The sequence below is a fragment of the Neofelis nebulosa genome, chromosome 17 (genome assembly GCF_028018385.1).
Source record: "Neofelis nebulosa isolate mNeoNeb1 chromosome 17, mNeoNeb1.pri, whole genome shotgun sequence".
NCBI classification, from domain to species: Eukaryota; Metazoa; Chordata; class Mammalia; order Carnivora; family Felidae; genus Neofelis; species Neofelis nebulosa.
Genome location: NC_080798.1, coordinates 14,479,702 through 14,547,969, shown reverse-complemented (window position 1 = coordinate 14,547,969; position 68,268 = coordinate 14,479,702). Strand labels below are relative to the sequence as shown.

At 51.4% G+C, this 68,268-nt stretch overlaps 5 protein-coding genes across 18 annotated transcripts in view; 1 reads left to right on the top strand and 4 right to left on the bottom strand.

Moving 5' to 3' along the window:
• PRX (periaxin) overlaps positions 1-11,363 on the bottom strand; it is a 14,876-nt gene extending 3,513 nt beyond the window's left edge. Inside the window, exons 1-7 of one of the 4 annotated variants that reach the window (XM_058709743.1) lie at positions 11,284-11,363; positions 7,032-7,075; positions 6,850-6,948; positions 6,601-6,726; positions 4,205-4,361; positions 1,115-1,311; positions 1-475 (exon numbers count right to left, since the gene is read on the bottom strand). The exon at positions 1-475 is cut by the window's left edge and continues 3,513 nt beyond it. In XM_058709743.1, coding sequence (XP_058565726.1) covers positions 1-475; positions 1,115-1,311; positions 4,205-4,361; positions 6,601-6,726; positions 6,850-6,948; positions 7,032-7,075; positions 11,284-11,326 — 1,141 coding nt within the window. In that variant the 5' untranslated portion in view covers positions 11,327-11,363. Of the gene's footprint in view, positions 476-1,114; positions 1,312-4,204; positions 4,362-6,600; positions 6,727-6,849; positions 6,949-7,031; positions 7,076-7,476; positions 7,743-10,303; positions 10,375-11,283 lie in introns of those variants that run through there. The other 3 variants (XM_058709741.1, XM_058709744.1, XM_058709742.1) reach the window with 3 other exon arrangements.
• A 5,715-nt stretch (positions 11,364-17,078) lies between these two features.
• Positions 17,079-20,406, bottom strand: SERTAD1 (SERTA domain containing 1). The gene is made up of 2 exons (XM_058707257.1): positions 20,267-20,406; positions 17,079-18,163 (listed from the first exon to the last, which is right to left on the bottom strand). The coding sequence occupies exon 2, from the start codon at positions 18,161-18,163 to the stop codon at positions 17,426-17,428; it is 738 nt and encodes a 245-aa protein (XP_058563240.1). The 5' UTR covers positions 20,267-20,406; the 3' UTR covers positions 17,079-17,425.
• Positions 20,407-28,260: 7,854 nt separating this feature from the next.
• Positions 28,261-31,690, bottom strand: SERTAD3 (SERTA domain containing 3). Of its 9 annotated transcripts, none has more exons than XR_009255617.1 (4): positions 31,513-31,688; positions 29,879-30,138; positions 28,710-29,523; positions 28,261-28,604 (listed from the first exon to the last, which is right to left on the bottom strand). XR_009255617.1 is itself a non-coding variant. In XM_058706284.1 (4 exons), the coding sequence occupies exon 4, from the start codon at positions 29,515-29,517 to the stop codon at positions 28,921-28,923; it is 597 nt and encodes a 198-aa protein (XP_058562267.1). In that variant the 5' UTR covers positions 29,518-29,523; positions 29,879-30,034; positions 30,117-30,138; positions 31,513-31,688; the 3' UTR covers positions 28,261-28,920. The 9 variants fall into 9 exon arrangements, 8 of the variants coding, with proteins under 8 accessions (XP_058562267.1, XP_058562266.1, XP_058562271.1 ...); XM_058706284.1 differs by having other exon boundaries at positions 28,261-29,523; positions 29,879-30,034; positions 30,117-30,138; XM_058706283.1 differs by having other exon boundaries at positions 28,261-29,523; positions 29,925-30,138; positions 31,513-31,690.
• Positions 31,691-33,935: 2,245 nt separating this feature from the next.
• BLVRB (biliverdin reductase B) lies at positions 33,936-49,227 on the bottom strand. The gene is made up of 5 exons (XM_058706280.1): positions 49,048-49,227; positions 39,604-39,768; positions 39,378-39,467; positions 37,898-38,026; positions 33,936-34,190 (listed from the first exon to the last, which is right to left on the bottom strand). Exons 1-5 carry the CDS (start codon positions 49,124-49,126, stop codon positions 34,033-34,035), a joined length of 621 nt encoding a protein of 206 aa, XP_058562263.1. The 5' UTR covers positions 49,127-49,227; the 3' UTR covers positions 33,936-34,032.
• A 1,270-nt stretch (positions 49,228-50,497) lies between these two features.
• Positions 50,498-68,268, top strand: part of SPTBN4 (spectrin beta, non-erythrocytic 4) — an 81,991-nt gene continuing 64,220 nt past the window's right edge. Inside the window, exons 1-5 of one of the 3 annotated variants that reach the window (XM_058706250.1) lie at positions 50,501-50,739; positions 51,509-51,562; positions 53,384-53,570; positions 66,520-66,671; positions 67,965-68,138. In XM_058706250.1, coding sequence (XP_058562233.1) covers positions 53,399-53,570; positions 66,520-66,671; positions 67,965-68,138 — 498 coding nt within the window. In that variant the 5' untranslated portion in view covers positions 50,501-50,739; positions 51,509-51,562; positions 53,384-53,398. Of the gene's footprint in view, positions 50,740-51,508; positions 51,563-53,383; positions 53,571-66,519; positions 66,672-67,964; positions 68,139-68,268 lie in introns of all 3 variants that reach the window. The other 2 variants (XR_009255609.1, XM_058706249.1) reach the window with 2 other exon arrangements.

The following is a 68,268-nucleotide window of genomic DNA, read 5'->3' as shown; positions in this document are numbered from 1 at the left end:
GGATCCCTAGGGCCGCGGGCTCCACAGCAGGTGGGGCTGGGGCGCCTAGTCCAAGGCTTGGCAGGTGGAGGGCCACCTCTCCCAGCCCCTTGGGGGCTGAGACCTGGGGGACGCCCACCTCGGCGCCTGGCAGCCGGGGCCCAACCAGCTCCACCTGGGGGGCTGTGAAACGGGCTCCTGCTGCCATCTCAGCCTCCACTTTGGCTTTCCTCGGGGGAGGAGCGGCGGCGGCCAGCCGGGCTGCCTGGGCCTCTTCCGCCACTTCCCGCACGCGCAGCCGAGGCAGCTGGAGGCGCCGGCGGGTGGGGGCGGCTGGGACAGGACCCTTGACAGCCTCAGCTTTGAGGCCCCGACGTAGACGGGAGAACTTGGGAAAGGAGAATTCGACGTCAACGGGGGCCAGGTCTGCAGGGGCCCCCAGGGCCCCGGGTACCATCATCTTCTTCTTCTTCACAGGGGACAGACTCTGGATGTTCTGGGGAGAGAGGAGAGATGCGGGAGGCGGTGGGACAGTGGGAGGCTCGGGGTAGACGGGGGGATCCCCATCTGGTATTACACCAGGCTGGGGACGTGTCGGACGAAGCGTCTCGTCCCCAAATCACCATCCCCACTTCCTTCCTGTCATTTCACCATTACTAGCCCCCTAAGGCAAAGACTTTCATTTAGCATCTGACAATGAGTCCACGGGAGTGTGGGAACTGGGACCCAAGACTTCTAGGTCCTCATCCAGGATTCTCCCCAATACCTTCATTCTAGAAATGGGGAAACTGAGGCCCAGAAAGGGAAAGAAACTTGTCCAGGGTCACTCAGCAGTAAGAGAGCAGCACTCAGGTTTGAACCTGGCCTCCCTGGTTTGGAGTCCCTTCGGTTCAGGACCCCCGGCATGCCTAGAGCTGCCTCCTCTCCAAAGTGGGTGAAGGTCTGAGATGGGCGGGTCTCCCTCCCCAGGGAGGAGTTTAGGAGTGGGGAACAGGAGGCAGAAGGTGGGATTAGAGTTGGGTTAGTGACAAGACAGAGGGCAAGGCTGGTCCAGGGTGTGGAAGAGTGGGGCTCACGGCGCAGAGACTGGATCGCTGGGGCAGTCCAGAGCCGGGACCGGGCTAAGCACGCGTACCAGCTTGGCCACCTTGGCCCGTGGGCCCTTGATCTCGTAGCCAGCCACGGTCCCAGGCCGCAGCGCCAGGTCCCCGGTGGGCACAGTGCGCTTCAGGCAGAAGGAGACCTTGTAAGGCTCGGCACATTGCAGCAGGCGTAGTGCGTCCTCGTACTTGAAGTTCTCGAAGAACACTCTGGCGCTGAGCAGCTGGTCCCCTGCAGGAGAGGCGGGAGATGGGCAGGGCGTGGGCTGGGCATCCGCTTGGCTCCATCCAGGCCTGGTCCCACCCACTTCCCTGGAGCTAGCGAGGCCCAGCCCCAAACCTTGGCCCCGCCTATCCTGCCCACCCCCAGCCCAGAATTGGGAAGCAAAGTTCTTCCCAGTTTAAGGTGCAGACACTCAAGCTGAAGCCCCGCCCCATGGCCTTAGCTCCGCCTCCCCCAGCAAATCCACACCCATTCAAACCACGCCCGTTGCTTTCCACTTCCCTCTCCCATTCTCACCTTTTAGACACTCGACTTTGTTCCCTTTACTGAGAGAACAGAATCAGAAAAGAACTTCTAGAAACTCCCACCCCCTTACTCACACCCCCCCCCCCCACCTGCCCCTGTGGTAATTTACTCCACCTGTCCTCATTTCTCCCCCAGGTCAATCTTTCCACCACATTTTCAGGGACATCCTCGAGCAATTCTCTCCCCTCTCTCCCCACATCATCATTTTGTCCCTCTCTTGTATGTTATTCTCATCAGCATACCATTACTTTTCCCATAAGAAAAGTTGTCTTGACCTCACTCCTGGAGCTCCTGCTCCACATATCTGTTCGCCTTAATGGCAAATGCATTGAGTTATCCAGCTGCATTGTTTCCACATCTCCAGTCACACTTCTGACACCCCCTTCCAGAACCTTGAGCTGCTCCTCTCAAGGTCCCATATCTCTGTGTAGCTAAGTCCAATGGGCAAGTCCCAGACTTCATCTGAGTGGACCTCACAACCTTCGACCTAACTTGACTCTCTCCCTTTCATCCACTTGTTTGGCTTGGCCTCCAGGGTGCCACATACCCTCCACGAGACAGGCCCCCCTGTGCCATACACCCTCTAGAACCTCCCCGGAAGTTCCTTCTCAGACTCCTGGGATGGCACCTTCCCATCTCCCGAATCTCCTAAAGACACACTGTCCCAGAGCTCAGGCTTGGGACCTCTTCTCATCTCTATCTACATGCCACACGTCCCTCTTTAGGAAGCTCATCCAGATTCAGGAGTTTAAAGAACAGAAATGGGCTGACAATTCCCAAGTGTATGTCTCCAGCCCAGCACTCTCCCCTCCATCCAGGACTCCTATACCCATTTACCCCTCCGCATCTTCACCCTGGTATCCAATAGATACCCCTCACTTTGCGGATCCAAACTGCAAATGTGCTCTTACCCCAAGCAAGCTCCAGCCCCAGTGTTCCCCATCTGTGGAACTGCCAATTCCATCCTCAGGTCAAGAATCCCTGGACACATCTTTGACCCCTCTCTTTTCATCATACCCCATATCCAGCCCTGAAGGCTCCTCTCCTTCAAAACACATCCATAATCCAAACCTTTCTCTTCAACTCCATTATCACTGTTTTGGTCCTCAGCATCACCATCTTTTACCTGGATAATCAGAGTAGCCTTTTTATTTTATTTTATTTTATTTTATTTTATTTTATTTTAGTAAACCTCTGCACCCAATGTGGGGCTCAAACTCATGACCCTGAGATCAAGAGTTGCATGTTCTACCAACTGAGCCAGGAGGTGCCCCGGAATAGCTTCTTTGTTGGGCTCCCTGCTCCCCACCCTGCTGCCTTCAGCCTACTGCTACCACAGCATGCTATTCAACACAGCCAACTCATGTTCCTCCTCCACTCACAACCCTTCCAGATTAAAAGCCAAAATCCCCACCATGGTCTATGTAGCCCTCTAAAAACTGCCCTTTCCTTACTTCTCTGGCCTCCTTTCTTACTCTCCTCTTCTCTAACTCTATTCCATCCACACTGGCTTCCTTGCTTTTCCTCCATCAAGTTAGGCACACCCCAACCTTGGGATGTTTGCACTGGCCATTCTCTCTGCATGGAATGCTCCTCCAGATGGCCACAGAGCTCACTCCCCGTCCTCCACCAGGCCTTTTCTCCCTTCCTGGCTCACCCTATTTAAAAAGACAACTGTCCTGCAGCACCTGGGTGGCACCTTGGTCAGTTGAGCATCCAACTCTTAATGTGGGTTCAGGTCATGATCCCAGGGTCTTGGGATCAAGCCCCGTGTCAGGGTCCACGCTGAGTGCAGAGCCTGCTTAAGATTCTTTCTCTCTCTTTCTCTCTTTCTCTCTATCTCTCTCTCGCTCTCTCTCCCTCCCTCTGCCCCTCTCCCCTGCTGGCTCTCTCACGTGCTCTCTCTCTCTCTCTAAAAGAGAAAAGAAAAAAAATAATAACTGTCCTCCTGGCACCCATAGCACATATTGCCTTCTAACTTACTATGTATTTTACAAACTTTGCTCACATATGTCTCTCCCTACTAGAAGGTAATCTCCTTAAGTGCAGAGAGTTTTGTTCACTGCAGTAGCCCAAGCCCCTAGAATAATATCTGGAAATAGCAAGCACTTAGTAAATAGTTGTTGCATGAATATACCACATCAGCTTCATCCATGTCACCTAAAACATCCCTTACTTATTAAGCTCCCCTCCACACCCCTCCAAGTTGTTAACTCCACCTCTTTTCTCCAGTCCCAACAACAAAAATAATAACTAATGCTTACATGGTGCTATGTGCCACTTAGCGCTGTTTTCAAATACTGACTCATTTAATCCGAGTCATAGCCCTGTGAGGTGAGTACTAAAATCATTCCCACTTTCGAGATGAAAAAAACCAAGGCACAGAAATTCACAAGCTACTAAACTGCAGATCTGGGAGTCAAACCGACACTTGAACCTCCAGAGCCCGCTCCGAGCCACTGCAAGGCCTACACACAAAGCCCCGCCCCAAGCCCTTCTCCCCGCCTCCTGGCCGCCAGCCACGCCCCGGACCAAGGGCCCACTCCTAACCCCGCCCCCTCAGAGACGTCCCGCCCCATGCATCCGCCCCGCCCACCTTCCTGCAGGCTGAGGCTCCTGGCCGCGGGCGAATCCTCCCGAAGCTCGCGGACAAAGATTCCCTCCTTGCCGCCACCTGCTACGTTGATGCCGCTGACCCCGGTCTGCGCCTCCGTCTCCACGATGATCTCCACCAACTCCGCCCGCCTCAGCTCCTGCGGAGGACGGCGAGGCATCGCATGGGGCGCTATGACCGGACCTCACCCAGAGCCCGGCATCGCGCTTAAAAACGGCTCTTAAACGCGTCCTCGAGTTACAAGCCCCTAGGCGCGACTCAGGCCGGCCATGCGGTCCCACCCACTCCGGCATCTTCCCTTTAAGGAAGCGCGAGGGCCGCCTGATCTCTCGGAACCGCTGCAAGGCTCAACGGTTCCGTCCACTTTTTGGCCGGGAGGAGCCCTGTGGCCGCCGTCTAAAGGGGCGGGGTTAGGGGCGGGGTTATGGAGGAGGGGCGGTGTAGGTAGGCCCGAGGGAACCTGAGTTGAAAAGAGGCGAGCCTGATAGGGCGGGGCTGTGCCCTCGGGGGGCGGGGCCAATTCGGGGCGGGACTAGGGGTTTGGCGCCTAGTCAGACTGCAGGCGCGGACAGTCACAGAGGAGGGGCCAAAAATCTGAGAGGGGTGTGGCTAGAGAGTCATACTTGGAAGTAAGGCGGCGACCCATAGTCTAAGGATGGGATTGAGGTATGGGAAGGGGTTTAAAAAGAGCAGAACAAAGGGTGGTGTCCGAAGGGGATTCTGGGGAAAGGGCTGGACGTCTTAAGTGGTGCAGGACGGAGGGGTGAGGGTGGGACTGGGCTCTTGGAGGCTTGAATGTATGTGAGAGTGTTCCCCTTTTGTGGACTCTGTGACCCCAAGACCTGCATAACGCCTTTGGGAGAGGGAATCTAGTGATGGGGGGGGGGGTGCGTGGGTAATGAGTGGTGGACTAGCAGACGTGGCATTCCTGGTATTCACTGTAAATGGTGCTGCCCTGGCCCCGGCCCAGCGACGCACTCCGGGATTCACTTCCCGGCTTAGAAAAGGCAGTGACTCTCACCTCAGTTCCACAACCACCTTAGAACTCAATCTGCTGTGTGTCTCTAGGCGAGAACTTTGCCCTCTCTGGGCCCATTTCCCTACTCCCTTCCGGGTGTACGGGAAGGAGTCTGTGAGCTGAGGCCTGAAGCCACAGGGATCTGAGAGGATCCTCTAATGGGCAGGGCATCAAGGCTGGTATAGTCTGGGGTTGAGCATAGGGCTTGGAGAGGGGAAAGCAAGTCTGGGCCCAGCAGTGGTCCCGGGACTAGAGAGCTGGGAGGAACATGTTGTAACGGCAGCAGGGAATGGCATGCCCATCACCACCACCCTGAGGGCCTGGGCTAAGCATTCTATGCCCAGCATCTCATTTCAGCCTCCCACAGCTTGGACAGACTCAAAGGAGGACACCAAGTAAAGAGAAGCAAAGTGATTCGCCTAATGCCGCACGGCAAGTTAAGCTGCTGGGCCTGAACCCCAGGTCTGTGACCTCAGAGCCCATAGGCTGGCCTGGAAGCAGTGGCCCTGCTCTTAACTCCCTGCCGGCCACCCCTCAGCTTCAGCTTGGCTCCTGTAAAAGCGGACCCGTTCTGTGCCTAGCATCCCCTGGAAGCAGTTGGTACCAGTCCTCTATCTCCTTAACAGTGACCACAGCTGGGGCGCCTGGGTGGCGCAGTCGGTTGAGCGTCCGACTTCAGCCAGGTCACGATCTCGCGGTCCGTGAGTTCGAGCCCCGCGTCGGGCTCTGGGCTGATGGCTCGGAGCCTGGAGCCTGTTTCTGATTCTGTGTCTCCCTCTCTCTGTGCCCCTCCCCCGTTCATGCTCTGTCTCTCTCTGTCCCAAAAATAAAAAAAAAAAACAAAAAAAAAACAAAAAAACAGTGACCACAGCTAACATTCAGGTAGGCTTCCTGGATGCCAGGCCCTGTGCACACGGCTCAAGAGTGAGTCCTCAACACCCTTAGAGGTAGGGACCATTGTCCCATTTCACCAACGGGGAAGCAGGGCTTGAATGGTCAGGTCACCTGTTTAGAGCTAAACTGGTAAGGTTGGGACTTAAGCCCATGGGCTCAAAGCTCATGCATTTAACGACCCCTCTACTATCCTGCCTACTTGTCTTTAGCCCGTTATTACTGTAACTCCATGATCTCCAGATGAATGAGCTCCTCTGACTCTTAGTCTCTCCCAGGCACAGTGCTAAGTGCTTTACATATGTTAATTTTTTCCCCTCACAGCGACCTATAAAATAGGCACTGTTGCTATTTCTATTTCACAGATGGGGAGACTGAGGCACAGAGAAACCAGGAAGTGTCCGTCTTCCAGCTGCCTTAGCCTGCGCAGCCCCGCCACCAGGCCCCATAAGTCCCCCTTGGAACTCACCTCAGCACTCCGGCTCCTGGCCTCCATGGCGCTGCTGGGAGTCACCTGGGCCCCAGGCTCCTGCTTCCTCTCTCCCTTCTGCTGCAGGACCAGCTTCAGTTCTGCATGGAGCAGCTGCCTCTGAGCCTGTGGGGGGCAGGGGTGGAGGCTTGAGGCCGGGAAGGGATGAGAGAAGGAGGCTGGGCATGGAGGGAGAGGTCAAGATTGGTATCAGAAGGGAAGCAGGGCCCCCCACCCCTGCCCTCTCACCGCTGCCTGAGCACAGGCACCCCCTCCTAACAGGAGCCCAGCCTGGGGTACCGCGCAGTCGTCTGCGGGGCTCGCGCCCTTCCTCTGGGGTCTTGCTGCCTGCCAGGAAGAGACCAGGGCCTGAGGCTCCAAGCAGGCCAGGGAGGGACAGGGAGGGGCATGTGGCACCGGCCAATGCTCACCTCAGGGTCACCTCCAGCTCCTTGGGCCTCCTGGGTCCGGGGCTCTAAGAAGAAGAAGGTGAGCATTATCATCAGCTGACCCCACCAATTGCTTCCTACGTGTCTGCCCCTTCCCGCGCGCTGTCAATATTCTATCCCCATAGCGCAGGCAGGGAGACTGAGGCTTAGAAGGCCTTTTTACAGCAAACAGTAAAGCCAGAGCTGACTCCTAGGACTGTCCGACAGCAGAGCCACTCCACCAAACACCGGGGCTGAGCGAGGGAGCCACATTCAGTATAAACCCATCCTAACCACTCCCACGTACTCCCTGCGGGCAAATCACTTCATCTCTCTGTGCCTCAGCTTCCTCGTCTAGAAAATGGGGGAGAAGGAGAGCACCTACTTTGTCAAATACGCTAGCAAATATAAAATTCCAGGTACATGGAGGGGCTTCAGAAGCACTTACTATCATTGTTACTAAGAACTTCCCGTGGTCCCGATCTTGTGTCAGATGTCCCACAGGGGTCATTGCACATAAACCTCAGTACACTCTTGTGAGGTCAAGACAGTCGTTGAGCCCATTAACGGAAAAGACACCTGAGGCTGGGAGAAGGGAAGCCATGCACGGATGGTCACAAATGGCTAAGCCAGGACTTGAACTTATCTGAGAGTTCCAGACTCTTATACGGATGATAATAACTAATGGGTGTTGGAGTGGTTACTCTTCATCAGCCCTGTGCTCCTTACTGCAGAAAACCCTAGCCTCTCAGAGAGGCCAAGGACCTTGCATAAGATCACACAGCACAGTGAGAAGGAGGCAGAACTGGGATTCCCATGCAGACTCCCCAACAGACCTTTCTGGGGAGTAGATACTGTCTCTCTACCCCTCCTCATGCCAACGCTGGCCTTGTCCTCCCAGCCCCCACCTGGCATGCCAACCCGCCAACCCCCACTCTACAGGGAAAGGTCAGGCCTCACGCGGCACATTCCCTCAAACAATGGCCCATCTGCTGGGCCCAGTCACATTCCGCCCCTGCCCACCCACCCCCAGCCGCACAATGGCTCTTCATAGCCCACCACTGGCCAAGATAGAGGACACAGGGACCCCTCAATGCTCCAGCTGTACCCACTCCACTGGCAGGCACCCCACAGTAGCAGAGGGCTCCTCTCTGGTGCTCCTAGGAGTCCTGGTCTCCATGGCCTTCTCCAGGCTCCCCTCTGAGCCCTCAGCTCCCACATCTGTGGCATTTCCCCTGAACTGGACCCAGGGCTGGCACCCATAAGTCTCAAAATCACCCTGAATGCGGTGGCTGTTTTAGAGTTGGAAACTGAGGCTCGGCGTGGGGAAGTGACCTGTCTGGGGTCACACAGCCAAGACCCTGCCCTTGACCCCCAACTCTGTAACTGAACTCGTATTGATGGCTCTGAGCACTGGAGGAGCCCAAGCAGCAAAACAACTGGGGAGGGCATGGGGATTGAGGGTGCCCCGAAACGGGCATTTTTAGAAGGACCTCTTTGGTGCCAACTCTGGGCTGGGCAGGCACTTTACAGATGTGGCCTCAGTACCCCCATTTTACTTACGAGAAAATTAGGGTTAAGATATCACAGTGGCGGGATATGACGGTAACAGACAACTTGGGTCTGCAAAACTGAGTCCCTGACACAACATAGCATCCTGAGCTGGAGGTGGGAGAGCCTGGTACGTGTAGGAGGTGGTAGAGATGGAGGGGAGGCTCTCCTGGACCGCAAGCTCCCGGTTTCAGGCCAGGGCAGCGAGGGTCACACCCAGAGGCTGGCACAGGAAGCTTAGCTGGGGCGGGAGCAAGAGAGAGTGCCCTCCTTCCTCATCCCTGCCTGGGACAGCCGCCCAACCCAGGTTATATTTAGCCTAACTGTGCCCTTCCTGAGCCACATACCCAGGTCCTGGCATGGGGTGGGGGTGGCTTCGGAAGGAAACCCCGTCCACCCTGGGCACTCTCTGTTCCCAGCCCTACCCATCCCATTAGGCAGGGGAGGGGAGGGGGAGGTTCCTGGGGGTCCCTGACTGTGTTAGGGGAAGATCTAATGGGGTTCCCCTGGTGAATCAAGTCCAGGCAGGGCCTCCCAGGTGCCAAGAGCCATTCTTGAGTGGTTCCTTTGGCACTCCCCTGGCACATTCCTGAGCTTCCAGAATTCTCGGAGTCCCCATTTCTTGAGCACTTACTATGTGCAAAGATCCTTCCCTACCGTGGCTCATTAAATCCTCACAATACCTCCCGGAGGAAGGTGCCACTTAGATTCCCATTTACGATGCTGCCAATGCCCTTCAGAGCGGCTGGGGTGAGTGCCTGTCATTTGGGCCCTGGGCCCTTCAGCTGAGCTGGGCCTGCTGAGGAAACCCCTAGATTTGCCCCTCTGTACCCTCTTCTCCCCATGGCTGGTGCCAACCCCATTTAGGAGCTCTGCCTACCCAGAGCCTCAGCTTCCCTAACTGCCAGTGATCTGGTGCCCTCAGCAGTGGGAGTGAGGAATTGACCGGACTCATCCTGGCCCCTAGACCATCTGTGAGGCAGAGGGGGAGGCGTGCTGACAGGGGCCTCCCAGCTCCCTCAGTCCCCGCTCTAACATTTCTCAGGTTTGAGTACTTGGGCAAAGTATTTCACCTCCCAGGGCCTCAGTTTCCTCATCTGTGAGATGGAGTCACTAAGAGTGGCTTTGAGGATTCACAAAATAACAGCAGGTGCTTAGGATATTCCTGGTATAGAGTAAGTGCTCAGGTAATATACACTAGTCTCTGACAGCAGTTGGAGGGTACGCTGCCCATCTCAAGTGTCTCGTATCCAGGTTTTGCTAACCAGTGGCCCCACTTTCTCTCTTAGCCAAGGGGAACTCTGGGTGAGGGACAAAACCCAGCTCAGGCACCTGCCTCCTACCAACAGGATCAGTGCTGCCTCCCCAGCGCCCTATTCCAAGCACCAAAAAGCCTGCTCCACCCCAGGCATCCTGCCCAGCTCTTTGTAAGCAGCAATTCATCTACTCTCCCATCAGCCCATTTCACAGATGGAAAAGCAGAGGTACAAAGGGTACAGCATCTTGCCCAAGACTGCATAGCCAGAAAGAGGGGAACACTGAGATTCGAACCCAGGGTCTGGCTCCAAAGTCTCTGCCTTTAACTCCTACACCACACTGCCTCCTGAGCCCAGGTACCCTCCCAGTATCTGCCAGCACCTGCCAGCACCTCCCAGGACCCTGGGTCTCATTCCCTTGGCTTCTCAGCCTGGCCAAGGATCGGGTTAGACAGGCTGATCTCTTACCCCTAAGCCTCCAGACACCTTGAGAGCTCCCAGTCCGTCTGCTCAGCCTCAGCCCCAGGCTGGGGGGGAAAAGGAATGGGGAGGGGGAGGAGGGAGAGACCCCAGCCATTGGCTCCTGAGGCATGACATCACCAGGGAGTGGGTGGTGGGGAAACAAACATCCCTGCCCACCCCCCCAGCTACATCCACAGGCAAGGGGGTGGGGAGCCATAAGACGGCTCAGACAGGCTGCGCGCCCTGGACTGGGCTGAGACCTTCACCAGGAGCCTTGTTCCAGGGACTTGGACGTTGCTCCCGCCACTCGGAGGCTGATCACCCGACAGGCATTATTTCCTGGTTCCAGACCCGGGCATGGCCCCACTGGTTCCAGGGGCCCCTAAAATAAACTCCTTCTACTCCTTCTCCTGGTCAGTTTGGGTTCAGATCCCCGTCTAGTCACCTCCTGGCTGTGCCACGACATCTTTCTGGGCCCCCTTTTCCTTGTCTCTAAAAACAGGGGTGATAAAAAGCGCCCACCTCATGGGGTTGTTGTGAAGATGAGATGCGTTAAAAGAGGCTAAAAACTTGAAAAAGTGCCTGGCACAGAGTGAGTGATCCTTATAAGAATTTTGCATTATTAGTCACACAAATTAGGGGGCCGGCTAGACTTGTTGGGGGAGCCCCACTTCTCTGTTTAATGGAGTTTCTCTGCTGGGGGGACTCCCATCATGTGCTAAAGAATGTGCTGGGCACCCAGAGCTCTGCTCCCAGAATCCAGGGTACACGGGGAACACATTAGGCCCAGAGACCCTGCAACTCTCTTCTGTCCCCTTCATAAAACAGACAAGGAGGCTCAGAGAGGGTAAGTGAAACCCAAAGTCACCCATAGCAAGTAATTGGTAGCCCCAGGATTTGAACCCCAACCTGCCCAACTCCCAAACCAAGGCCCCCAGGCCTCACCCTGATCCCTCAGCCCCCGGCCCCAGCCTGCCCTGACTCACCAGACCCCGGGGGGCGGCACAGAGAGCACAAGTACCCCCACATGCCCCTTGCACCCACCCGGCCGCTGGCTCCGATGCTCCGGGCTCTCTGAGCCCAGGCCTGGGGCCAGGGCTGGGATGAAACTGGGGATTACCCCCAAAATGCATGTCAGCAGCTTCTGTCCCATTGTCTGGCCAGGCACAGCCACCAGGCCTTCCCCTCAGTTGTCAACCTTGCCCCCCACACCAGCCCCCTGGCCCCTCTGTGGACCTGTACCCCTCCCCGCCACACCGAGAGCTTGGGGCCTACTTCCCTGAGGGCATGGGGACCCGGCACAAGTTGGCCGGATCCCAGAATTCTAGGGGCCTCCCCCCTTCTCTCCAAAATGCCCCCTGCCCACTCTCAGCCGCCAGGGAAGGCAGGAATGTGCTGAGCTCTGGGAAATGCCATCCAGGCCTGGCAGCCACCAAGGATTGGGGTGTGGCCAGAACCCTGCCAGAACCCTTCTCCTGGGAAGGGAGGAAGGAATGGGGCTGCTGATGGTCCTGAGGAGCCCCTCACCCCAGTGCATTCTCTCTCTCTCTCTCTCTCTCTCTCTCATTGATTCATCCAACCATTCACCTGTTCATTTATTCATTCAACAAACATTCACAAGCCCTTGCCAGCAGCCTCTTTGCTGGGCATTGGAGATACCGACAGACTTACATTTACCATGTACCATGGGGTGGGGGTGGGGGGCAGGCTCAGGAAAGGATTCCTGGAAGGCGTGACCTCTGAAGTCAAACTGGATGGTGGAGAAGCGGGGAGTCAGGTAAAAGTGTAGGAAGGGGCTTCCAGGGAGAGGGGACAAATGCAGGCAAAGTGTACCAGAGGGGAGAAAGGGAGCAGTCTTTATCCAATGTCAGCAGTTAGTGAGTCCAGCCCTATGCTGGATGGTGCCGGGGACACAGTGTGACTGAGATAGCCCGGGCTTGCTTTCACAAAGTTCACAGTCCAACAGGGACACAGACCCAGCATGGCCCAGGATTGGGGTGAGAGAGTCACAGGGAAAAAGGTCAGGGCCTTGACGGGGGAGCCCAGGAAAGGTCCCTTGCTCCAGCTTAGCAAGGGAGGTCAGGTAAGGCTTCCTGGAAGAGGGGACATGTGAACTGAGACTTGGATGACCTACAGGAGCTAGGCAAGAGAAGAGGGAGGGGAAGTTTTATGGGCAGAGGGAACAGCCTGTGAGGAGGATCTGAATCCAGAGAGAAGTCAGCACATGTGAAATTTCTAGGAGCTGACAACTATGTCCTTCCTTGTTCATGGCTGTGTCCCCGGGCTAAACATGCCCCTTATATCTCCTCCTCATGTATACATTCATTCAGCAGCTGTTTACAGATACCTCTTCTGTATCCAACCCTGGGCTCGGTGGTGCTTAGGACACAGCAGTGACCCTGATTTTGCCCTCACAAGACTCCCAGTGTGTGTGTGTGTGTGTGTGTGTGTGTGGCGGGGGGGGGGGGGGGGTATGAGGGCAGACATTAAAGAAGTGATCAGTGAAATGAGTGTATACTTACATACTGAGCTAAGCACTATGAGGGACAGATCTAGGTCTATAAGAGGGGCCTGGCACTCTGGTACTACCAGAAAGGGCAGGGAGAGCTTCCTGGAGGAAGTGACATTTGAACTGGCACCTGAAGGATATGTAGGAGTGATTTCCTGGAGGGGCACCTGGGGGGCTCAGTTGGTTGAGTGTCCGACTTCAGCTCAGGTCATGACCTTGCAGTTTGTGAGTTTGAGCCCCGTGTCAGGCTCTGTGCTGACAGCCCAGAGCCTGGACGGAGCCTGCTAAGGATTCTGTGTCTCCCTCTCTCTCTGCCCCTCCCTCTCTCTCTCTCTCTCTCTCTCTCAAAACTAAATAAAATTAAAAAAAAAAAAAGTTCACGGAAGGCTGCTGGGTAGGTGGTGGGTCAGTGAGAGTGGGTTCCAAGTAGAGGGACAGCCTGTGCAAGGGGCCCCTTGGAGAAATCGGGGAATGAAAAAGAGGCAGGGGAAGCTGAGGAAGCTTCCTTTTCTAGTTTGCCGTGTTTTGTCATGAACAGTGTGTCTGTGTGTCTTTGTACCTCTCTGTTCCTCTCTTTGTCTCTATCCTCATTCCTCGTCTCTGTCCCTCTCTCTGTCTCTCTCTGTGTCTCTCAATTTCCCTCACCCCAGGGGGTGTGGCCATGGGAAGTTGAGTTTAGGGGGTGGCACCAGTGTCCCGGTTCCGGCCAAGGCCACCTCAGTAAACACAGGATATCCTGTGCGGCTGGGGAAAGAGGTGGAAGCTTGTCCTCAGGGACCACCCTCTCCGATCCACTCTGAGCCAAGTGGTAGCTGGGTGCCCAGCAACACAGCCAATATCTCTCCCTCACTCACATCACCTCTGCCTGCTCCTGCCTCCCACCCTCCCTATTAAGCCCAGTCCCACGGGCCTCGAGACCCAGATGCCTTCTCCTGGGCGTCCCCACACCAGCCCCTCTCACCCACTGTGTCCCTCTCTGGCCTCAGCGTCAACCCCAGACCTACTTGTCCCCCCAGTCACCATCCCAAGGCAGCCCCACTGTCCCCATGGGTCTCCTGGTTAGAGCCCTGGGCCTTGTGTGAGGCCCCTGCCCCATCGAGACTCATCAATCCCGGAGCCTGTCCTCTTGGTTTTCAAACCCCTCTCCCCTTCCTCCCAACCATCCTGCCATGGATGTGATGTCCCTTCCCAGCTTCCCCTCGGGGTTCCCGGCCTTTAGTCTCATCTCTGTACCACTGCGTCCACATGGCAGCCAGAGGGATTCCTTCACTTCGTGATTCCCTAGTACCTTAGCAGTAAAGTCCCTCACCCAGTGTCCCTTGCGCCCTGGCCCCCTGCAGACCCCTCCAGCCCCATCACTTACCTCACTGCTTCTCCCTCTTTCCAGCCAAACCCAGAGCTTCCAGATGGTAGAAAAAGTTTTAGGGTCCCTCAGGGGCTAGCCGTTGCTTATACTGTTCCCTCTGCCTACAACACCCCCCCCCCCACATCCACCTCGGGACAACAGCCCTTGGAGGTAGGCTGTTACTGTTCCAGTTTACAGATGAGCACAGAAACGTGAAGTCCCTTGCTTAGGGTCACAGAGCCACAGGATGGCAAAGCAGAGAGGTTCAAATGCAGGTGATCTGGCTTTTCAGCACAACCTCTGCTCAATGGCTTATTGCATCAATAATCATCGACTTAAGCATAATTAGATTTCTGGGGGCGCCTGGGTGGCTCAGTCGGTTGAGCATCAGACTTCGGCTTGGGTCATGATCTCGTGGTTCGTGAGTTCAAGCCCCGCGTCGGGCTCTGTGCTGACAGCTCAGAGCCTGGAGCCTGCTTCGGATTCTGTGTCTCCCTCTCTCTCTGCCCCTCCCCCGCTCATGCTCTGTCTCTCTCACTCTCAAAAATGAATAAATGTTAAAAAAAAAAAAAGCGTAATTAGATTTCTGCACTGGGACCGCAGGTGCTCAGTAAACGTTCCTTAAGTGCGTGAATGGGACGGGGAGGTGGGGGAGATGAGCCTTGGTAGGGGCAGAGTTCAGATCTCAGAGGAGCAGAGGACAGACACAGTCAGATTTAGCGAGGCATGCAGTAGGCCATCATACATCTTTTCTGAATAAGAGAAGGAACGAAGGGAGGGGAGCGAAGGACAGCAAGGGCAACTGTCCCAGGTGTTGAGGAGAGAGGTGTGTGTGTGATGGGGGATCCTGAGAATGCCCCTGGAGGGGAGCTAGCCTGGCTGGGGAGTGTCCTGGCAGGAACACAGAGGCTCTGTGAAAAGGAGTAACAGCGCCAGGGCTGGTGGCTCAGCTCGGAATGGTGTGGGCCCTGGAATCTGCTGGCTGAGGTAGGGCGGCCTCTTGGGGTTGAGCCTGAGGGCGGCGGGGCACACTAGAGCCTGGGAGCCTGCGCAATCATCTGGGGGTCAGACATGGGGAGAGTAGGGGGCGGGGGGGGGAATAGGTCCTCAGGCACGAGCTGCTCACAGACCCGAGGGCACCAGTGGGATGGGACTAGAGCTGATCCAGCCCATATGGTGCTTTTGTGCAAAAGGCATACTCCTTCCCCAAGGCGTTTGACCTCCATCTGCTGGGAAACTGTTGCAGTCAATATGTAAATGAATGGTGCCTGAAACACGCATAGTAGCCCCTTAAACATGGAGTCTATGCGCAGCCCACAACCTGTGCAACTGTATACAGAGGCTCTGGGGAGAGGGGGCATCGCTGGCCAAGTAGGCACAGGGGCAGATGCGAGCATCGTTGACAGATGGGTAGGCTGTCTGCATCAGTATGCATCACAGATTGTCCCCCAGTTTGGCACCCAGAGACAACGGAAACAGGCCCCCAGAGTGTTGTAAACAGAGGGCATTGCTGGCCCTACACTGGGAGATTACTTGACCACTGGACAGATCTCCAGGGAACTAAGGCAGTGGCATCTCAGACCCCCAGAATGAGCACCAGGGGGCATTGCAGAGCTCAACCCACACTCTCAAGGTCTGAATCCCATTGGAGTCACCCGGTGTAGGAGTCAGGCACCCGAAGACCCTCAGCCAGGGCACCAGCTCCCTTCGGGCCATTTCCACTCCCCCTCCCCGGGCCGCCCCATCCACTTCCAGAAATGGGCACGACTTCCTCTCCTCCTCCAGGAAGCTCCGCTCTGCCCGCCCCTTCCCGGCCCGAGGGGCCGCCGAAGCTGCCCGCCTCCCCCAGTTCCACCCCAGCTTCAGCCTCCCTAGAGCTTCCGGCCAGGGTGGAGGCTCTGGGGCCCGGCGATTTCGGTGTCCTCTTGCCGGCGTTACCCCACTGGAGGCCCAGCGGGCCTCGCAGGTCACCGTCCGGCCCCCGGCCCCCCGGCCGCCCGTGGGTTTCACCGTGCCCCTCCCCCCGCCCGCACCCGGGGCGCTGCCCTGCCCCCACAGCCGCCAGGAAGGACGCCTCCTGGGTCCCGTGCCAGGCCTCTGAGTGTGCGGCCCCTCCCAGCCGGGCCAGGAATGCGGCTGGACCGCGGGGGCGGCGCAGACACCCGGCGCGGCGCTCGGGCGGGCCCTATCACACGAGCAGTGGGGCAGGTGGCCCCAGCTCGCCAGGGCCTGGGTTTCTTCTAGAAGGAAAGCAGGACCGCCTCTGCTTTGCGGTCAAGCCGCTAAACCCGGTGGCTTTATTTCAGAGGCACCCTCCAAATTGCCCTATCCCTGCCCAAAGGCAGATTTGAGACCCCGAGTGGATTTTTTTTTTTTTTTCTTCTTAACTTGCTGGAGTGTCCCGTGCCTTTCCCCATTTTCCTGGAGAGCTGGCTCTCAAAGCTCTTTGGAGAAGCTCCATCAAGCCTTCAGCTTTGTGCTTTTATTTCTGGCTCATTCTGAAACCTCCCTTTTGCCCCACCCCCAGCCTCAAGACACACAGGTAGACTTCAGGCAAGGCCATGATTTCTGGTGGCCTGGGGCTCCTCCACTGCTACCACGACCACCATTATCATGCACAATCAGGGAAACCTGGCTGAGTATGTTGGGGGGAGTGTTCTAGAGGGCCAGTTACCAGAGCTAACTCATCCGCTTACCAGAACAAGAAAGCAGTAAAGTTCATGGCTTGAAACCCACCCCCTCATGCGATGTCCTGTTGGAGCCTCAGTTTTCTCAAAATGTAAAATGGGGATAGTAATAATGGCCATCTAATTTCAAAGATGAAGAGTGAACACACGTCAGGTGCTTAGCACACACAGTCCACGCTCAGTAAAATTTGGAGGTTATTACCTGACCCTTGCCTTAGCCCAGAGACAAAGCACACAGACTTGAAATAACCCAGGACTGGTTTTAATTTCCAGAAAATGGTGCAGTCTCGTTCCACATCACGGAAAAAGCATCCCCGGGAACGACCTCCGCCGATTCAGTCCAGCACAGGGCCTGGTCCAAATCACATTCCAGCCACCGGGCCCTGTCATCCCCTCCCAAGGGCCAGTCCCAGACTCCCCTCATTAGCCCTAGACAAGAGGACAGAGGTGAAGTTGCTCAGGAATGGATTCTGTCTCTCCAAAGCCCCTCTCTCCGTTCTAGGGAAGTTAGCTGTGTCTTTCCAAGGACAGTTAGTCCAGCAACCAGGCTCAGTTTGGACACCAAACCACCATCTCCGCTGTGGGGGTCAGCGCCCCGGCCCCGGTGGCCGCTCCAGCGCCTGTGTGCCCACCAACACGTCCAGCAGGTAGTCTAGCTGGGCCTCATCCAGCTCCAGACCTTCCTCCTTGCCAGGCCCATCCTCAGGGCCGGGTTTGAGGCCCTCAGACGCAGGTGCCCAAAGTTCGCTGTCATACATAGAGGTGTCAATGTCCTCAAACAGGCCCTCGAGCTCATCGTCCAGCAGACAGCCAGTGGCTGGGCCCAGCAGGTCCAAGGCACCCAGGCCGGGTGGGGCCCCGCCACTGGGGCGGCCCGGCGGCCCTTCGTCCACCAAGGGCTGGGGGGCCTGGCTCAGGCCCTCGATATGGCTGAGGTCCTCCAGAAGGCTGGCCATGGAGGCTGAGAGGGCAGCGTCTGAGCTGGCCAGCAGGCTGTCAGCCACCACGCCAGGGGCCTCAGGCGGGCTGGGCACGGAGGGCAGGGTAGCTTCGGGCTCCACGGATGCTTGGACGCGCCGTAGGGTGTTCACTAGCAGAACCAGGTGCCGCAGGTCCGGCTCACTCTGCCGCAGGCTGTGGTGGAGCTTGAGCACCGAGAGGTCTAAGAGGGAATTGGAGGGCACAGCCGGGGGCGCCTGTGCCACTGCTGGGAGCCTGGGATCCAGCCACCAGGTGTCGACTGCCAAGGCTTCCTTCTCCGGCTCCTCCTCCTCCTCCTCCTCCTCCTCCTCCCGCTTGCGCTTCAGACCTTTGCTCAGCATCATCTGCAGGGGGCGGGGGGTGGGGCGAGTCATTCACTTATAGAAAGTCCGTGGCAAGTTCAAACCCTGGCTCTGGTAACTGGTGTCTGGTGTGATCTCGGGCCAGTCATTTAACTTCTTGAGCCTGTGCTTCCTTAGGGAAACTTTAAGATAATGGATGATAATAGTATCTACTTCATAGAGTTGTTCTCTGGAGTAAATGAGATAATATACAAAAAGCACTTACAACAGTGCCTAGTACACTCTATTTTTTCTAAGTTTATTTATTTTGAGAGACAGGGAGAGAGAGGTGGGGGGGGGGGAGGGAATCCCAAGCAGTCCCTTTGATATCAGCGCAGAGCCTGACTCAGGGCTCGATCTCATGACCTGAGCAGAAGTCAAGAGTCGGATGCTTAACTGACTGAGCCACCCAGGCGCCCCTACATTGTAACTATTCTTATTAACAAGTACTTTTAATAGCTATTATTATGTACTTCTTCAGTGAACCATGTGAAATGCCCAATATTCAACCTTTTTTTAACCCATGAAAGCAGCTGTTTCACATAGTTTAACCTAACATTTATTGAATGTCTATAAATCAGACAAATACATACATAAACACAGGAAATGTAGGGGCGCCTGGGTGGCTCGGTCGGTTGGGCGACCGGCTTCGGCTCAGGTCATGATCTCACAGTCCGTGAGTTCCAGCCCCGCGTCGGGCTCTGTGCTGATAGCTCAGAGCCTGGAGCCTGCTTCAGATTCTGTGTCTCCCTCTCTCTCTGACCCTCCCTCATTCATGCTCTGTCTCTCTCTGTCTCAAAAAAAAAATAAACATTAAAAAAAAAGAAAATTTAAATACAGGAAATGTACAGATGGTGCTAGGAAGACACTGAAAGATTCTGGGGGGTGGTCAGGGCAGGCTCCTCTGAGTAAGAGACATTTGAGTGGAGCCCTCAAGCAGGAGAAGGAGTCAGCTATAGAAGAACCAGGGGGAGAGCATTCAGAGAAGAGAGAACAACAACAAAAGCAAAGAAAGACCTGGAGGCTGGATGAGCTTGAACTGAAAAAACACCCGTGTGGTCAGTGCACAGAGTGACATGGGAGGGAACAGGGTTTGGAGAGCAAGCAGAGGCAAGAAGTTTGGATTTTACTGTGAGTGTCACTGAAGGGTTCTGAGCAGGGAATAGAGTGGTGCTGTGGATTAGGTTTCCAGAAGATCCCCCTCAGCTGCTTGGAGTAAGATGAGTGGGGAGGAGTGGAGACGGGGAAGAGCGTGATCGGAAGCTCCATTTGGAGGCTAGTGCACTCTTGGGGTGATGATGGTAGCTTGGAGTAGAAGGTGATTGGTAGTGGATGTGGAAGGAAGTTGATCGATTCAGGATTTATTTGGGAGGCCTAGTAGACAGAGCTTGCCGGGAAATCTTGACGGGCACAGGGGGCCACTGAGAGAACTTTGAGGACCCACACTTTCCCCGAGGTAGGGGCCCCTGGAGTTCTGGACCCCAGCCCCAACTTGCTTTTTTCAGACTGGAAGCTTGCAAGGTCCAGTCCCCGGGGAGTTGCCCGACAGGACCTTAGAAGTAACCCCCCACCCTACTAAAAACGGTCCGTCCTCGCCTCCTTCCCCGCAGACCCGGGAGTTCAGAACCGCAGGAATTCTGCCCCCACCCGACTCCGCCCCCTGGTCCCGGTGCCCCCTAGCGGCGCCAGGCCGGCTTTCCCCGGGGATTCCGGCTCCTCAGACCCCCGGGATCCTCGACACTGCCCCCACGTCCTGGCTGTCGCTCCAGCTTGCCGCCCAGGACCGTGCGGGCTGGGATCCCCGGAGGACTATTCCGCCTTCTCTGCCCGCGCTCGCTTCCGGCAGGCAGTGGAGGTGGCTCCTTCCGAAGCGGCGGCGGCGGGGGCGGGTGAGTCACGCAGCCGGAGCCAGAAGCCGGCGCCTCCGCCCCCTTCCTGGGCTGCGACGTGATTCACCCAACCCGGCCGGGCGACACTTAGAGGCCCGCGCATCTCGATCCCGGGCAGCCCCGGCGCGTACCGGCAGGACCCGGGGATCGAACCGGCCAAACGACCCCGCCGAGGGTTTCCCTTCTCTCCTCAGGCCCCTTCACTTCATTTACATACCTAGCTCACCCGCTGCCAATCAGAACGAAGAGGGATCAACGCACAGCCAATCAGGAAGCGGCGACGGCAGCATCGCTCGCTCGCTTTCCTTCAGCAACCGGCGCCTGGGTCGTGAGACGCAGTTCTGACTCCGGCGCACGACTCCAGGCTCCTGACTCTCCTTAACTACCGCCCACTCCCGTGGCGGCCCCGCCCTCCACCCAGGGATTGGGCCTGGACGGTGATGGGCGGAGCCTATAGAGGGAAGGTTCGAAAGGAGGGTAGGTTGGCTCCAGGGCGCATGCCCGGCTACTGCGTGAAGGGACCGGGCCAGGTGGGGTGTCCTTTTTCCCCGCGGGACAGTAGCGTGGAGGGGTTTTTAACCTCTCAAAGTGCAGGCCCCTCACACCTGCCCATGCACTTGCCAAACCCAAACTGAGCTTCTTAACACACCCAACTCTGACGGGTCTGTACTGTAAGCCAGATAGGCATGGGTTCAAATTCTAACCACTCATTAGATGTGTGTGTGACCTTGGAAAAGTGCTTAACCTCTCTGAGCCACACAGTGTGTTAAATGGGCATCTTCTTGCCTACCCCTTGGAAGTTAGGAAAATTAAAATAAGTTTGTATCTGTAAGAGCACTATAGCACATTCAGCAAATGCTGGGCAGTTATATGGTGGTTATAGGCGTGGAGGGAGGGGGCAGGAGTGGATGCCACTGGAGTCACATATCCTGGGCTTCATACCCTAAGTAACTTTGTGACTTTGGGCGAGTGTTTGAATCCCCTCGGGTCTCAGTTTCCTCACCTTAAAAAAAGTTTTTTTTTAATGTTTATTTTATTTTTGAGAGAGAGAGAGAGACAGAGCTCAAGTGGGGGAGGGGCGGAGAGAGAGAGGGAGACACAGAATCCGAAGCAGGCTCCAGGCTTTGAGCTGTCAGCACGGAGCCCAAAGGGGGGCTCAAAACCACAAACTGTGAGATCATGACCTGAGCTAAAGTCAGATCCTTAACCAACTGAGCCACCCAGGTGCCCCTGTTTCCTCACCTTTAAAATGAGATTATTTTGAGGATTAAAAAGAATAATCATATAAGGGCACCCGGTTGACTCAGTTGGAAGACCATGCAACTCTTGATCTTGAGAGTGTGGGTTCAAGCCCCACATTGGGTGTAGAGATTATTTAAAAACAAAATCTTTTAAAAAAGGCCGGGGTTGGGGGGGGACGGGGTGCCTATGTGGCTCAGTCTGTAGAGCATGTGACTCTCGATGTCAGGGTCATGAGTTCGAGCCCTTAGTAGGGCTTGGAGCCTACTTAAAAATCAATACATACATTAATTCATTAATTAATATCAAAAAAAGAGTAATCGCATGAAATGCTCAGAATGGTGCTCGACATGTCCATTTGTTGGTAGCGTTAGCGGTTGGTATAGCACAGGTACTTAATTCAAGGAGAGGGGGACTTGTGGGGTGGGGCATAGGTAGACAGCAGTTTAACACTTGTCTGATAAACTGACAATGGGACTTAGCTTCTCCAAGTAGCTCATTTGCTAACTCTTCTGGAGTTCTGGGAAGAATTGTTAGTTGTAAATAAAGCTTCTGGCCAAAGTAAGCTCTAGAAAATGCTAACTAAACGATTCGATTCAGGCATCAATTATCAATGGATGCTCAAACCTTAGGGTGAAAGGTTAACAGGATCTTGGCAGGCTCCAACACATCCCCCCACAGGTTACTTGCTAACTGCAAGGGGAAAATATCCTTTTATGATGTGGAGATGTGGTTCTCACCACCTTAACCATGTAATGAAACTCTCTACCCACAAGAGAGGGACACCCCAACACTGGGCACCACCCGATATGATGCGTTAGGAAGTACGCACACTCCCTGTGGAGGCTCCCTGTTAAATCTCATAAACTGAATCTCACAAAGCCTCTAGACCTAACCTTCAGCTTATAGGAAACAGGAACAAATTAAACATGAACACAATCAGACAAATACAGAATGTGGAACATCTGCAGCACAACTGTGCTGTTCCACCAACAATTCAATTTCAAGAAAACAGAAAAAGGGTTTGGTGGGGTTGATGGTGGAGGATTTTCCAGAATGAAAATTACTGTATAATGTCTTTATTACAACCAAATAAGCGTATGAACCTTCACGAAATCCTGACTAGGGGAGGGGGGGGTGTTGGAGAAACAGCTACAAAAGATATTCATGGGGAAATCTGAATATAGACTGGATATCAGATGACTTGTGGAATTCTTAATTCTTTTTATTTTATGTTTATTTATTACATTTTTTTTAAGACAGAACGCAGGGGAGGGGAAGAGAGAGAATCCCAATCAGGGTCCTTGCTGTCAGCGAAGAGCCAGTTGTCATGCAACTCGTTCTCACATACCATCATGAGATCATGACCAGAGCCGAAATCAAGAGTCAGACCCTTAACTGATTGAACCATCCAGGCGCCCCTGGAATTATTTTTTTTTAATTTTTTTTTAATGTTTATTTATTTTTGAGACAGAGTGTGAGTAAGGGAGGGGCAGAGAGAGAGAGAAACAGAACTTGAAGCAGGCTCCAGGATCTGAGATGTCAGCACAGAGCTTGATGTGGGGCTTGAACTCACCAGATCTCCTGAGGTGAAGTCGGACGCTTAACCAACAGAGCCACCGAGGTGCTCTTTTTTTTTTTTTTTTAAGGTTTTTCATTTATTGACAGAGAGAGAGAGAGAACAAGTGGGGTAGGGACAGAGAGTGGGAGAGAGAGAATCCAAAGCAGGCTCCAAACTGTCAGCACAGAGCCCGATGTGGGGCTCGAACTCACGCACCATGAGATCATGCCAAAATCAGAGTCAGACACTCAACCGACAGAGCCACCCAGGCGCCCCTGGAAATCTTAATTCTATTAGATGTGAAATGTTGTGTTTGTAGGTGAGTGTCCTTAATCTTAAGAAATACCGAGGTGCCTGGGTGGCTCAGTCAATTAAGCATCAGAATCTTGATCTCAGCTCAGGTCATGATCTCATGGCCCCCACTGGGGCTCTATGCGGGTGGCCCCCTCGAGCCTGCTTGGGATTCTCTCTCTCCCTTTCTCTGTCCCTTCCCTACTTGCAAGTGCTTGCTCTCTCTCTCTCTCTCAAAATAAATAAACTTAAACAACAACAACAACAACAAACAAAACCTCCTTTCCTATTAAAAAAGAAAAAAGAAAGAAAAGAAAAAGAAATTCCTGCTGAGATATTAGAGGTAGAATGTTAAGATGTCTACAATTTACTTTCCAATGGTTCAGCAAAAGAAAAAATATACATATGCATATATGCATATGTAGATAAAGGAAACAAAATATTAACAATTAAATCTAGATGGGAGGCTAGACAGGCACTGAGAATACATCCCACCCCCCATCTTTTCTATATGCTTACCATTTTTCATAATAAAAGGAGGGTAAAATGCTAATTAGAAGCAGGCCCCTGCTAGGCAAGTTCACATAATTTCTCCCATAACCTATCTTTATGGCCTAAGGAAACAGGAGGCTCCAAGTCTCCAAGTGGCTTGCTCCAGATCGCATGCTGGAGAGCTCACAGAAATCGCAAGAGCTTGATTAACCCGTATTTATTGAACACCTACTATATTCTGGGCACTGTTACAGTCAATAAGGATCCAGCAAGGATACGTGAGGGTAAGCCTCACAGGGTCTCTCTTTTCATGGCTCAGGGGAGGAGGTAAACAAAGAAAAGAAATATGAAAACAAAGACATTCATTGATTCACAAACATTCATGGATTGAACACCTTCCGTGTACCAGGTACCGTGGATGATACCGCACTGATACGGCAGTAAAACTATAAAGACAAAAACCCCTGACATGAGGAGGTGGACAATACACTTAATACAATAAAGAAATTACTTAGTATCTTAGAAGGTGAAGTGAAAAGGAAAAGAATAAAACAGAGCAGGGGGAGAATAGTGAAAGGGTGCGTGGTGCGTGGTGTAGATAGGATGCTGGTTGGTGCTGGTAGGAAGTTCCTTGAAGAGGTGACGTTGAATAGACCCAATGAAACGAGAGAGGTACTAAAGCTCTGGAACAAGAGTGTTCTGGCCAGAGGGAAGGGCCAGTGCAAAGGCCCCGAGGAGGGAGTTTGCCAGGCAGCAAGGCCAGTGTAGCTGGACTGTGTTGCCTGGGAGGTCAGAGAAGCTTTCAGGCGGTTTAGAGCCCTCTATGGAACACTGTGTTTTATTCTGAGACCCTAGAAGATGAATACATGACGAAGATAATTTCGGCCCCTGTTCAGTGCCTTGAGGAAAACAAAACAGGGCGGTATAATAGGGAGGCCTGTGGAGGGATGGTCCAGGAGAGCCTCCCTGAGGAGGTGACCCTGGAGCTGAGACCAGAGAGTGCAGAAAGAGCCAGGAATTCAAAGGGCTGGGGGAAGGGAGAGGGAGAGAGGTCAGGCCTCGGCAAAAAACCAGAAGCAGGAGGCCCGCCCGGCAGGCCTGGGGAGGAGGCTCCGCCCGCGGCGGGAGGAGGGGGAAGCGGGTTGGGGAGCGCCCCGCCCCCCCGCCGGCCGCCCCACCCCGCCCCACCCGGCCTCTGGGGAGGGAGCAGGCGCCGGGCCGGCTCCCGCCGCAGCCGCAGCCGCTACCTCCGAAGTATTCCACCGCCCGGCCAGCTGGGGATGGGGAGTGGGCAGGTGGGAGGGGCCTGTCCCATCGGCCACGCCCCGAGGCGGCCGCGCCCCCTCCCCCCACCGCCGGCCGGAAGAGCGCAGTTTGGGGAAGGTGGACTCTGTCTTCAGATACCCGGTCCCTCTGCGGGCCAGCCTTTCTACTTCTCTCATCAGCCTCTTTAACGGGGTGCGGGGGATACCGGGCCTCTCTGAGCCTCAGTTTGTCCATCTGGAAAGTGGGGATGCTCCTTATAGTGACCTCATTGTGGTACTAGAAAGCTACTTGATTCCTTTTCACTCGATTATCTTTAGGGCAAGGAGGACCTGTTAAAAGGTGAGTCAGGTCTCATCCCTCTTCTGCTCAACAGCCTCCCATGGCTTCCATCTCACTCGGTAAAATTCAGTCCCTCAAGACCATACGTCTTTTTCAGCTCATCTCCTAGGATGCTCTTTTCTTGCACTATTCCAGCCACATTGACCTCTTCAGGTCCCTCAAACGCACCACTCAGGCTCCCACCTCAGGGCCTTCGCACCGGCTGTTACCTCTGTCTGCTACCTCTGTCTGCATCGACATCCGACATCCGTTCCCCCTCAGATTGGCATGACTCACTTCTCACCTCCCTCAGGTCTTGACTCAAATGTCACCTTGTCGGTGAGGCCTTCTCTGGCCATCCCATTGAAATAGTTAACACCCCCATCGCTCTCCTTTTTCTCTACAGCATTTGTCACCACCCGACAGACTCTCCGTTTTAGTTATTTGTGTATTGCAGCCTTCCCCAACTGCCATGCTGTATGAGGGCAGGAGTTGTCTGTTTTATTCATATGCCTGGAAGAGCACCAGGCCCACCGTAGACAATAAATTTGAGCAATTATTGGAATCCTTGGCATGCATCAGGCCCTCCTTTCCAGTTTGCACAATCGCTCAGGGAGGCAGGTATGAATCCAGTCTTAAGGTTGGGACATGCTGGTTTGTTTGAAGAACTGTAGAGAATAGTGTAGCTGGAGCATAGTAGTGGGGAGACTGTGAGGAAGGTGAATTCAGAGAGGTAAGAGGGAGGGTTGACCGTTGCAAGGTCGGTTCATTTTTTCAACAATAGCCCAAAAAGGGGCGCCTGGGTGGATCGGTCAGTTAAGCGTCCGACTTAGGCTCAGGCCATGATTTTTCAGTTTGTGGGTTCGAGCTCCACGGCAGGCTCTGTGCTGACAGCTCAGAGCCTGAAGCCTGCTTCTGATACTGTGTTCCCCGTCTCTCTCTGCCCCTTCCCCACTCATGCTCAGTCTCTCTCTCTCTCAAAAGTAAATAAAGATTAAAAAAAATTTTTTTAATAGCCAAAAAAAATTGTTTTTGAGTGCACACCTGTACTGAGCATAGTTTTGTACACTAGGGCACACAGCTGGGCTAAGACCACCAAAACCCCTCCCTCTCAGAGTTTTTATAGACCAGGAGGCTAACCATAAACAGGTGATAAATAACTTGAGATAGGATAGATGCTACCAAGAAAATCAAACAGTGGGGTGAATGTTCGGTGCAGCGAGACACGTTGAGCTAGGAAGGGCAGAGAAGACCTCTCTGAGAAAGGGACATTTATGTTGGTGAAGCTAGAGGGGACATATCCTCTGGGCCATTAATAAGTGCAAAGGCCCTGGGGTGGTTATGAGCATGGAGTCAAATGAGACCAGGGTGACTGGTGGTGCGGAAGAGTGGGAGATTCAAATGGGGAAGTTAGGAGCAAGATTGACAGGTTTTTTTTTTTGTTTTTTTTTTAATGTTTATTCATTTATTTTGAGAGAGAGAGAAAGGGAGAGAGAATGAATACCAAGTAGGGATTCATTGCTGTCAGCACAGAGCCCAATGTGGGGCTCGATCTCACAAACCCTGAGATCATGACCTGAGCCAAAATCAAGAGTTGGCTGCTTAACCAAATGAGTCACCCAGGTGCCCCAAGATTGCTGTATTGCAGGCCTTGAAGTTGGGGTTTTATTCTGAGTGTGAGAAGTCACTGAGAGTTTTAAGTAGGAGTAAGACATGGGCATCCACAATGAGATCTGAAACACATGTGCCTTGAGGCTCTCATGACCATTTCTTCTCTCTCTCTCCATTGGCACCTGTCAGTTACCCCAATACTTTCAGACTTAGATGCAAAGCCCCTCTTAAAGCTGAGAACCTTGGCTTTGGGCCAGAAAGCACAAGCAAAATCCCCCTCCTTTCCCTGCCTGTGGACTCCACCGGTGTAGTTCCTCTTTGCAAACCTTCTAGAAGAGTCCCTAGTGCTGTATAAACTCACCTGCTGCATTGTCTTCAAAGGTCTTTGCAAGAGGCTTAGCCAGTGCTAAGCATTGCATCTTCCTGGCCCCCCTCTTTTCTCCTCTCACAGGCCTGGGCTTGTACCTCCCAAATAAATCCTTAGCACTTTAAATGTTTATTTTTGAGAGAGAGAGAAGCAGAGAGGGGAGACACACAAGCCAAAGCAGGTTCCAGGCTGAGCTGTCAGCACAGAGCCCGAAGCAGGGCTCAAACCCATGAAACATGGGATCATGACCTGAGCGAAAGGTGGACACCTAACCCACTGAGCCACCCAAAAGCCCCAAACCCTTAGCACTTTAACTTCAACCTGGTCTCTACTTCCTAGCCAAGTTTTCTAGAGAGAGCTTCCCCCCCCCCCCCCACACCATTTGAGAGAGAACACCAGTGGGGTAGGGGCAGAGAGGGAGAGAGAACTCCAAGCAGGCTCCCCTCTGTCAGTGCAGGGACCAACTGACCCACAGCTCAAACTCACAACTGTGTGAGATCATGACCTGAGCTGAGATCAAGAGTCAGACACTTAACCCACTGAGCCACCCAGGCACCCCTAGAAAGATCTACTCTTAATGCAGGCTATCTTTAGGCATTTTCTTTCCCCTCTGGGTCCCAGCAACACATTGCATGCAATGAAAAAAATGACTTTTAGTTGCTAGAGTCACCTATCCTTTGACAGTTTAGTTGAAAACCAATCCCTGGAGGCAAACTGAGTTTGAGTCCTAGCTCCCTGGTCCTTGCTTTCCTTGCTGTGTGACCTAGGGCAAGTGATTTGGCCTCTCTGAACTTGAGGTTCCTCCTGTGTAAAACCTGTTAACAGAATTCTGTATTATCATGAAGATTAAATGACCTAATCCAAACAAAGTGGATACAACAGTACTCTTAACAAATACTCTATAAACATTATGTTTAATAATATGCCTGCCCCAACTTTGGCGGGGATGTGGGGAGGTGGTGCAGGTGTCCAGGGAACTTACCAGGTCCCTCTCATCGACCCGCTGAAGTTTAGAAACTTCAGGCAACATCACCCTTTCCAAAATACTTTTATTAAAAAAAAAAAAAAAAAAAAAAAAAAAAAAGTCAGTACAAACAATCAAAAACAAAACAAAACAAAACCCACCACAAAACCCGCCTTTCTTTTAAATAATGTGGCATGGAGCGGTTTGATTTCCACCCTATTGCACGTGGTCCGGCCTGGTTATGCATCAGGAGACTGCTGGGACTGGGGTCTTGCCAATGAGGTGGGGATCAGCCTTGAGGGAGGAGGTGCGTCCCTCCTGCTCCCTCCAGGTGCAAGTGACAAAGTCTGAGTTCCCATAGCAACCAGGCAGCACATCCCAGCCATCAACATACAGGCCCAGCTTTATCTTCCCTGAGGCCCCAGTGGTCACCAGGGGAGTAGGAACTGGAGGAAAAGGCAGAAGAAATGTGGGAAGTGGGAAATCAGACTCCCAGAAACAGAGTCACGTTAAGGCATTTGGAACAGATAAATTAATTCAGGAAGACCCACCTTCACAGAAGGCTGTGGCAACCAGACACACACACACATGCAAGACGGTTTGTGGAACCCTGAAATGGGAGGAAAGGAGGCCACAGTCACTGCTTAGAGCCCCTGCAACACACACACACACACACACACACACACACACACACACACACACACAGTTGCATCCAGGGATCCCGCCCACTGAGGCAGAGATGAGAAACAGCCCCTGGAAGTTTTAGGATCCTAGAATGATTTCCATAATGTGATCAAGTTCATTACACTCCCAGGACCCTGGGGCACAGAAGAGGTTGTGAGGAGGCTCCGGTGGGGCCAGTGCAGGCTCCTTCTCCACTGCAGATGTGTCAATGTCCAGAAAGAAGTCATCCAGACCAGAGTCCCCCAGGTACCGGGAGCTCAGAGCTTCCAAGAAGACTGGATCAGGCTGGGGCAACACTTCGTTCTGGGGGCCCGGGGGAGCTATTGGATTCTGAGGGGACTCCGTGTCGTCCATGGAGGTCTCCAGTTCCCTGAGAATAGAGCCGATGGTGGTGGACAGGGAGAAGTCCTCCTCGCCCGGGAAGAGGGGCTCAGGGGGTAGGGCAGGTGCTGGAGCCAGGCAAAGGGCGGCCTGGAGCTGCTGGAGGGTATTGTGGATGAGGACATGCCTGCGTAGGCTGGGTGCTCGGGGGCCCAGACTCCGCTGGACTTTGTCTAAGGAGATTTGAAGCAGGGCTTGCTGGTAGCTCCGCAGGCCTGCTGGACCCCAGTCCCACTTCTCATCCTCCTCTTCCTCCTCCAAATCTGAGTGTTTTCTCTTCAAGCCTCCTACCATGATGCCCTGTAGAGAGAAGAGGGGCAAGTCAGACACCGCAGGGATAATTCAGATCCCGAATTTCCTGTATGGTTGTTTGGTTTTTAAGTAGGCTCCATGCCCAGTGTGGAGCCCAATGCGGGACTTGAACTCAGGACCCTGAGATCAAGACCTGAGTGGAGATCTAGAATCAGACACTTAACCGACTGAGCCATCCAGGCACCTCCCGGTTGTTGTTCATTTTTATGATCTAAACCTGTTTCCTCATCTATAAAATGGACATGATATGAATTCCACAGGGCTGAGGAGGAGACTAAATGTAAATGACTAAGAAAACAAGATCTGGATTGAAACATAGGTGGGTTTGCATCCCCCTACTTGCCTGTGTGGCCTTGAATGGTGAATTTGCCTCCTTGAGACTCAATTACCTCAGCTGTAAGATGAGGATCAAGTTCCTGAGTCTTAACACTGTTCTTTCTACAATACTCGTTTCTTCAACAGTGTCACGTATGACAGCTGTGGAGTACGGAGACCTGGACTGGAGGCAGGGAAACCTGGATTTGAATTCTGCCTTTGACACTGCTTAGCTGTTTGATCTTTGTTAAGTTATGTGACATTACCTCTCTGGGTCTGTTTCCCCATCTGTAAAAAGAGGAATGTAAAAATTCTCACCGTATTCTCAAGGAGATCCGATGTGTAATACACACGGTACCCATCTACAGTTAACGCTTAACGAAGAAGAATTTAATTGCCATTTATTCATTCAATATTTATCTATTGTTGCCTGTTGCCACCGAAGCCCTGTTAGGACACCAATTTGTCGAAACTCTTCTTTTGCAGGGAGTATATTTCTGACCATGCCCTCTTCCTAACCGACTGGGAGCTCTCCCAAGAGCAGGGAAGGAGCCTCCCTCATTCTCTTAGCCCGCGCCTTCGACTTCCCCCAAAGCGCGCCCCACAAGAAACTTGCTAAAACTTGACTCAACGCCCGACTCCGCCTCCTCCCTGGATCTCTATTCAACGTCCAGGCAGGCAACAATTTGGCCCAGGGGCTTCTGGGAAATGTGGGCCAATAGCCGCCTGGCACGTGCGTTAACGTTGAGCTTGCACTACAATACCCAGAGGGTGCCGCACGCCTTTGGGACGAACCTCCCCCGCCCTCCCTTAAGGCATGCGCACAAGTGCCCGGGGCGGGTGGGGGAAGGGAACCCGGACGTCCAGCTGCCCGGCGCCTGCCGAGCCCCGCCCTCTGCTGCCTCTAGGGCTGCGGGTCTGAGCTCCAAGCCCGGAACGCCCCTCCCCCACCCCAGACTCCGGCCCTAAAACTGCTTTCTCTCGGGTTTCGCACCCCAAGGAGGTCCTAGATTCTTTCCCCAAACTGCTCTCGGGTCCAGAAACCCAGACTCCAACACATCGCTCAAAAACTACAAATGCTCTCTGATTTATTCCATTTGGGAGACTAACTCTGATACCTTCACCCGTCAACTTTCCCCTTTTCTCCCGTCTTTCAAATGCCTTTCGACTTCACCTCCAAACTCTCCCTCTGACTCCAAGACCTGAATATGGGACTCTCACCAGCACCTCCTCACCGCCACTGCATCTCCCTTACCAAGATTCCTTGCCCGTAGTTATCTCCGTTTTTCCAAATGTTCAGGATCCCAGCCCCAACCCCTCACCCCTTTTCCAGAACACTAGAGCCCCGAATTCAGCCCGTCCGGGAGACTCGAATTGTCCTAATCTCCAGATTACCTGCCCCAAAAGTTCCTTCCTCGGTTCTCTCGCTTCTCCAAACACCCCATGACCCAGCTTCAAACTCCCTCCACTTGAAGATCTTACCCCAACAACTTCGCCTTCGGTCCGGGATCTCGATTTCAGTCTCGAAGCCCCACCAACCCTATCAGTCACCCTTATCTGCGCCCCCGACTCACGCCCAGACCCCGCCTCCACGACTCTCGGGGGGCACGCCTCCACCTTCCCTAAACTAAGGCAAGTCTCAAGCCAGGTGGACTCTCTCACCTCAGCTGCCAGGTTCGCAATGACCAAGTCGTGGAACGTCCGTAGCTTTTACAACCCAACAGTGCTGGGTACGAGCCTCGCTCACCTCCCCAGGGCCTCTCGGTTTGGCCTCCGGCCCACCCCGCTCCGCCCAGGAGCCGAACTGCGAGCCGCGATTGGCTGGAGCCCTGCCCGCTGCGGGGCGCGGATTGGCTGGGTGGAGCCACCGGTCCGTCGCCAGGAGACACCCGGCCGGCCCTCCCTTTCCTTACACCCCGGACCTTTTAAAGGATTCCGACTCGCCCGGGGGAGGGGCCACGTCTCTTGGGTGGAGGGTGGCGGGGACGTCAGAACTGCTTCCTTCAATTCAGCCACTGTCCTCGCTCCAAAGTCGTCAACATTGATCTCTGCGATGCCTTTATACCAGGTGAGGACGCTGTCGGGGAGCGAGGTGGTCGGCACGCCCCTCCCCAACCTGTTTTCCAGGCGGGCGGGGCTGAGCCACTCGCGGAGGCCGCGCCCTCGGGGTTCCGAGGGCGGACGCTGCGGGGCGGAGGATGACGTAGCTGAAGACCAGCCAATAGTTTGGCGCGGCCTACGTTGCCTGGGCGATCGCAGCCCAGTTCCTGTGCTCCCGCCCCCCAGTACTTTACCCCGAGGCCCCTTTCTTAATCTTCAGGACTTCTCAGCACATCCTGTGGTGGCCTCTCCTGCAACCCCCGACGCCCCATCCTTCCCCTCTCAGGATGGCACTGCTGGGAACTCGTTACTTGCTCGCTACTCCCCTGGGGACAAAATCCAAACTCCTCCCTTTTGCCACAAAGCCCTTCACGGTCTGGTCCCTGAAACACACTCTTTGCTCCCTGTGATCCGACCACAGATTGACTCTCAGTTTTTCTAAAATGACTTCGAGTGCCCGCCACCACCATAAACACAGATTTTGTCTGTTTTCTTCCCTGCCTTAACCCCAATGCTTTAGGTACATCGCAAGTACTCAAAAATGACAATAAAGGGCCTCTGGATCTTTAAACTTGTTTCCCCATCCTGAAAGTACACCTTCCGTTCCCAGACTGTTTCTCACCAGGTCTCATCTCAAAGATTTCCTTCTCTCAGAAGCCCTCCCTTGATGCTTGAGTGGGTTAGGACCCATTCTGGGCTCCTATGGTGTCCTGAGCTTCCCCCCATCCTGACCCTGACCCCTCTGCCCATGTCTCCCATTCTTGGCCCTGAGGGCAGGTACTGAGGTTATCTCTGTCACCCAGGGCTTGGTCCGTAGCATCACCCAGCACATGGACACAAAGCAGGCATCCAGTGAAAGTTCTTTAAATATGCCCAATGTGACAGAAGGAGAAAGAGGGCAGAAAAAAAACAAAAACAAAAACAAAAAACCCGAGCTAGTGCCCTGAAAGCCTGAACCAGTATTGCCCCACCCCTAAAAGTTTCACCAAGAGGAGGGAGAGGGAGTTTTTTCCAGGCTACCCCTGGGAAGGGAGGTTTAAGCCTCCTCAGACCAGTTCTCACGGGTTGGAATTTATCAACCAGTCATCCTGCTGCTTGCAGAAGCAATATATGATTGGAATGGATTTTTTTTTTTTGGAGGGGAAGGTGTTGGGTGGGTAGGTGGGGGAGACTGTGAAGTGGGGACAGAGGAGTGGCTCACTCAAACCTGCAAAAGGTGTCTCTGGGCAACATGGGCAGGGGACAGTAGATTCCAAAGAGGGACATGATTAAGAAGGGGTCATTCTCCCCCCCACCCCCCAATCCTGCCCCTCTTCCAGAGGCCCCATCTCAGAGTGGCCTCACTGTAACTCCATCTCTAGGTTCCAGTCCCATGAAGCCTGGATGCCTCTCTCCCCTCCATCATGGACTGTCCAACTCCACTCACCTCCACTCTCTTGCCCCCGTCAAGGCCTCTGTCTTGGTGCCCTGGGGCTCTAGCCTCCACTCTTGCACGCCTCCGATCCACATTTACACAGCAGTCAAGGGCAGCTTTATACAACATAAACTTGACTGTGCCCCTCTCCACCTCTCTCCTGCTCCCCTCCTAGCACAGAACCTCAGAATGAAGCTCAAGCTTTTTACAATGATTCTGCACAATTTAGCTTCCATGTAACAGCCTCTTGGGGCTGACCACTCCTCCCCTCCGAGCCAAGTATTATTAACTTGTTTGCTCCTGGAGCTGGCTTAGGTAGTTTCCTAAGCCCTCTGGACTTCCTCCTTCAGAGCCCTGGCCACTCTGGGTGGTCACTGTCACGGGCAAGGGTGTCTTCCTCACTGGACTGTGAGATCTGTGAAGGGAGGGTCACCCCCTGGGTCCTCATAGTCCTCACCTGGTCTCCAGCACAGGGCCAGATGAAGAAATGAAGGAAAATCTTACACAGAGGCAGATAGAGACACCGAATCAGCCAGACAAAGCCAGACAGAGGAAGAGTCAGAGTCGGGTCTTCTAGAATAACGTGAAGCTCTGGGCTCAAGATTTATTGCTCCTTTCCTCTGTTTTCCATTTCTCAGAACGCCGTCCTCCTGGATGCGGTCAGATCCCTAGTCGTACTGGTGGGAGGGGTAGGTACTGTGCCCGTCGTATTTATCAGTAGTGAGACAGCTCAGCATGAAGTGGCCCAGGTCGTGTTTGGAGATGACCCTTGAGGGGCCTCGTCCATCCAGGGTCACTGAGTAGGCCCCAGTCAGTGGCTGGTCTCCTGCAAGGTAAAGACACAGGAATGGGTGAAGCAGATGCCCCTTCCCCTTCCTACAACACGTGATCATTCCAGAGGCCTTACAGTGTGCCCAGCCCAGAGGGTATAGGAGTCAACCATGTATGAAACCCTTCCCACGAGCAGGACGCTAATCTTTACCCCTAACTTCATTCATTCAATAAATCCTTATCGATGGCCTACTATGTGTCAGGTGCTGGGCACCTAGCAAGGCAAAAACCAGACAAGAACCCTTGCCCTTTGCATGCAATCATTCCCTAGGAAAAGGCAACAGATAAGAAAGTAAAATAGACAATGTGTTACATGGAGAAAAAGCAGAGAATAGGCTAGGGGCTATTATTAACTCTTATTTTACAGATGGGCAAACTGAATCTGGGAGATTACTTTGAAGTTACTTCCCAGGGTTGCAAAGGGTGACTTCGAGTAGCAAAAGCTAGATTTGCTCTGGGTCCTTCCGTTTGGAGGCATAACTTGGTTGTTAGGAGGGCATCTGTTGGCTGCATTATGACAGTGACCAACTTCACTTAGGGGTTGAATGCAGCTACCAGTGCAGGGACAGCCTAGAATCATGTGCAGTAAGAAACACACACCCTCACCCAAGGGGCATTCCTGCCAACAATGTTTCATCTGAGTCTGGGAGAAAACAAGCAGGGAAATCCAGAAGATGGGATATTTAGAAAGAGACCTGGCTGAGTCAATTTTATGAGACATATTTTTAATTTTTTTAATGCGTATTTATTTTTGAGAGAGAGAGAGAGAGAGAGAGAGAGAGAGAGAGCAAGTGGGGGAGGAGCAGAGACAGAGGGAGACAGGATCCAAAGCGGGCTCTGCGCTGATAGCACACAGCTTGATGTGGGGCTCGAACTCATGAACCATATATATATATAGAGAGAGAGAGAGAGACAGAGGGAGAGGGAGAGGGGAATCCCAACCAGGCTCTTTGCTGTCAGCCCAGAGCCTGACATGGGGCTCAATCCCATGAATCGTGAGACCATGGGGAACCAACCAAGCATCAGATGCTTAACCAACTGAGTCACTCAGGCACCCCTAAAAATTTTATTTTCAAGTAACCTCTACACCCAACATGGGGCTCAAACCCACGACCCCAAGATCAAGGGTCACAGCTCTTCTGACTGAGCCAGCCAGGCTCCCCAGTACTTTTTAACAATTGGAAAATTTTAAATATGGAATGGACCCTAAAGGATATGGTAGAGTTAATGTCCATTCCCTTCATGCAACAATGGTACTGTGGACCATTCCCAAAGATACCTCTTTTGGGGGGATGCCTATCAAAGTTCTAGGACTGAAATGTGATGATGTTTGCAACTTATTCTCAAATGGTTCATTTTCGCCAAAAATTTTTTTTTAAATATATGTATATTATATATATGCACAAATACTATAAAAAATATATACTACACATGTATTCACATATACACATTAGGTGCATGCACAAAAGGGAAAGCAAGCGACAGAATGTTAATTGAATCTAGATGAAGGGTTTAGGGGTCTTCATAAATCTTAATGTCTTCAACTTTTCTGGAGGTTTCGAAGTTTTTACACACATACTACAAAAAAAAAAAAACAAACCAAACCCTACCTAAAAAAAGGTATTCTGTGTTAAATAACATTTAGGCATGATGTCTCTGGGTTTCACTTCAAACCCCAGAGGTCAGGAAGTAAAATTATGAGCCCTGTTCAGAGAGGAGAAAACTGAGGCACAGAAGCCCCGGGCCTGAAGTCCACACAGTGCTGGGGCTGGGATTTCCACCCAGTTTCTCCATCATGCAGCCCCCCACCGATTCAAAGCTTAGGATTCTGGTCCCCACAGGGCCCTGAACGGAACCTAAGCACTGAGCCTTATTTGAACCTCTAGAAGGCGCACAGACCTTCTCTTGTCAGGGATCCCAGGAGCCAGAGGGCAAAGCAGAGCTGCTCTTGCAGTGAAACAGGCAAATGTGAGGCAGATTCAAGTGCCCAGCCTTTGGGCCTTGGTGTTCCCGATCCCTCACCCCAATCCTCCTTTGCCCTGGACACTCACCGGCCTCTCCCTCGCTGCACGAAACCATCTCTTTAGAGAGTCAGTGCTCCATAAACACCTCCTCATGTCTCCCTTCTCTGTGCTTTATACTTTCTTCAGTCACCACAGCATACCTAACAGTAATATCGAGTTTCCTGTCTCCCCTGCTAGAAATGCAAACCTCATGAGAGCAGACTGTGTCACCAGTGCCTGGAAGGGTACATACTCCATATGCAAGAGACATTTGTTGAATGAATGAATGAATTCATTCATTCCTCCCTGTGTCTCTCCCAAGGTGGATTCCAGCCCTGGGAGAAGAAAACAGGGTGTAGGTGTGGTTTACTGATTCTTTCCACAACGGCACCCTGAAATGTGGTTCACCAGACATTTACTGAACATCTACTTTATGCCAAGCCCTGTTCTGGGCACTAGGAACACAGCTGTGATCAAAACAAGACAAAATCTGTGCCTTCAAAGAGTTGGCATTCTATAGACAAAGACACACGCTACATAAGATAAAGAAAGGAGGGGTGCCTGGGTGGCTTAGTCGGTCAAGCGTCTGACTTCAGCTCAGGTCATGATCTCATGGTTCGCATTGGGCTCTCTGCTGTCAGCGCAGAGCACGCTTCAGATTCTGTTCCCCTTTCTCTGTACCCCTCCCCTGCTCATGCGTGCGTGCTCTCTCTCTCAAAGATAAATAAACATTAAAAAAGAAAGAGAGAGAGGGGGGTGCCTGGACGGTTTAGTTGGTTAAGCGTTCAACTTCAGCTCAGGTCATCATGGTTGGTGGGTTCGAGCCCTACATCTGGCTCTCTGTCAGCGCAGAGCCGGCTTCAGATTCTCTCTCTCTCTCTGCCCCTCTCCCCCCTCTAAAATAAATAAACATTAAAAAAAAAATTTTTTTTTTAACGCTTTTTTAATTTATTTTTGGGACAGAGAGAGACAGAGCATGAACGGGGGAGGGGCAGAGAGAGAGGGAGACACAGAATCGGAAACAGGCTCCAGGCTCCGAGCCATCAGCCCAGAGCCTGACGCGGGGCTCGAACTCAGGGACCGCGAGATCGTGACCTGGCTGAAGTCGGACGCTTAACCGACTGCGCCACCCAGGCGCCCCCCAAAAAAATTTTTTTTAAGATAAAGAAAGGAACGATATGTGTGGTAAAAGGTAAATCCCCCTCCCTTGAATACGGGCTACCCCCAGTAACTCACTTCTAATAATAATACTAAAGAAGGGCTGGGGCACTTGGGTGGCTCAGTAGGTTAAACTTCTGACTTCAGCTCAGGTCATGATCTCGCAGCTCGTGAGTTCGAGCCCCGCGTCGGGCTCTGTGCCGACAGCTCAGAGCCTGGAGCCTGCCTCAGATTCTGTGTCTCCCTCTCTGTCTGCCCCTCCCCTGCTTGTGCTCTGTCTCTCTCAAAAATAAATAAACTTAAAAAAAAAAAATACTAAATAAGGGTTGTTTTACATTTCTAAATTTGAGGTGGTTGGTCAAACAGAGGTAATGGAAAAGGGTATCAGAAAGGAGATAAAATCAAGCAGGAAAGAGGATAGAAAGTGCAGGCGGAGGGTTTGCAATTTTACACTGGCCAGGGAAGGCCTGGCAGATCTCACCATGTGATGGGAGGGGAGTGGCTGGTGGCAACCCTGCCCCCAGGTCCCAGCCCCACTCACCTATGTGTGGCGGCATCACGGCCACGTACTTCAGGCCTGACTCCTGCAGCACCTTGTGCATCCGGATGTGGTCATCGGTCACATCCTGCAGTCGCAGGGGCACCTTGGTCGGGTCCCATAGCAGGAAGGCTGGGAAGACACAAAGCAGGGTAAGCCAGGGCTTGAGGACAGCCTGGCCAGGCCCACAGCCCGCTGGTCGTATGCCAGGACAAAACCCTGCAGGGGCTCCCCACTGCCTTCCAGTTGTCCCGGCTTCCTGTCTCTCACAGCCACGTAAGGGCCGACCTCCTCTCTCCCTACCTCTTCCTGTCCACTTACCTCCTGTCTGGGTCCTGACAGCAGCCTCCTCCCTGGTCTGCCTACCCCTGCCCCCACAACCTGCCCCCTGCAAGCAGCCAGACAGGGCCTGTGCACCCCCAGAGGGTCAGAGTTCATCTGTGGCTCAGCCTTATTCGGGGTAAAAGCAGAGTCCCCGTCAGAGCCCACAAGGCCCCACCAGACCTGGCACCATTAGCCCCCCGACCTGAGCACCCAACACTCTCCCTTTCACTCACTCTGCCCGCGCCACGCTCCTGCCTCTGAGCCTTCGCAACTGCGGATCCCTCTGCCCTCCCTTGGGTCTCTTCCTTCCTGGGGAGGATGAAGCACAGAGGCAAGGCGCGGAGACCGTGGAGACCGTCAGCCTGGTTTCACAGCCTCAAGCTGTGTGACTGCGGGGCAGCCGGTGAGCCTCCCCGTGCCTCCACTCCCTTCCATACAAGGGAGGCATAAAAACAGCTACTATTAACTGAGTACCTACTATGTGCCGCTAGGAGTATAAATACTCAGAATTTTGTCATGACTAAGTGGCACTCATCCCTAAGGTACTCATATGGTGCTTAGCACACAGGAGGTGCTCAGTGAATGCTGTTAGCATTCACTGCTCCTGTTATGCACCCTGTACCCTGTCTTTTGGATTGTGCAAGGCAACCATTTGTTTCATGACCTTCTCCTCATAAATTGGGAGCTCTGTGAAGGTAGAGACCTGGTGTGTGGATCACGGCTCTGTCATTTCCTCTAGGAGGCTCTCCCTGCCCCTCTCTCGGGCTGGCTGGGTCAGGTGCCTCCTCTGGGCTTCCGTAGTCCTCTAGGCCTCTCCTGTTCTCGCCCTGACCCTCTGCCTGTGCCCCTTCATCTCGGCCCTGGCTACTCTGGCCTGTCCCACTGTGTGTGATGATGGGTCTGTTTACCACTTCCCTCCCATCCGTGAGACCCATGAGTACAGGGCCCAGGGCTGTATTGGTCACCACTGAGTCCCCAGCATCACCCGGCAAGGTTCGTGCACACAGTTGGTGCTCAATAAGTGCACAGTAACTTGGGATGGCTCCAGTGGCAACTTGCATTGGCTCCTTGCATTTGGATGGCTCCAAAGCTCCTTGGCTGCCTGTCCAGTACCTACCCCCCCACCCTTCAGCCCCATCCCTATGATCCCACCACCCACCCGAGGTGCAGGCCACGACCTTGTTCACACCATGGGCCTTCATGGCCGCCACAATGTTCCGGGCGCCCTCGGACATAACTGTAGTAGGACCTTAGAGAGGACAGAGAGTGGCTGTCACTAGCAGGTGGCGGTGGTGGTGGGGGTGGCAGGGGTGGGGCCGGGGGCGGGGGTGGCGCTGGGGGCCGAGGTGCAGGGGTGGGCCGTGGGCAGAGAGGGGGCTCAGTACTGAGATCATTGCGGGTGCCCAGCAGCACGATGATGGCATCCTGCCCAGCCACGGTCTTGTCTACATCGGCCGCATGCAGAACGTCACCCACTACCACGTGGGCTGGCTGGGGCCCCTCTGGGGGCAGCCTGGAGGCATCCCGCACCAGCACTGTCACCTCATAACCTGTGGGCAAAGAAGGGCAGAGAAGCAGGTCAGTAGGCTTGTGGGCTGCCACTCCCAGGCTCCACGGGCTGGGTCCCGGAGGGTGCCACGAACCCCCAAATCCATCCCCCAGGTCCCTTGTTATGGGGAAGTGGTCTTCACACATTTTTTAAAGGCTTATTTATTTATATTTATTTTTAATTAAAAAATTTTTAATGTTTATTCATTTTTTGAGAGAGAGAGAGAGAGAGAAAGACAGAGCGTGAGTGGGGGAGGGGTAGAGAGAGAGGGAGACACAGAATCCAAAGGAGGCTCCAGGCTTGGAGCTGTCAGCACAGAGCCCGACATGGGGCTTGAACCCACGAACCATGAGGCCATGACCTGGGCCAAAATCAGCACTTAACTGACTGAGCCACCTAGGCACCCCAAAGGTTTATTTATTTTTGAGAGAGAGAGAGAGAGAGAGAGAGAGAGAGAGAGAGAGAGCAAGTTGGGGAGGGGCAGAGACAGAGAGGAGGACAGAGGATCCAAAGCAGTGCTCAGTGCTGACAGCAGAGAGCCCGATGCAGGGTTTGAACTCACGTTCAGAACCATGATATCACGACTTGAGCTAAAGTCAGACGCTCAACCCGCTGAGCCACGCAGGCACCCCAGTCTTCAAATATTTTTGCTGGCATACTCACAGTTGACATTTAGCTGGTTGTTAAAATAGGACAATACCTTCATGCCCGTTTATAAATAACCTGCCCTGAGGCCTCCAAGGGCCTCCCCCAGAACTGCCCAGACTTCTCCACCCTCCAGCAACTAAAGGGTTAAAGCCTGGCATCACACCGGTCTATGCCCCCCATCCATGGAGGAAAATGAGGTACAGAGGAAAACATGAGTTCCCGAAAGGTTGCCCAATGCTGGGATTGGTCCCCAGGCTTACTTCTGAAGGTCAGGGCCCTAAGTGGTCATTCAAGATTTTGAACATCGTCTTGGTATGTCCAGTCCCAAAGAATTTTGAGTAACTGTATCTCCACACATACACACCTATTTTAAAGTTCACAACCAACAGTGGCTCAGTGGGTTAAGCGTCCAACTTCAGCTCAGGTCGTGATCTCACAGTTTGTGGATTCAAGCCCCGAGTCAGGCTCTGTGCTGACAATGCGAGCCTGGAGCCTGCTTCAGATTTTGTGTCTTTCTCTCTGCCCCTCCCCTGCTCACACTGTCTCTCTCTCAAAAATAAGCATTAATTTTTTTTTTTTTTTTTAATAAAATAGGGGTGTCTGGGTGGTTCAGTCAGTTAAGCGTCCGACTTCGGCTCAGGTCATAATCTCGCGGTTCGTGAGTTCAAGCCCCGCGTCGGGCTCTGTGCTGACAGCTCAGAGCCTGGAGCCTGCTTCGGATTCTGTGTCTCCCTCTCTCTCTGTACCTCCCCCGCTCACACTCTGTCTCTCTCTCTCTCTCTCTCTCTCTTTCTCTCTTTCTCTCAAAAAATCAATAAACATTAAAAAATTTTTTTTAATAAATAAAATAAGTTCACAGCCAACATATTTCTTCCTTTGTTCTAAACAATGGCAAAGGATGTTAATGTTTGGGCGTATGGAAATGATGATATTTAAAAAATTATTAATTGTGGTCTCTGTTATGGACTAAATGTTTGTGCCCTACCCCCCTAAATTCATATGCCAAAGCTCTAGCCTCCAATGTGATGGTATTTGGAGATGGAGCCTTTGGGAGGTAATTAGGTTTTGATGAGCTCATGAGGGTGGGGACCCCATGATGGGATTTGTGTCTTTATAAGAGGAAGAGAGACCAGAGCTCTCTGGCCACTATGTGAGGATCCAGCAAGAAGGCAGCTGTCTGCAACCCAGGAAGAGGGCCCTCACCGGAAGCCAAGTCTATTAATACCTTATCTTGGACTTTGGAGCCACCGGAACTATGAGAAATAAATACCTATTGTACACCACCAGTCTATGGTATTTTGTCATAGCAACCCGAGCTGACTAAGACAGCTTCTTTTTTTTTAAATTTTTTTTTTCAACATTTTTTATTTTTATTTTTGGGACAGAGAGAGACAGAGCATGAACGGGGGAGGGGCAGAGAGAGAGGGAGACACAGAATCGGAAACAGGCTCCAGGCTCCGAGCCATCAGCCCAGAGCCTGACGCGGGGCTCGAACTCACGGACCGCGAGATCGTGACCTGGCTGAAGTCGGACGCTTAACCGACTGCGCCACCCAGGCGCCCCATAAGACAGCTTCTAAACATCATTCTTGTGATAAACGAACCAGAGCTCCTTAGAGAAAGGACAAGATGAGGCTGGAATGTCTTGTAGTGCTGGTAAGGCAATGCTTAAAGAATGATGAGGCTATATTGAAAGGACACAGAAGCCACTTTTATAAATTTATTTTTAAGTTTATTTATTTTGAGGGAGAGAGAGAGACAGAGTGCAAGCAGGGGAAGGGCAGAGAGAAAGGGAGACAAAGAATCCAAAGTAGGCTCCAAGCTCTGAGCTGTGAGCACAGAGCCTGACATGGGGCTCGAACTCACGAACCACAAGATCACGAACTGAGCTGAAGTCGGACGCTTAACCAACTGAGCCACCGAGCCGCCCCTGAAAGGACACAGAAGCCACTTGAAGGCGTTCTCATTGGAAAAATCAGGGACAATATGATTTGTCCAAAAGAATACTGACAAAGAGGGATGCCTGGGTGGCTCAGTCAGTTAAGCATCCAGCTTCGGCTCAGTTCATGATCTCACAGTTGGTGAGCTCGAGGCCTGCATCAGGTGAGTTTGTGCCCCGCTTGGGGTCCACGCTGACAGTGGGGAGTCTTCGTGGGATTCTCTGCCCCTTGCTCACTCATGCTCTCTCTCTCTCTCAAAAATAAATAAATAAAATTTTAAATTGGTAAATAAAAAAAAAACTGACAAAAAATTTAAACACATCAAATATTTAAAAATCTGTGAGTTCAGAATGATACTAACAAAGAAACCTCATTAGTCATCACCAACAGCTACCAGAGGGTTAGTTCATTATCCAGAAAATGATAAAAAGAAAAGGAAAAACAACAAGCAACATTGTTCCATTTCTCTTGACAGCTGTCATGTATTTCAAAAACAAGTGATGGGAGATTTGAACACTCTGGGCAATGATGATGAAAATAATGATAAACAGTGCGCCTGGGTGGTGGCTCAGTCCGTTAGGCGTCCGACTTCAGCTCAGGTCATGATCTCACGGCTGGTGAGTTCGAGCCCCGAGTCAGGCTCTGTGCTGACATCACAAAGCCTGGAGCCTGCTTCGGATTCTGTGTCTCCCTCTCTCTCTGTCCCTCCCCCACTTGTGCTCTGTCTCTCTCTCAAAAATAAATAAATATTAAAAAAAAATTTTTAAGAAAATAATAAAATGTATGCAATACTCACTATATGTGTTTGACATATATTTTACTCATTTAATGCTCAAAGTAACCCTGGGTTTGAATTGTAGCCACACCACCAGCTAGCTGTGTGATAATGGGCCAGTCACATAATCTCTCTTGGCCTTAGGGCCTTCATCTATAAGGCGACACTGATAATGGTCTCTACCTCACAGGGTTAATGTAGGTTTAAATAATACATCTAAAGGTTTAATGTAGTCAGTTGATTTTTGACAATGATGCCCAGACAATTCTGTGGGGAAAGAATAGTCTTTTCAACAAATGGTACTGGGATAACTGGACATCCACATGTGAAATAATGAAGTCGGATCCCTACCTCACACTGTATATGAAAACTAACTCAAAATGATCAAAGACCTAAATGTTAGAGCTGAAACTATGTAACAAATCTTAGAGGGGCACGTGGGTGGCTCAGTTGGTTGGACGTCCGACTTCGGCTCAGGTCATGGTCTCATGATTTGTGAGTTAGAACCCCACGTCGGGCTCTGTGCTGACAGCTCGGAGCCTGGAGCCTGCTTCAGATTCTATGTCTCCCCCTCTCTCTGCCCCTCCCATGCTCATGCTCTGTCTCTCTCTGTCTCTCAATAATAAATAAACATTAAAAAATTAAAAATAAATAAACAATCTTAGGAAAAAACAGGTATACATCTTTGTGACTTTGGATTAGGCAACAGTTTCTTAGCCATGATATCGAAAACACAAGCAACAAAAGCCTGGAGCCTGCTTCAGGTTCTCTCTCTCTCTCTCTCTCTCTCTCTCTCTCTCTCTCTCTCAAAAATAAACATAAAAAAAAAGTGAAAAGAGAATCAATAGAATGGGAGGAAACTTTTGCAAATCATACATCTGATAAAGGGCTTGTATTTAGAATACATAAAGGACTCCTACAACTCGATAATAAAAAGATAAAACCCAATTAAAAATTGGGCAAAACATATGAACAGAGACTTCTCCAAGGAAGATACACACGTGGCCCATAAATACATGAAAAGATCCTCAGCATCATCAGTCATCGGGGAAATGCAAATCAAAACCACAAAGAGATACAACGTCACACCCACTAGAATGGCTATGATAAAAAAGACATTAAATGCTGGTACACACGTGGAGAAGCTGAAAGTCTCATATGCTACTGATGGGTGTGCTGAATGATGCAGCTAGCTGCTTTGGAAAAAAGTCTGGTAGTTAGTTCCTCAAAAGGATAAACATGAAGTTAGCATATGACTCAGCCTTTCCACTCCTAGGTATATGTCCAAGGGAAATGAAGACACATGTTCATACAAAAACTTGCACATGATTCCATCGAGGCATTATTCATAATAGCCCCAAATGGAAACAACCCAGACGTCCTCCATGGACTGCATGGATAAAATGAAAATGAAACCCGGTCTACCCATCCAATGTACATAATAGTACTGGGCAATAAAAAAAGAAAATGACAGACTGATACGTGCTCCAACACGGACACCCCTTGAAACAATGTTTTTTGCTAAGTGAAAGAAGCCGGTGGAAGCCAGTGACAAAGAACAATGTGATGTACGATTCCATTTACATGAAATGTCTGGAACAGGCAAATAGGTACAAAGAGAAAGGAGATGAGCGGTTGTAGACAGCTGGGGGAGGGGTTAAGAAGGAAAACGGAGGGGGTGACTCCTAGGGATTTCTTTTTGGGGTGATGAAAATGTTCCAAATTAATTGCGATGGTGTTTGCACGTTCTGTGAATAGGCCAGAAGCACTAAGTTGTATACTTTGAGTGGGTGAATTATATGGCATGTGAATTAAATCTTAATAAAGGTGTTTTAAAAAGCATAGAACTGAAACAAATGAAAAGTTGAGGGGGGTGCCTGGCACAGAAAGGGGCGGTATGTGGGGCTGGCTGTTACTATACTTTTTAATCATCTCACAAGGTTATTTCCTGTCCTGGTTTAGTCCTCCCTGGGCTCCCGGCCCCTGTCTCACCCCCTCCCATCCATACTCCACATGGCAGTCAGACAGAGCCTTCCACAGTTGTACTGGAGTGCCCTCCAGCTCATATCCCTCCCATGATCCCCTCAGTGCCTGGACATAAAGTCTGTGCTCCTCATGACAGCCTTCCAGTCCCTCGGGGTCTGGCCTCCCCTCTCCAGCCTGTGCTGAAGCCACTACCCTCTTAACTCACTGTATTTTTTTAAGTTCTTCAAATGCATCATGGTTTCCTGCCTCCTGGCCTTTGCACATGCTGTTCCCTCAGCCAGAAGCACCCTTGATCCTTTCCCCAAGCCCCCAGCTGCTTGTGTTTCCTCTGTCACTGTCTTACTTATGCTGCCCTAGAGTAAATAATGGCCGTGCAGTTCCAGGGACGTTGTCATATTCGTCACCATCTCCCTGATGTTTTATAAACGCAAAAGCACAGGGGTGGATATACACACAATATAAACACAAAAGCACAGGGTTTACTGCCCCATGGACCTGGGTTCAAACTCCAGCTCTACCAGTAAGTGGCTGAGGAACCACAGGAAACACGTTCCCTGGCTGGACCCCAGTCTCCTCTCTAAAGTGAAAATGAGAATTCCCAGTGTCCCCATCCTGTGTGACCACCTTTCAGAAGGGAATGGCTGTCCTCACACACATCAGGGAGCAGTGGGAACTTTCAGGGTGCCAGTGTGGGCATCGGTTAACTACCAATGGTTACAACGGACCCTAGTAAATTGTGAGCATTCTGAGGGAGAAAAATGTTCTCCTGGAGAGTGAGAGCTCTGACACATGCTCAGTACAAGGGTGCCCATTAATGTTATATTATTGCTGATTAATGACATTTATTGAGAACCTCTTATATGCCAAGTGCTGTGCTAAGCTCTTTCCATAGATGAATGGTATTTTTTTTCCAAAAATTAAAAAAAAAATGTTTATTTATTTTGAGAGAGAGAGAACATGAATGAGCAGGGGAGGGGCAGAGAGAGAGAGGGAGACAGAGAATCTCAAGCAGGCTCTGCTCTGTCAGCACAGAGACCAACCTAGGCTCAATCTCACAAACTGTGAGATCATGACCTGAGCCAAAAATCAAAAGTCAGCTGCTTAACTGACTGAGCCACCCAGGCGCCCCTTTTTCCAAAAAAATTTTTTTAAACAACCCATATTTAAATGTAAATTTCAATAGCCACATATAACTAGTGGCTACCATATCAAACAGCATTGTTTTAGAATTCACAGATTTGGGGGGTGCCTGGGTGGCTCAGTCGGTTGGGCGTCTGACTTTGGCTCTGGTCATGATCTCACTGTTCGTGGTTTTGAGCCCCACATGGGGTTCTCTGCTGTCAGTGTAGAGCCTGCTTTGGATCCCCTGTTCTCCCTCTCTCTGCCCTTCCCCTGCTCATGCTTGCTCTCTCTCAAAAACAAATAAACATTAAAAAAAAAAAAAGAATTCACATACTTTACCTTTTAGAAAAAACAAGAGCATTGGTAAGGTACTTCCACACTTTTTTTTTTTTTTTTTTTTACAAATCCCTAACTTTATATTTTTCTCTTAATTTTTTATTTTGAAATAAACTTTTTAAAAAAGAAATTCTATTGTATATGAAAGTTGGAAGACGTCATTTCTCATGTTTGCTTTTGCTTTATCTTTCTGTGTGTATAATATATAACATATGTAATTATATATGTGTGCATATTAACACACACACACCCCCACACACGCACACACATACACACGTGCATAAAGTTTTCTCCTAACTATTTGAGAGTAAGTTGCAGAGATCATGCTCCTTTTAAAATTTTTTATCTCAACCCTCAGTCCAAAACAGATTTCCATGCCTAACCCAGTATATACAACTCCATGCATATATAATTGAAAGAAGTTTCATAAAACCAATATTTAACCTATGATATACTGACACCTTTATAACCAATTAAATGTATTTCGGAACCATGACCCACAGTTTGAAAAGCACCAGAATGCAGCAATCCTAAAAGATATTATTATATGCCCATTTTGAAGATGGGGGAATTGAGGCCATTTTAGGTTAACTGAGCCAAGTTCACACAGCTACGAGTTCACTCAGCCAAAAGAGGGCTAATTGAATTACCAACTATGTATTGGTCATGGTTCTTAGCATTTTCCACATATTATCTCATTTAATCATTGCAAGCACCCCAGAGCAAGCAATACCAGTTTTCTTCTAAGAAAATTTTTTGGTTGGCGGGGGGGCGGGGGGGGGGGTGCCTGGATGGCTCAGTCGTTTAGGAATCTGACTTTGGCTGGGGTTCGTGGGTTTGAGCCCCGAGTCAGGCTCTGTGCTGACAGCTCAGAGCCTGGAGCCTGCTTCAGATTCTGTGTCTCCCTCTCTCTCTGCCCCTCCCCTGCTCTCTCTCTCTTTCAAAAATAAACATTTAAAAAAATTTAAAAAAAATTTTTTTTAAGTAATCTCTACGTCCAGTGTGGGGTTTGAACTCACGACCCTGAGATCAGGAGTTGCACGCTCTACTGACTGTGCCAGCCAGGCACCCAAGTGCTACTAATTGTATCCCCACTTTCCAGCTGTCTAGGTACACTGACGACAAGGCGTCCGTCGATGTAGGTGGTGAGTGGCAGAGCTGGGATGTGAAGGCGGGCAGGCTGGCACCAGCCTATAGAATCAGTGAGGTAAATAAAAAGCCAGCTCAATCAGGCTCCTCTTTTCCTGCTGGAGACAGTGAGGCTCAGAGGCTCAATGTGGCTCTGAAGAGACTTGTCAGAGCCACCGTGAGATGGCAGGGCCTCCCCTCGCCTCAGCTCTCAATTCCCTGGGGTGCAGTCCCAGTTGTGACCAGCAGGGTGGACAAGTGGAATTCAGCAGAATTCAGGATAAAGGGTAAGGTAGTAACATGGGAATCTGGATCCTCAGGGTGACTCAGCACCTTTCAACTTCTCCCTCTTACTTCCTCCCCGAGAAATAGTTATCAGCAAATTTCTTTCTCCCCTCCCCACAAATCAAGATCCTCACCGAGTCTTCCTGGAGAAGGAGAGAGCAGTGGGCCTGATGAGGAACTGTCAGGCCAAGTCCCTCCAAGGGCTGGGCTAGGAGACAATAGAGAGTGGGATCCTGACAGCCTCCACCCTTTTGGGGCACCCAGATAGTCAATATCTTCAGCGTCACTGAGGCCAGCGAGGGTGGGGCCTTATATCTGGAAGTCCCAGGCACCCCTGGGCGTTGGTGAAGTCTGGATGGTGGAGGCAGGGGAGGCCGCAGGACGTTATCCCCTTTCTCGGAGCAACTGAATTTGCAACTCTTACCCACTTTCCCAGGACCAGCGCCCAAGTCTTCACCTACGTCTCCATTATCCTCTTTCCATAACGTGCTCACAGCAACTGGCCACCCAGCCTTCTAAACTTCCAGCCTTGATGCCCAGGCCACGAGCAAGTGCACTTTTGGCAGTTAAGAGCACAGGCCGGGTTCAAATCCCAGCACCACCACTTTCCACCTGTCTGATATCGGGCAAGTCACTCTCTGGGCCTTAGTTTTCTCATCTGTGAAGTGAGGTGATATGAGTACTCCCCCGCACATGAGAGCTGGGAGGATTTAACAGGGGGAAGAGCGGTAGGGGCTGGGAGGCAAGCCGTTGCCTGGCTTAGTAAGCCCTCGCTGGGTGTGCTAACAACCACAACTACAACTACAGCATTTCATAAGAGCACTGTATTTAAACCTGTCACTGGAATTCCTCTGTCTCCCAGGGCCAATTCCTAGTCCTCAGACTCATAAAATTGGATCTCACGGCGTCCCCCATTTGTGTCCCCGTCGCCACCTGCTTTGCCCCTAGGTCACAAATCAAAGCACGGATGGCCCAACCAGCCTTGCCCGGGTCCCAGGATGCCCCTTCCTAATGAGGGGCATATACACCCCGTGACATCCCCCGCCCACCCCAGCTCATGCCTGCTTCCACCGCCTGCGCCAGGGTGGTGAGCCCGGTCCTGCCCGTGGCACCGAAGATGGCAATCTTCTTGACCTTCATTCTGCGGACTCGTGGGGGTGTGAGGCCACGGAGTTGCACGACGCGCGGGAACTGGCTGGCTGCTGGGCCTCCCTCTCGTCCTTCTCCGGCGGGAGGGACAGGGCGGGGCTGGCACCGAAGGCCACGCCTCAGCCTGCCTCTGGGGCCCAGGCTCAGGCCGAGGGGCGGGGCGAAACAGGCCACGCCTCTAGCCGGGAAGAACGCCGTGGGAGCGGCAGCAGTCTGCTCGCCTCCACCTGGCGTCCAGCACCGCCCCCTCCGCCTGCCACTTAGACTGGGAGGCGTGGCCGCATCTGGACAACTGGGAGGAACGTGGGTGGACCCGGTGCCCCGCCTCTGCGCTCTAGTCGGGGGCGGGGTGAGCTCGGGCCACGCCCACCGACCGCTCCTAGCTCACGCCCCCTCTCCTAAGGCCTGAGGCTGACCTGGGACCCACGCTGTGCCCCAAGACCTTTCGGAAGCTGCAAGGGGAGAAAATGAGGGAGGGTGGGACACTGTGTGTATATGTGCCCATGTGACTATGTGTGACTGAGTAGCCCCAAGGGAGAGCAAAATTGTGGATGACACCATGGGCCATCCTCTGTGTAGCACTATGTTGCAGTATGAGACTGTGTGAGACATGTGGCAAACATTGATGCTGTTCTTTTGGGACCTTGTGGTGCCACTGTGGATGACACTGTGTCAGTCTGTGATGCTGTATGCATCCATGAAGCTGGGGGATGTGGTGTGGGACACGTGTGAGATGTGTTTTATGGGAGTATATGACACCACATGTGACATGTAAGGATGTGTCACTGTGACCTTATCTGAGTGTGTGGCTGTGGGTGTTAACTGTTGTGATGCTGTTTGTGACCTCTTGGGACTGTATGATGTATGAATGTATGACCCTGCAAGATGTGTGACAGGTGTAACAAGTTTGAGTGTGTAAAAAAGTGTGTGATACTGTGTGATTGTGAAGCTGTGCGTGACCCGTGAGCAGATGATACTCTTTGTGACCCCATGGGAGTGTGCGACAGTGCATGGCATATGCGTGCTTGTGTGTGACATGGTGTGGGTGGTGGCACTATTTGAGCGTGTCACCATGTGTGATGCTGTCGGGGACTGTGCCAGAGTGGGACCCCATGTGAGCGTGTAACTGCGTGTGAGTTTGCATGTTTGGCTCTGTGTGTCCCCGTGGGTGGGGGGGGGTGATACCGTGTGAGTGTGTGGCTGTGGGTAAATGTTTGCGACGCTGTATGTGACCCCGTGTGTGTGCGTGTGTGTGTGTGTGTGTGACAGTGTGGGAGTGTGTGACCCCGTGAGAGTGCGTGGCTGTGTGTGACGCTACCTCTGGCCCGGCGAGTGGCGTGGCTCGGTGTGTGACCGCGCGTGGGCCAGCGCCGCAGGCGGCCGAGGCGGCTGGCGGGAGGGGGTCCCGGGGGCGCGCCGAGCGCGGCGGCCGCGCGAGCGGGGGAGGCGCGGCGGCGGCGGCGCATGCGGATCCGGTCGAGCGGCGGGGCCGGCGGGGCCGAGCGGAGCCGGGCCGGGTTGGGCCGGGCACCGGACGCCGCCAGTGAGGGCGGTCGGGCGCCGCGAGCAGCGGGGACGGCGGCACCGGCGGCCACGGGGCCCAGGTGAGCGGCTTTGGGTGATAGCCCCTCCCTGCAGCATGTCCCCACCTGCCCGAGAATCCCTCCCCCGCGCGCCGTGGGCATGGCCTGAGCCCCTAGGGTCTCCCGGGCTGGAGGAGGGGAAGGGTCCAGGGCAGAATGAGCCCCCACACCTCAACCCAGGCCAGCCTCCGCGCCATGCGTGAGTCTTCCTCCCGGGCCTTGTCCTTCCCAGGTCCCCTGCTTTCGAACAGTGACTAGACTGCAGGGAGAGAGAAGCGCGGCCTCGGAAGGGTTAAAGCATCGATTATTATTATTTTTTTTTTCCCCACCCCCAGCCTGGAGCCTTTGCTGGGGCCCTGGGACACCTCTTTCCACCTCCCCCATCTCCTTTGCCTCCCTTCCTTCTCCATTCAATCACATAATGGCCAGCGCTCTTCCCAGCCTGACAGAGAGCTCACCAAGTGCTAAGTGCCTCCCCATCCCCAAGTGTTCTCCACCGAGGAAACAGTTGTGATCACCATTTAACAGGGAGGGAAACTGAGGTAGGGAGGCCAAGTTAAAGATGGGTTAAAGATGCAGCAAGAATAAAGCAGGGCTTGAACTCCTTTCTCTCTGACTCCAGCACAGGCACTTTGATTTGCTAAGATATGTGACCAGAGAGGATGAATAATGATAACAAGGACCATGTATCAAGGGCTTGCATGTACTAGATACCGTATTTCCTGCACTATTAACTCATTTCATCTACAAACATCCCTAGAATATGGGCACTATTATTGCCATTTTACAGATGAACAAACTGAGGCCCAGAAAGAGGAAGTGACTGGCCAAGGTCACACAGGTGGTAAGTAGCCATGTGCCTACTTATAGCTTTCTGTAGAAGGAGAGAAGAATAACAGTGGATTTTGGAGTGTCCACTAGAAGGGACAATCTCCGCTACACTGACCAACACCCAGACCCTGCTTTCTTACAATCTGGTGTGTTGTCAGCTGTTTGGGTCTTTGAGAAGGACATTGATCTCCTCACAGTTCCTTCCTTTTGTAGTCTCAGAATCAGGCCTGGGGGCCCAGAGGGAGGAGGAGAGGTATCCGAATGCCTCCCACCCTCTTTAGTTTCATATTTGCAATCTGGCAAGTGTTCTAGAGCATAGCTCTGGATCAGACAATATGTCAGCTAGCTGTTGCCACAATAATGCTGCATAAGAAACCACCCCAAACTCAGTGTTTGAAAACATGGCGCCTTTATTTACCCATCAAGTCTGAGGTCAGGGACTTAGGCTGGGCTCCGCTGGACAGTTTTTCTGGTCTCAGTGGGGCTGATTCACGTGTTGGGATGTGGAGTGGGGAGCGGTGCTGACTATTGGCTGCTTTAGCCGGCCTTGGCTTTCGTGACTGGGGCCTTAGGCCCAGCCTACCCTGAGAGTGTTTTTCTCACAGTCACAATCAAGCACAAACAAAAACATGCAAAGTCCTTTGAGTTTTAGGCTTAGAATTCAACAGCACTTCCACTTAATTCTGTTGGTCAAAGCTAGTCATGTGCCCAAACCGGAAGTCAAGGTTGTGAGGGGACGCTCTTCCACTTTTCCCCTCCCTACATAGAACTCTCCAGAGTTCTATGGCAAAGGATGTGGTTATAAGGATGAAGAATTGGGGCCATTTAATGCAAATGTAGTACCTGTGTTTGAACTCTGGCTACCCACTAGCTTTGCGACCTTGGACCTTAGTTTCCTCCTCTATAATGTCTTTTTTTTTTTAATCCTTTAAAGTTTGGGGCACCTGGGTGGCTCAATCTGTTAAGCATCCGACTTTGGCTCAGGTCATGATCTCCTAGTTGGTGAGTTCAAGCCCCGCATCAGGGTCTGTGCTGACAGCTCACAGCCTGGAGCCTGCTTTAGATTCTGTGTCTCCTTCTCTCTCTGCCCCTCCCCTGCTCACACTCTGTCTGTCTCTCTCTCTCTCAACAAAAATAAATAAACATTATATTTTTTAAAGTTTATTTATATATTTTTGAGGGACAGAGAGAGAGACAGAGAGAGAATCCCAAGCAGGCTCTGCACTGACAGTTCGATGTGGGGCTCGGACTCATGAACTGTGAGATCATGACCTGAGCCAAAATCAAGAGTCGGACACTTAACCGACTGAGCCACCCAGGTGCCCCAATGTCTTTTTTTTTTTTTTTTAATGTTTATTTATTTATTTTGAGAGAGAGAGCGTGCATGCAAGCAGGGGAGGGGCAGAGAAAGAGGAAGAGAAAGAGAGAGAGGAAGAGAAAGAGAATCCCAATCTGTCAGCACAGAGCCCGATGTGGGGCTCCTACGAACTGTGAGATCATGACCTGAGCCAAAGTCCAACACTTAACCGACTGAACCCCTCAAGAGCCCCTTCACTGCATTTTAGAGTTCTACTGATAAGTGTCATCCTTCTAACAATAATATAGGGACAATTTGCCCAGCCCCTGCCCTGCTCCAGGTGCTGAGCTGGGTGCTTTATCACACCCCTATGAAGTGGTCACAGTGAATATTATTGTCAGTAGTATTAGGTCCACTTTAAAGACAGGGAAACTGAGGGTGAGGGAGTGGACAGGACTCACAGACAGCGGCTGTTAGAAGTGGGACCTCTGAGCTCCGGACCTGTGTCTAGCCTAACCTGCCTCTGCTCCTCCCCAGGCCTCACCTTCCCCGATGGCACAGGTACCAGGGGAAGTGGACAACATGGAGGGCCTGCCGGCCCCTAACAACAACAATCCTGCAGCCCGCTGGGAGAGTCCGGATCGGGGCTGGGAACGGGAGCAGCCAGCAGCCGCCACGGCAGCCGCCTCCCTCTTTGAGTGCTCCAGGATCAAGGCCTTGGCAGGTACCTGGAAGAGGGCTGGGGTGGGAGGAGGGAAGGAGGAAAGGGAGGAGGTTGTTGGGGTGGTATCTGTGTACCTCAGAGCTTGAGAACCTTGATGGCCTGGAGGATGGGAAGAGAGTTACAGACCCTTTTCACTTGAATCTGTAGACCAACACTGTCCAATGGAACTTTCCACAGTGATGGGAAAATGTTCTCTGTCTGGGATGTCCAATGTACTAACCACTAACCACTAGTACTTTTGGCTGTAAGCGCTTGAAATGTGGCCAGTGCTTCGTGAGGGACCAAATTTTTCATTGTATTCAGTTTTAATTAATTTACATTTAAGTAGCCATATGTGGCTTGTAGTATGGGGCAGTGCTGCCTTACAACCTTGAAAACGTATAGTCTCAGAAATGTGGGATTTTTGGGGCGCCTGGGTGGGTCAGTTTGGTTGAGCGTCGGACCTCAGCTCAGGTCAAGATCTCACAGTTTGTGAGTTCAAGCCCCGCGTCAGGCTCTGTGCTGACAGCTTGGAGCCTGGAGTCTGCTTCGGATTCTGTGTCTCCATCTCTCTCTGCCCCCCTTCTCATGCTCTCCCTCTCTCTATAAAAATAAACATTAAAAAAAATTTTTTTAAATAAAAAAGAAATGTGGGATTTTATAAGTGTACTTCTTTAGAATCTCAAGATGCTGAAATATTGGATTTTTGGACCTTGGAATGTCATACTCCAAGATTCTTTGAAGTTGAGGCCTCTAGAAATGAGACTCTTAGAACACAGAACTTTATAATCATAGACCTTAGAAATTTTAATCATTGACCTCCTTGGATCTTAGACCCTTAGAAACCTAAACTCTAATACACATAGATCCTTAGGGCTTTATAATCCTAAACCTTTAGAATTTCAGGATAGAAATGTGGATCCCGAGAATTTTGAGATAGAATGACCACACTTCCAGTTTTTAGCACTGAAACCCTCTGAAACCCTGGGGCCAACCAGGATGGTCGGTCACCCTACGTTGATGTTTTTGTTTTTTGTAAATTTTTAATGTGTATTTATTTTTGAGAAAGAGAGAGAGGGAGAGACAGAACATGAGTGGGGGAAGGGAAGAGAGAGAGGGAGACACAGAATCCGAAGTAGGGTCCAAGCTCTGAGCTGTCAGCACAGAGGCCGACGTGGGGCTTGAACTCACAAACCTTGAGATCATGACCTGAACCATATAGTGATAGAATCTTAGAACTGAAGACCTTTGGAATTGTAGACCCTTGAGCCTTAGGACTTCATATTCAGAGAGGGCTTTAGAACCTCAGAAGTTATTTAATCATCAGCACTAAAACTAGGAGCAAGGGCTCCTGGGTGGCTCAGTCGGTTGAGCGTCTCGCCCTTGATCCTCAGCTCAGGTCTCTATCTCAGGGTTGTGAGTTCGGGGGAGGCAGGGGAGCTGCATTGGGCCCCACACTGGGCATGGCGCCTACTTCAAAACAAACAAACAGTGGTGCCTGGGTGGTTCAGTCCGTTGAGCATTTGACTCTCGATTGCAGCTCAGGTCATGATCTTGCCCTTCACAGCACAGAGCCTGCTTGGGATTCTCTCTCCCTCTCTCTCTGTTCCTCCCCCGCTTGTTCGCACATGACTGTGTGTGCTCTCTCTAGCTCTCTCTCTCAAAATAAACCTAAACAAATAAACAAAGAAAAAAAGCTATGAGCAAAGACCCTGAGAACCTTCAGAGACATGTAACTTCATAACCATGAGCCCTAAGTCTTTAAAACATTAGACCCTTAGTACCTTTGACCCTTGGGACCTTCTTATCTCAGAAACGCGGAATGTTGTAAACATAAACGAAGACTGTAGTAATCATGAAATCTTAAAACCCTAAGGTCGGAATCCGTTCCCTCAGAATCTCAGAATTTTAGTAACTCAACATATCCATCATGGGATCTTTGATACTAAGATTGTTGAAACTTTATAATGATAAGATGTTGAAGAGTGGTGTCAAACCTAAGGGCCTCCCAGAAGCAGGTGACATAAATGAGAGAGTAGACTGGGGGCCATGGTCAACTGGGGAACAATACCCTGGTCACCAGCTCCAGCCATGGGAACTGTGGGCCCAAATTTGCTAGCTCTGATTTTTTTTTTAAATGTTATTTATTTATTTAGTTATTTATTTTTAAAAATTTTAATGTTTATTTATTTTTGAGAGAGAGAGTGACAGAGCGTGAGCGGGGGAGGGGCAGAGAAAGAGGGAGACACAGAATCCAAAGCAGGTTCCAGGCTCCGACCTGTCAGCGCAGAGCCCGACGCAAGGCTTGAACCCATGAACTGTGAGATCATTCCCTGAGCCGAAGTCGGACGCTCAACCGACTGAGCCACCCAGGCACCCCTAAATGTTATTTATTTTTGATTGAGAGAGAGACACACACAGCGTGAGCAGGGCAGGGGCAGAGAGAGAGGGAGACACAGAATCTGAAGCAGGCTCAAGGTTCTGAGCTGTCAGCACAGAGCCCGATGCAGGGCTTGAACTCATGGGTTGCAAGATCATGACCTAAGCCGAAGTCGGACATTCAACTGAGACACCCAGGTGCCCCTAGCTCTGATGTTTTTGTACAATTTCCCAGTTAAAAAAAATCTATATGTGCCACAAAAGCGTGAATGAGAATTAACTAATGGATGGTCAGCTTCCTCTGATTTAGAAACTAGAATGGGGTCACCTGGGTGGCTCAGTCGGTTGAGTATCTGACTTTGGCTCAGGTCATGATCTCACAGTTCATGAGTTTGAGCCCCGAATCAGGCTCTGCACTGGCACTGACAGTGAGGAGTCCGCTTGGGATTCTCTCTCTCTCTCTCTCTCTCTCTCTCCTCTCTCTCTGCACCTCCCCCACTCATGCTTTTTCTCTCTCTCTCTCAAAATAAATAAATAAACTTAAAAGAAAAAAAAGAAACCAGAGGGGCGCTTGGGTGGCTTAGTGGGTTAAGTGTCCGACTTCGGCTCAGGTCATGATCTCGCAGTTTGTGAATTCGAGCCCTACGTTGGGCTCTGTGCTGACAGCTCGGAGCCTGGAGCCTGCTTCGGATTCTGTGTTTTCCTCTCTCTCTGCCTCTCCCCCGCTTGTGCTCTGTCTTTCTCTGTCTCTCAAAAATGAAAAAAAAAAAGAAAAGAAAAGAAAAGAAACATGTAAAAAAAAAAAAAAGAAAAGAAACTAGACTGGTATAAAATACACTCGTGGAAACTTAAAATCATACTTTTAGACTCTTAGAACCTTAAAAACTTGGGATCACATCAGCTTAGAATTCTAGATTATTTCATCCACAAAATATTCAGTGCCTCCCCTGTGCCTGACCTATGCTGGACAATCTGAGGGACATGATGGTAACTGAGCCAGCCCAAAGAGCTCCCAGTCCCCTGGGAGAGTAGTGATGACCCGGAGTGGTCAGGGCCAGGATAGTGAGGCACAGGCAGGGGGCTGGGATGGGGAAGCCCAGGGACTATTGGAGCTCAGATGAGGTGCCTGATTCAGTCCAGAGAGGCAGAGTGCTTCTTGGAGGAGGAGGTGCCTAAGCTGAGCCCAGAAGGATGAATAAGAGTGAACCCTGGGGTGAAGAGCAGAAGAATATTCCAGGCAGAGGAAACAGCATATGCAACCCTTCCAAAAGTTGGGAGTGGGTAGAAGGCGGTGGTGACTAATGCAATGCGAAAGGAAGCAGCTGGAGTCAGATCCTGAGGGGCCTTCTAGGCCGCCATGTAGGTTGTGAGGGCACTGGGGAGCTATGGTAAGATTTTAAGCAGGGGTGGGATGTGGTAACATGGGGATCAAGGACTCTTCACTGATTCACAGAACATCAGTGCCGATACCACAAACAGACAAACATCTAGTCCAGAGAAGTGTAGGGATCCCCTGTAAGGAAAAAAAAAAAAATTCTCATACGTGCCCCATGTCTTCTTATTACATCTATAATTTTCCTAAATGCAACAAACCCACAACTGTTTTCATCTCTCTTGTTCTATGTTTATTTATTTATTTTGAGAGGGAGAGAAAAAAAGAGAGAGCATGAGTGGGGGAGGGGCAGAGAGAGAGAGAGAGAGGGAGAGTGAGAATCCTAAGCAGGCTCCAAGCTGTCAACATGGAGCCTGACGTGCGGCTTGAACCCACAAACTGTGAGATCATGACCTGAGCTGAAATCGAGAGTCAGACACTTAATGGACTGAACCACCCAGGTGCCCTGTTCTGGTAGTTTTTTGTTTGTTTGTTGATTTACTTATTTTGAGAGGGAGACAGAGAACACAAGTGGGGGAGGGGGGCAGAGAGAGAGAGAATCCCAAGCAGGCTTCACGCTCAGTGCGAGTCCAATGCAAGGCTCCACCCCACGACCCTGGGATCATGACCTGAACCGAAATCAAGAGTTGGTTGCTCAACTGACTGAGCCACACAGGTACCCCTCCCATTCTGATATATACTTAAAAAAAAATTTTAAGTTTATTTATTTATTTTGAGAGCGAGAGAGCATGCAGAAGGGGCAGAGAGAAAGGGAGAGAGAGGATCCCAAGCAGCCTATGCATTGTGAGTGTGGATCTGGACATGGGGCTTGAACTCATGAACAGTGAAATCATGACCTGGGCCAAAATCAAGAATCGGACACTTAACCAACTGAGCCACCAGGCACCCTAGTTTTTTTGTTTTGTTTTGTTTTGTTTTGTTTTGTTTTGTTTTGTTTTGTTTTGTTTGGGAGAGAGAGACAGAGTGTGAGCAGGGGAGGGGCAGAGAGAGAGGAAGACACAGAATCCAAAGCAAGCTCCAGGCTCTGAGCTGTCAGCACAGAGCCTGACGCGGGGCTCGAACTCACAAACCGTGAGATCATGACCTGAGCTGAAGTTGGATGCTTAACTGACTGAGCCACCCAGACGCTCCCCATTCTGATAGTTTTAATGCAAATTCTTATCTTTGTGGGTCAATAATTTTACAAAATGTGCATTGCTAATTAGTGGGCATGTATATCATACTTTAACTGTTTATTAAAGTATTATATGCACATAAAAATGCAGATAAATCGTGAGTCCCCAGCATTTCCACCAATGAGCAGCGGGTGGTAACCAGTCCCCAGATAAGGAAAAAGAATGTAACGGCCCCAGAGAAGCCCGCCCCCCTAAGGCTACCTCTCTCACTACTTCCCTAGAGTAAAGACTGGCCTAACTTCTTCTTCTTTTTTTTTTTTTTTTTTTAACGTTTATTTATTTTTGAGACAGAGAGAGACGGAGCATGAATGGGGGAGGGTCAGAGAGAGGGAGACACAGAATCTGAAACAGGCTCCAGGCTCTGAGCTGTCAGCCCAGAGCCCGATGCGGGGCTCGAACTCACGGACCGTGAGATCATGACCTGAGCCGAAGTCGGACGCTTAACCGACTGAGCCACCCAGGCGCCCTAAGACTGGCCTAACTTCTAACAGCATACATTTGTTTTCCTGCTATTTGAACTTCGTAAAAACAGAGTCCTGAAGGATGTACCCCTTTGTGTCTGGCTTCCTTCAGTCAACACTGTGCTTGTGAGACTCATCCCTGTCTACACGTACTTGTAGGGTGCTCCTTCTCGTTGCTGTATCGTATTCCACAGTGTGAATACGGCGAATTTTTCCCATTCACCTGTTGGTGAGCATTTGGGTTGCTTCTGGTTTAGGGCCAGCACAAGCTAGACTATCACAAACCAGTAATTACTAGTATTTCAAACTATTACAAACTATTGCTGCTTTAAGCTTCCTCGTACCTGTTTTTGGGGGGCGTAAGCACTCATTTTTGGTGACTTACACCCACATCGAGCGAAAGAAAGTGTTGGGTCATAGGGTAGGTGTATATCTAACTTTAGTGGAAACTGCCGATTTGTAACATTTTACATTCCCACCAGCAGTGTACGAGGGATTCAGTTACTGTACATCCAGCCCCTAGTGTGGTCCATCTTTTTGATTTTAGCCATTCTGATGGGTGTGCATTCTATTGTGGTTTTAATTCACATTTTCCTGATGACTAATAACAACTAATGAGGTGGAGTGGAGCACCTTTTCATCTGCTTATTCACTATTTGGATAGCCTCCTGTGCCATGCCCATTCAAGTCCCTTGCCCGTTTGCATATTAATGTTCCTGCCCTTTTCTGATTGTTTTCTAGGAGTTCTTGCATATTCTGGGTCCAAGTCCTTTGTCAGATGTATGTGTTGTGAATATTTTCTCCCACTGTGTGGCTTGTCTTTTTACTCTTTTAATGTTGCCTCTTGATGAACGGTATTTCTTAATTTAAATGTAGTCTAATTTGGTAATTAGTACATATTTCCTATGTGGCTCACATTTGTTGTCTTGTTGAAGAAATCTTGGCCGGGAGGTGACGAGGTGGCTCAGTCGGTTAGGTGTCCGACTTCGGTTCAGGTCATGATCTCCTGGTTGGTGAGTTCAAGCCCAGCATGGGGCTCTGCACTGACCATGCAGAGCCTGCTTGGGATTCTCTCTGTCTCCCTCCCCTGTGCCTTCTGTCTCTGTCAAAATAAATTAATAGACTTAAAAAAAAAACCCAAACAAAAGAGGAAATGCTCTCTAGGAAAAAAGAATCTTCGCCTACTTCAAGGTCAGGGAGATGTTTTTTGGTATTTTCTTCTAAGAGTCTTATTCCTTTCACATTTAGATTTAGAAGCCAAATGATATTTCTATTACTGTGTATAGTGGGGGGTCAGGTTTTTGTTTGTTTGTTTGTTTTTTGCCACTTTTGGGTAGCAGGTTGACTCAGCTCCATTTATGGAAAAGACTTTCTTTTCCCTACCGATCTGCAATTTCACTTTGTCATAAATCTGACAGCCCTATACAACCCCCAACCTGCCTCTGCCCCTTGCCCCCCAAATTGCATTGCATTGAACATCCTCATACATGCTCCTTATAAACCAGTGTGGAAAAGTTTATGGGACATAAGCACTGCTGTGTTATGGGGGTGTGCTCGAATTTATTTAGACTCAGATTGCTGCCCAGAGGACTGCCCTAGTCTGTAACTCCCACCAGGAGACACGGAAGGTTAGGATGTCCCCACCTTTCCACCACTACTGGTATTTTCTGGCTTCTTAATTTTTCCCAGACCAGTAGCCAAACTGGTGACATACTAAGTCTCTCTATATCCTTTCTCCTTAACCAATAATGGACAAAAGAATAGTGGTTCCTCAGCTCCGTGAAAGTTTCAATGTATTAAAGAGATGAATAAATTGAAGTCTTATTCTTTTTTAATTTTTTAAATATATTTATTGATTTTATTTTATTTTTTTTTTAATTTTTTTTCAACGTTTTTTATTTATTTTTGGGACAGAGAGAGACAGAGCATGAACGGGGGAGGGGCAGAGAGAGAGGGAGACACAGAATCGGAAACAGGCTCCAGGCTCCGAGCCATCGGCCCAGAGCCCTACGCGGGGCTCGAACTCACGGAAAGCGAGATCGTGACCTGGCTGAAGTCGGATGCTTAACCGACTGTGCCACCCAGGCGCCCCCATATTTATTGATTTTAAACATTTCTCTTTGAGAGAGAAAGAGCACACGCGAGTGCGGGGGGCGGGGGGCAGGAAGAAGGGGCAGAGCGAGGGAGACAGAGGCACAAGATGACGAACCCTGAGGTGAAGTCGGACGCTTAGCCAACTGAACCACCCAGGCGCCCCTGAAGTCTTATTCTGAGGAAATGTGTTTTGCTTGCGCTAGTGATTAGCACAGAGGAGAAGAATACATAAATGGTAACTCCATATGAGCACAATGGCAGAGGTAAGACAGTTGTCATTTGGCTGGGAGTCTTGACAGCCCAGAGGTATGGGTGCCAGCTAGAGTCTCGGCAGGAAGCAGATGGCTCCCTCAAGGGGGTAACATTGAGGGGAGCTTAACGAAGGGACTAATTGCAGAGGTGTGGCCAGGGCTACAGGCACTTACAAGGTCAGTGGACACTCAGGGATGGGGGCAGGGAGCAGTGAGGGGGACAGAGGCCTCACACGCCGGGGACTGTAGAAAGAGGAACCAGGCGCTGCTGAAAGCTGGTCAGGCAGGGAGGGAATAAATTCCTCAGCCCTTCCTTTCTCCTCTTAGCCAAACCCAACTGGAAGTCTGAGGCCTTTGAGGGCCGGGGGAACCCTTTTGAGACAGTCAGCAGTGGCAGTCTCCCTGGGCTCAGAGCACAGGCAGGACAGTAGAGGTGGCCTCAGGGTACACGGAAGACACTACGTGGTAACCGAACACACTCACCAACACAGTAAACATTCAGTGTCATCTTAGGTCGGAAGTGGCACTCTGGGGCATATCTGGTTTCACCCCCATTGTAGTTTTTTTCTAAACGTTTATTTATTTATTTCTTGGCGGGGGGGAGGGGCAGAGAGAGAGAGAGAGAGAGAGAGAGAGAGAGAGAGAATCCTAAGCAGGCACCGAGATGTCCGTGTAGAGCTCAGCGCAGAACTTGAACTCACAAACCTCGAGATCATGACCTGAGCCAAAATCAAGAGTCAGAGGCTTAACTGACTGAGCCACCCAGACTCGCCCCTCCACTGTGTTTTATACAGACATAAATCAGTTGCCAGCATTTAAAAGTAGGGAGATTTGGGGGGCGCCTGAGATGTCGGCACAGAGCCTGACAGGAGACTTGAACTCACAAACCGCAAGATCATGACCTGAGCCGAGGTCGGACGCTTAACCGACTGAGCCACCCAGGCATCCCCATGCTAACAGGATTTGTAATCACAAAACCCAATATCTCACGGTATTGTGCTTTATGAGGTCACCATCCGGATGGGCCAGGATGTGTTTCTATTAATTTTCTTTTGGTACCAGCAAAATGAGATTACAAAATAAGACAATATTCTCGTGGATCCGTCTTCCAAGCACGAGTTCCCAAACACTCAGAGTCCCTCAGAGTCCATTGATCTAGTCCAAACCCCTCATTTTGCAAATGGGGGAAATGGAGGCCCAAAGGAGAGAAATGGCCACTCGAAGTCAAACAGCATGTTATCAATGGAGGCAGGACTGAATGCAATTGTCCCCATTCTGGCACCATGCTGGGGATGCACAGAAGTTCCACTTTGGCTTCAGCATTCGCCCAAATCTGCCATTTGGCTCGGGCACCGGCCACTAGAAGGCAAAATAACCAAATACTCGAGTCAGCGTCTATTCCGTGATCCCTTCTTCGTGTGTGATTGATGGTCAGGTGCTCACACGGGTCCCCATCCTATCCACACAGCACAAAACCCACATTTAAACAAACAAGATCTTTCATGTGAATTTACTATTAGTTTCTGCATACTCACTTTCAAATTAGAGGTAAACTTTCAACATCTAGTTTAATGTAAAAAAAAAAAATACAGGTCAGTCAGTGGATATTTTCCAGCATTGCATATTTTCTTTAAAAAAATTTTTTTTAATGTTTATTTTTTGAGAGGGAGAGACAGAGTGTGAGCAGGGGAAGGGCAGAGAGAGAGGGAGACACAGAATCCAAAACAGGCTCCAGGTTCCGAGCTGTCAGCACAGAGCCCGACGTGGGGCTCGAACCCACAAACCGTGAGATCATGACATGAGCTGAAGTCAGAAGCTTAACTAACTGAGCTACCCAGGTGCCCCTATTTATTTATTTATTTATTTATTTATTTATTTATTTATTTATTTTGAGAGAGAGACAAGGTATCAGTGGGGGAAGGGCTGAGATAGAGGGAGAGAGAGAGGATCCCAAGCAGACTCTGACCTGACCTGAGCTGAAGTCGGAAGCTTAACCGACTGAGCCACCCAGGCGCTCTACAGTGCATATTTTCTACTGCCAGAGTCAAATGCGATATTTAATAATATTATGAAGGGGCGCCCGGCTGGCTAAGTGGGTGGAGTATGCGACTCTTGATCTTGGGGTCGTGAGTTTGAGCCCCGCATTGGGGGCAGAGTTTACTTAATTAAAAAAAACAGTATTACAAAAGGTAAATGTTATGGTAAAAGAAATTGAGAGCTGTCAAATGGTTAAAAGGGGAAATAGACTGGCTATACAAATCTTGATTACTGCATGACTAGGGAACTTAGAAGTGCGACAATGAAGTTCTTCAATAATGAAATGCTAACCATACTGTGCAGGCTGAGCTGTTGCAAGAGACTGACCCCACAATGCAGTGACTTAAAGGAGATAGAAGCTCATTTCTCCCTCCTGGATAATCCTGAGATGGGCAGCCTGGTGGGCAGGGAGGCTCTCCTCCAAGCTATCAGCGTGGGTTCCAGGTCCTTCTATCCTGTGCCCTGTGGACCTTGTGCTCAAGCTTGTGGAAGCTGGGAGAAGAGAAAAGAAGGCCAGGCAGTAGTTTCCTGTTTTGGTAACACTTTATTTTATTTTTTAATTTATTTTTTTAGAGAGCCAGAGAGAGGGGGAGGTGGGGAGAGGGGCAGGGGGAGAGGGAGAGAGAGAGAGAGAGAGAGAGAGAGAGAGAGAGAGAGAGAGAGAGAGAGAGAGAATCTTAAGCAGGCTGCACGCTCAGTGAGGAGCCCAACGCGGGGATCGATCCCATGACCCTAGGGTCACGACCTGGGCTGAAATCAAGAGTTGGTCGCCCAACGGACTGAGCCACCTGGGCACCGCCTGTTTTGATAACACTTTAAATTATGAAATAATTATAGATTTACACGAAGTTGCAAAGAAACTACAGATGATAGAAAAGACTAACCCAACTGAGACAGGGAAGGGATTTGCATAGATGTTTCTCCAAAGAAGATACACACGTGGGCAATGAACACACGAAAAGATGCTCAACATCATTAGTCATCAGGGAAATGCAAATCAAAAGCACAGTGAGAGACCATTTTATACCACTAGAATGGCCCTGATCAAATGGAAAATAACAAGTGGTCTGAGGATGTGGGGACACCGGAACCCTCGTACATTGCCGGTGGGAATGTAAAATGGCACAGCCACTTGAGAAAACAGTCTGGCAGTTCCTCAAAAGGTTAAATGTAAGGACACCTGGGTGGCTCAGTCGGCTGAACATCTGACTCTTGATTTCGGCTCAGATCATGCATGATCTCACGGCCTGTGGGTTGAGGCCCCACGTCGGGCTCTGCTCTGACAGCTTGGAGCCTGCTTAGGATTCTCTCTCTCCCTCTCTGTCTGCCCTTCTCCTGCTCAGGCTTGCTCGATGTCTCTCTCTCTCTCTCTCTCTCTCTCTCTCTCTCTCTCTCTCTCTCAAAAATAAACTTAAAAAAAAAGTTTAAATGTAGAGTTACCATAGGACCCAACCATTTCACTCCTGCGTATTTACTCAAGATAACTGAAAACATGTGTCCACACAAGGACTTGTATGTACTCGAATGTTCATAGTTGCGTTATTCATAATAGCCACAAAGTGGAAACAACCCCAATGTCCATCCGTTGATGAGTAGAGGAGTAAAATGCAGGAGAGCCACAGAATGGAATATTATTTAGCCGTAAAAAAGAAATAAAGTACTGATATATGTGATGGCATGGATGTACTTTGAAAACATGATGTTAAGTGAAAGAAGCCAGACACCCAAAAGGTCATATATTGTATGATTCTATTTATTTGAGATGTCCAGAATAGGTAAATCCGGAGAGACAGAAAAGAGATTCATAGTGTCCCAGGGCTGGGAGAAGGGGGAATGAGGAGTGACTGCTAAAGGGCGCAAGGTTTTTCCTTGGAGGGATGAAAATGTTCTGATATCAGATGGTGGTGTGGGTTGCACAACCCTGTGACTATACTAAAAGTCACCGAAGTTACGCTTTGAAAGGGTGAATTTGATAGTAGGTGAATTATAGCTCATCTAAGCTGTTACTAAAAAAAATAAAATAGGGGCGCCTGGGTGGCGCAGTCGGTTGGGCGTCCGACTTCAGCCAGGTCACGATCTCGCGGTCCGTGAGTTTGAGCCCCGCGTCAGGCTCTGGGCTGATGGCTCGGAGCCTGGAGCCTGTTTCCGATTCTGTGTCTCCCTCTCTCTCTGCCCCTCCCCCGTTCATCCTCTGTCTCTCTCTGTCCCAAAAATAAATAAAAAATGTTGAAAAAAAAAATTAAAAAAAAATAAATAAAATAAAATACAACGTTGTAGGAGAGAGTTAGCAATGCCTTTGTAAGTGCAGCAGTAGTTGCCCACATTGTTCTGACACCTCGCCCCCACCCTGCACCCCTCCCCCCTCCCCCCTGCACCTTCACTCCCATGGCAGTCACGTGGGCACTCTGCTCCCTAGGGATGTGGGAAATGCAGGTTGTAGCTGGCCGTTCGGCTGCCGCTTGAGGGTGTCTGTGACTCGGTTCTTTTCCTCAGGGGCATTCATTCTAGCATATTCCTTCCCCTTCACCCCCACAACCCGTCACACCCAAGTCTTCTTCTTATTATTATTATTATTTCATCTGTAACTATCCCTGGTGTGTCCCCTTCTCCCATTCCCAGCTTCTGCCCTGGTGCCGCTGGTCCGCTCTTTCGAGAGTCGCTTCCCCAGTCTCCCTGCCCTGGGCTGTCATTCTTGCCCTCTCTGACCCACCCTCTCCACAGCAGCCAAGAGGTCTTCCTGAAACACAGCTCTCGTTCCCTCCCGCCCTCTCCTTAACCTTCTCTCCTTAACCTTCTCTAGCTCCCTAGTGTATTATCTGTGCCCCACTAAACTGAGCTCTGGGAGGGAAGGCCTCTGTCTGTACTCAGAGCCAAGAAGAGTGCGGAGGCACATAGTAGATGCCCCAGTATGTACGGAGCGAATGAATAGGGCCGGCTGGGGTGGGAATCAGGGAAGGCTTCTTGTGGAAGCGATGTCTCAGGAAAGCTTTAAAGGACGCGTCTCCAGGCGGGCAGCGAAGGGTGGGCCGGGCGTCCCAGGTAGGAGGAGCCGCTTGTGCGAAGCCCTGATTGCTGCAGAGCTGGGCCGAAACAGGGTTTGGCCCGGAGTGAGGGGCTGCGGAGAAGCTGCAAGGGGAGAGGTGCTGGGGGCGCGGGGGCTCATCAGAGCCTGTCCTTCAGATGAGCGCGAGGCCGTGCAGAAGAAGACCTTCACCAAGTGGGTGAACTCGCATCTCGCCCGCGTCGGCTGCCACATCGGGGACCTGTATGCCGACCTCCGGGACGGCTTTGTGCTCACGCGGCTCCTGGAAGTGCTGTCCGGGGAGCAGCTGGTGAGGGGGCCTGCGGGCCTGGGGGAAGGGGGCGGCCCCGGGATTCCGGGCTGGGCTACGACAGGGCCTGGCTAACCGACGTGTGGTGTGTCCTGGAAGAGCCCGATGGGTGAGCGGCCTCTTTGCTCAGGTGGGTGGGGCTATGGCCGGAAGTGGGGCTTGGGCGTGAGCAGCGTGGGGGCGTGGCTGGGCACCGAGGCTGGGCTCTGCCGAAGGTGAAGGCCGGAGATCCAGCGGACTCTGGGCTTGTGGTGGGGAAAAGCTCAGTGGGAAGGAAGGGGTGGGGCAATTGGAGAAGGAAGGGGCTTTATTAGAAGCGACTGGCCTGGGTAGTGCGGTAGCAAGAGGCTTGGCCGTAAAATAGGGGCAGGACCCTGTTGCAGAGGGTCTGTGGATGAAGGTACAGTTGTCATCGGAAGGGGAGGCTTAGGTCGTGGAAATCTGGGTAACCAGACAGAACTCTGGAATGGGTCTGGCTTGTTTTTATATGAGTTGCTGTTGTATTTTTTTTTTAAGTTTATTTATTTTTGAGACACAGAGAGAGAGAGCATGAGCAGGGGAGAGGCAGAGAGAGAAAGGGAGAGAGGGAGAATCCCAAGCAGGCTCTGCACTGTCAGAGCAGAGCCCGATGCGGGGCTTGAACCCACGAAGAACGAGATCACGACCTGAGTGGAAACCAGGAGTCCCACGCTTAACCCACTGAGCCACCCTGGCGTCCCGTGTTGCAATTGTGTATCTGGGCTTGGATGAGGCTTCACCGCAAAGGGTGGGATTCTGAGGAGCTAGAGGTTCATTAAAGGACCAGAGACTGGAGCTCCGAAGTCCTGTGGGGCATGGCTATAGAACAGAAACGTTGGAAGTAATAGTAGAACCCTCGGAGACCTAGGGGAATGGGCGTGGCTCTAGGCCTGAAAGGGAGGCAGTGAGGGGCGTGGCCAGGGGCCAAACCTGGGGGGCCTGGAACAGAGGTCAAAGGCAGAGGACAGGAGTGTGGTTACCGGTAGGTTGCTGAGGCTTCTGGATAAGAGGTGGCCATCAGGTTGGATGTGGAACTTCAGTAGAAAGAAAGGGTGGGGACAGGAACTAGAATAATCCAGGAAGGGAACAGGCTCTTGAAAGGGTCTGGCTGGAAGGGGCAAAGACGTCCGTGGTCTTTGAGAAGACTGAAGGGGCGTGGCCTGGGTTTGGACATCCAGGGGGCGTGGCTATGGGGGGCCGACCTCGTTGGTAGGAGGCCGAGGGCACCGGGCCCTTGGCCAGGCCCTCCACCTCCCAACGCTCCTGCCACTCTAGCCAAGACCCACTCGAGGTCGCATGAGGATCCACTCGCTGGAAAACGTGGACAAGGCGCTGCAGTTCCTGAAGGAGCAGCGCGTGCACCTGGAAAACGTGGGCTCGCATGACATTGTGGACGGGAACCACCGGCTGACCCTGGGGCTAGTCTGGACCATCATCCTGCGCTTCCAGGTGATCCCCAAGTGACCCCTGCCCAGCCCACCGTCCCAAGGTGTGGCCTTAGGAGGGCTTCCGCCACCCAGTCATCTGCTTATTCATTCATTCATTCATTCCAAAAATTTTCCTACTATGATCCAGGAAC

Coding starts and splice junctions, on each gene's coding strand:
- SERTAD3 (XM_058706283.1), bottom strand. CDS start 29,517: ATGGTAGGAGGCTTGAAGAGAAAACACTCAGATTTGGAGGAGGAAGAG.
- SERTAD1 (XM_058707257.1), bottom strand. CDS start 18,163: ATGATGCTGAGCAAAGGTCTGAAGCGCAAGCGGGAGGAGGAGGAGGAG.
- BLVRB (XM_058706280.1), bottom strand. CDS start 49,126: ATGAAGGTCAAGAAGATTGCCATCTTCGGTGCCACGGGCAGGACCGGG. Junction 39,769..49,047: donor GGCGCAGGCGGTGGAAGCAG/GCATGAGCTGGG, acceptor CTTTGCCCACAG/GTTATGAGGTGACAGTGCTG. Junction 39,468..39,603: donor GGGCACCCGCAATGATCTCA/GTACTGAGCCCC, acceptor GTCCTCTCTAAG/GTCCTACTACAGTTATGTCC.